The 68,487-nt window shown below is 45.1% G+C and overlaps 1 protein-coding gene across 1 annotated transcript; it reads right to left on the bottom strand.

Moving 5' to 3' along the window:
• Nucleotides 1–7,797: 7,797 nt before the first annotated feature.
• Nucleotides 7,798–38,687, bottom strand: LOC146170985 (uncharacterized). Its single transcript, XM_084586620.1, has 17 exons — nucleotides 38,679–38,687; nucleotides 36,428–36,448; nucleotides 35,916–35,963; nucleotides 35,322–35,349; nucleotides 35,111–35,243; nucleotides 34,924–35,014; nucleotides 34,687–34,832; nucleotides 34,366–34,436; nucleotides 33,023–33,096; nucleotides 32,822–32,922; nucleotides 28,916–29,033; nucleotides 23,632–23,782; nucleotides 22,516–22,552; nucleotides 12,805–12,844; nucleotides 12,616–12,708; nucleotides 12,289–12,401; nucleotides 7,798–8,025 (listed from the first exon to the last, which is right to left on the bottom strand). The coding sequence occupies exons 1-16, from the start codon at nucleotides 38,685–38,687 to the stop codon at nucleotides 12,363–12,365; spliced, it is 1,200 nt and encodes a 399-aa protein (XP_084442746.1). The 3' UTR covers nucleotides 7,798–8,025; nucleotides 12,289–12,362.
• Between the last annotated feature and the right edge of the window lie 29,800 nt (nucleotides 38,688–68,487).

Below are 68,487 nucleotides of genomic sequence, written 5' to 3'. Positions count from 1 at the left end.
TCATGATTAACTTGTGTCATTCTTTTTCCGTTGCAGCTGTACAAGAAATTTCAGCAATCCACCATAAACCAAAGACTTCATTTGGTCTGAACCTGGTCGGAGCGTCACTTCTGGTTTATGACGTCATGTCTGATTATGACGTTGCTTCCGTGCGTTAAATTAGCCAATTACCACTGCCTATGCCACGACCTACTGTTAATCTTGCCAGCAGTAACCTTGTTGTAGTAATTGTTAACTTGTCTTTGAACGTTATTTTTTTACAAAATAATAAAATTGTCTGTGGTGTTACGAGATGGTCAAATATCCTGCAAATATTTAGATTTTCTTACGTTGCCAGGTTTTTGTGAAAATACATTGTGGCCAACATTTAAAAAAAACTAAAAATATTTTGTGGTTAGGTTAGGTTTTCTATTATTTCAAGGCTTTTGTGTTCAAAAAAGTTACAATTAAATTTATTTTATTGACAAATTGAAGCAGGTTTTTGCATGCTAAAACCCAAAGTTTTTGTGTTGCCAGATGTTTAAATAGTATTTATAAACAATGTTGTCCGATTTTTATGATTTGCATAATATAGCCAATGCGTTGAATGGTTTTTCAAGGCGCTTCACTACAATATTAAATAATCACTAGAAAAAGGTTATAAAGCCTGTATGTGTTTTGGTGGAGTTTATGTTATGAAGATGCTTAGCAATGTGTGTTGTCTGCTTTGCTATACTCCGTTTCATACATCAAGTGCAACACTACCAATGCTACAGCTCTTGTTTGCGCTCTCCGCATCCGCGATAAAAAATAGTGCTTGCTCTTGACGAGAGAAAATAATAGTTGCTTTATCTGCAAGCTTAATGCATTTTACATTTGCCATCAACTTTATAAAAAGCACCTTTTCTAGGGAAAAAAAGCGGGATTCGGCTAATTTGTATGTTTTTTTATGTCGTTTTTGCTCGTGCCGCGTTTTGCTGCCCCGCAACCTTGCCAGCTGTGCCACCAGATGGCGCTGGCTGTACCCTCCGCGCTGCGCATCTTTTTGAGAAAATGGTTCTTTTGTGCGCATTTTTTCTATAACATCCGCTATGTGAAGATATCTAAGCATGCGAAGCATGTTATTGCAAACGTGTATGCTCGGAATAGAGCCCGTTTCAGCAGGAACCACTCACCTACAGAACGAGCGCGTAGTGATACGCCTCCTGTTTTTTTTCTTGCGGACTACTTGCGTAGCTTTCGCTGCGTTGCACCTGATGTATGAAACGGAGTATAGGCACGCCGTAGCCTAGTTAGGTAGGCGCTTTCTGATGTTAGCGAAAAATTGAGTGAAAAAGCATATCCGTGTGGAAGACCCAGGTGCCTGGACAATTTCTGTTCGTCTGCGTACTTTGCAGATTCACGGGCGATCTTGCGCTTCGGAGGAACCAGCTCGGGGTAACTGTACGCGTTTCTCTCTCTCTACCTCTCTCTCTCTATTTTTTACGGAGTACGCCTTTGTATATACTATAGCAAGTGTGACAGTTACTGCGCCTTTCCCTTCCTGTGAACCAATTTAATTTTTTAATATACTATAGCCTTTGGGCGAAGCTTGACATCCCAGTAGAGAAAAAAAATAATCAAAAGAAAAACGTTGTCGGGAACTTTTCATTGCGCTGCGATAGAGTAACAGCGGAAACAGCTTTAAGCCACGGCGGCATTTTGTAATCGAAAAGAAAGAAAACTAACGGATCGGTTCGCGTTTAGCACGCTTCTCCGCTCGCGCAGAACCCCCCCCCCCCCCCCCCCCCCCCCCTCTTTCTATATATATATATATTTTTTCCCAAACAACCTCATGACAATAGCCGCATCCATGCGCGCGCGCTAGAAAAACTAAAGTAATTGCCGCGGTTTTCTCACATGGGCATTTTGCGTTTAAAAAAAAAAATCGAAAGAATCCGCACGCTGTGTCCTTGCTTACCCAGTGGTCTTTTATGATCGCTCATAATATAATTCAAGAGTGTAAATTGCTAGGCTATCTAGTTGGTTTGCAATGCTTAGAAAGATGTAACCATGTGAAGACAGAACAAAATGTACGCTCATCATTTGCGCTCTCTCAATCGGGGCCAAGTTCCAGACTATTGCAGATCGAAGATGATCAACCTCTGCTCATGGTCTGCTGCCAGTTACCCAATGCTGCCCTGGGTAGATATAAACCCAGTCAGATATTATATATGTTGCTGTCATTTGTTCGACTTTGATGTACAAGACAAGAACCACTTGTCACCTCAGCTAAAGCATTCCTGCCTATGAATGGCTTGTTGCGTAGTCACCTAGCTCCACCGATGTAAGTGGCTGGACAAGCAAATTCAATTCCTCATTTCGAGGAGTTTGACCTGCCTTCACCACAATTGCAAAGTAGTAGTTGTGGCTAGAAACAAATCTGTACTCACGATCAGTGCCTTAGCTCTGATCAGCTAGGTACTGCGGTGGTGGAAGCATTTATCAAAACTCATTTTATTCGCAGGAAAATGGTGCCACCTGATTCAGCAACTGTTTTCTGAGGGGGGTCATCACTGCAACATGGATCCTGTTTGTTTTTTCATGAGCACAGTTTTGTTTGGAACGGGGGACGAGCAGCACACACAGTAAATCATGTGAGTTGGAATCATGGAGTTCATATCTTGACCTTGAAATAAAAGTTTCATTTGCCCTCTCATGCACACTATTTATTTTTTTCTAATCATAGTTGTTGTCGTCATGGTTGATGCTTCTCTTGTACTCTGTATCATGTACTCTGCCACTGCCAAACAGCAGCGTATTAATTGGAAGTTATAGAGTATACCTGCGGCCGTGCACAATAGGCTTTAACTTATTGCAGTACTTGGAATAGTGGTGCAGCGTGGTTGCTGCTGGTAGCGTGTTGATTTTTCTTGCTCACTCTTCTAGTTTTTGTGGTTTTGTGCACACAAAGTACACTTCAAGGTGGCGAGTCAGAAATCACAAACAAGTGATTTGTGTTATCTCAGCCATGGTAAAGGAAAAGGCTTTACGTTCGTCAAAATTTTGCAATTGGGGTCATGCGCAGTGTGATTATTAGACAGGGACCTCTCGCAAGAGGGGCCATGGGGCAATGTAAGACCACTTGGCAATTTAGTTTCTCTGGAACAGATGTCTCCAGTAAAACACTGTTAAACACACAGCATGTTTTGCAATTACATCAATATTGTAGAATGCTTCTCTCAGCTGCACTGGAGAACTGTACGTTTGAGCTCAAATTTTGTACAGAAGCGGCATTTGCTTGGCAGTATTGTTTCATACCACATTTGTTTGGGGCAATTGCTTGATTCAGTCTGAATTTGAATATTCGTTCACATTGTTTGCGGGGATGGCAAAGCGAAAAAAGTCTCTGCCGGCCTCCCTCCCTTTGTGAAATTTCTATAGCAGAAACAAACAAAATAAGATGGCCTCACCAGTGCCATCACTGGGACAGTGGATTGCTGCGCCGTGATCGAGTCAGGCAAGTAACCCAAACAAATGTTGTAGAGGACAGTATATTGCCAATCAAATGACATTTTTGTGCGAAATTTGAGCTCGAACAATGCATCAGTTTTACAAGGAGAAGTATTCTACGGGGCGCATACAATTGTGGAACACACTGTACTTCAAAACATTTATCCACACTTTATTGGATGTTTACTGTGTATTTAATGAAATCCTCCAGGTTGGATTGGGTCCTGGATGAACAAATAGTTAATTACCATTCACCTAGCTGACTTGGACACACACTAGTCTTGAACCCCTAGAATGTGAATGTTTCTCTTAAAAAGCAAGGAGGAAACTAAGGAGGGAAAATTAATGTCCACAAGTTTTAACAGAGTAATGTTACATACCAGCAACCACTGTCACCTTCTCAGGTGCCAATTGCTCTGGACACCATCGCTCTGGTACTCCTTGGTGGCTGGCTTCCCGGCGTGAGTGTGTTCAGCCAGTCCCTCAAAACCCCACAGTACTCAATTAAGGCATGTCCTTGGCAATCAGTGCTGGCTGTGTGTTTTTCCATTATCTTCGCTTCCTTTATAATACTGATAGTTCTTTCCCAGTACTGTGCAGTTTGAAGAGCACAAAGCATTAATGTAACTATAATCATGCTATAATCAGCATTTCATGCTTGCTCTGCCAGTATTTTTGAAGAGGGTGCTCCGAGCAGCTCGTGAGTCGGCCACTGAAGTGATATGTCTGATGAGCGTGCTTGGCCAACGAGTTGAAAACATTAATTCTACAGAATACTCAATGGCCCAGAATAACTAAACATTTCCCATTGTTTTTAGTTATAACCAGTTGTGTTTGTTTGCATGGTTTGCCTGGGTCTTTCATCATTGTTCCTTTTGTGCTGTTGCTGTGTCTCGGAGGGTCTCTCAGAGAAAAGAAGTTGAGGCTTTTAGCGGAGGGCTTTCAGATCCCAAATCCAAATCTGATGGCTTTGCAGGACTCTCAGAAGGGCTTCTGAACATGTTGCAATATGGCCTTTGCAGGCTTTGCGCAGCTGCATGACGAATGGGCCGGTACGATGTACAGCCTGAAACAAATGTACCATGTGTTTTGCAAAAGTGTACAACAGTTCACGGTGACAGCATTGAAGTAGTGCTGGAGAGACGAACAGTGTATACACGCTCAAATTCAACTGGCAACTGTGCATTGTACCCCCCTTTCTTCCTTGAATATGCATGAAAACAGGATATATCAAGCGTAAGCTAGAAGACATTTACAGAAAAAAATGATACAAGAATGGATGAATAAGTACACAATGTGTACTTGCAGGTAACTTTAGAATATTGTTAACCCAATTAATCCAGCTAGTAACAGGCACATGACTTTTGCAGATTAATTTTCCCACAGAGCAATGAAAGCATACTTTGCCAAATGCAGAAAGGGTGCTAAAACTGTGCTACCAAATCAAATTAATTATTCCAATGGCCTGTCACAGTGTGTTGAATACCATTTTAGCCAAATTATGAAGTAACAACGAAAAATAAGGCAAAATGACCGTCTCAGAAAGGGAATTTGTCACAAGCACAACTCATAAATAGTCTTTTTTTTTTTTACCTGGCAACAGCTCGGCTTAGTTCATTACATCGTTGAATAAACAATTATAACAATTCATTGCATGCAGAATCAAGGGACTGTGCAAATTCGTGCAATACTAGCCGTTTTTTTTCTCAAGTGACATTGCTTTCGCCACCACAGTTAAGACTCTGCTAGCTTATTATGCTTTTGGGCCAAATACCGAAAAGGCTTGGCTTACTTGGTTAATTTACACTGCAACTAGGGGAGGGCACTGAGAACTGACTGTGGTCACTAATGCTTTTCTTTTCTTTCTATTCGGAATATAGAGCACAAAGTTGCCAAATTGCGTAAAATGATGCCACACTAGTATGAACATGAAAACCGTTCACCAGGCCAGTTCCATGGCTACATCAGTAGCACGGAACTTGATCTGCAAATGATAAGCTTCTGCACAGTTGACTTTTTACACATTTACCTTTGGATCAAAAGCCCAGGTATGCTAAGGCACAGCCTATGCCTGCAGTGTTTAAGCTGACTCAAAGGAAAGGCCAAACCCATTATCAATAACTATAACTGTCTCGCACCAGTAACTTCCTGTACAGACATATTTAGCGGCGTTTGTTGACACATTCACAGTGCTGCGCAGTAAACTCCTTGAGCGTGAGCAGTGAAGGTCATCATGGAAGCACAGACAAATACCAAGTAACAGCAACTTGTCCCAACAAACTGCAACAGCCGTGAGGGATGAGCTACCCAAGACTGACCTATGGGCAGTGTAACCGTGGCATTCGCTAAGTCAGACGATCAAGGGCGACCTTCCTAGCTTCCACCAAAAACCAAGTTCCAATAGTCCACATTCGTCCATCTAGGCAACTCATTCCCGCTGCTGTCAGCACAAGCAGAACAGCCTCTAGGACATGTCGCCATAAAATAAAACATCAAATTTTTTTGACGCTGTGCTCACCACACCACTGAAACGACTTCTTTTTCCTCATTTCTACATTTTCTTGCAGACCAGTGAGAAGGTGCAGCTTTGCAGTATTTTTTGGCGTTGACGTCAATGAACCGCCAAAGAATATGCTACTTGCATTGCCCAAAAGTATGAATGCTCATAAGGTACAGAGTTTCTAGCAGATGACCTAGAAAACAGTATATTTTAATGTAACTAATTCCGATTTATTTCAATAATCTCCGGTACTATCCCATCTTGGTAGAACACCAAATTTGTGGAATTCTGCGCGACAGCAGTAGTTTTCTGCTGTCCACCACACCACACCACGAACAGCCCACCAATGCACAGTGGTCGGTGCAGCCAAACAGGATCAAGTGTGGGAGCCAACATGCTTGCCAGAGAGAGCAGTGTTTACTCCTTGAAAGCAGCTGGCTACTGAGGCACCCTACCTGTTGCTTCATTTAATGCAGCTTCGAGTCATATTCATGTACCAACCATCTCTTAACAGCACTCTTTCACTATAACTTACAGCTGCCTTCCACCATCACATTTAGTTTGTAGTTTCACTATTGTTCACCGTAGTCGCCAATTGAGCACCACACCTTAGTGACTAAATGCGTTTAGACTTGTAAATGATTTATAGTTTTCGTTGACTATGGCACGAAATGTTTTTCTGCTTAAGCAAGATAGGTATGTTTTTATGTTTCCTAAGTGCCTCAAACAGCTAGTACTGACACACGAAGTATCGTAAAATAATTTAGTGAGGTTTTTAGACAACACTACATTTTTCAAAGGGACTCAAAAACTGAGCCCTTCAGCCCAGGGGCAACAGAGGCAATCCTTGCTGCCCTTCCAGTCTGTGCACTGCGAGCAGGCTAGAGAGAAATTGTGAAATTGTAGTTTAATATCATCACTCTCAATGATGCAGTGCCTCTCTAGAGCAGGATAACAGCCTTCACTCTCAGTGTCAGTTGTTGAACACCTGGTAAAAAGGGTGGACAGACAAGCCAGTAAACTGAGAAAAGTGGTCAGAGAAAAAAGAGAGAGAGAAAGTAGCAGTTATCGTGCATCTTCAGGGGCTCTTTCACAGCCTCAAGAAAGTTGGCAGCAGCAGGGGTAGAGTGAAGATCCTTTTTCTGCACCTGATAAGCTTTCCAGAATCTGCAGGAGAGTAGACACTGAGACGGCAGCCATCGCATGCTCAAAGTGACAGTGCTTCATAGCATTGCACACAAGGGGTCTTTTATTCCATAACGCTGGCCTCAAGTAAATAGTATCTCACCAAGGCAGGGAGGTACCTTAATAGTGGGCAGCATATTTTTGAACGCATTTGGGAATGGTGCAACTCAAGCCTTGAAGTTAAAAACACAACAGTGTACTATACAAAAGGCCAACACGACTGGACGGGGGAATGAATGAACCTGTCAGAAATGAAAAAAATTAGGGGACACTTGAGTATCCTTAACGGTGTTGCTTTAAGAGGTTACAGTGATGTATACTTCCCTAGTGTTCCTTGTTGTAGAGTTTAGAGTTTTGTAGTAGGTATTACTGTTGCCGCTTGTCTTCACCAGCAACCACACCTTCTCCTGAGGGTCCCCATATTTTTCACCGATGTATGAATTGCATTATAAAATGTGCATATGTCCCGCCCCATTTTACTGCACAAAAGGGCACGGGGTATATGCATACTTTTATAAGCAACGCATACATCTTGCAAAAATATCTTTGCAGGCTAGCTGGTGCATGAGTGCCGCACCTTTAGTGCTGAAACGTGAGGCACAGTGTAAATAAAGTAGATGAAATGAGATATCAACTCAGATTTTATTTAAAGGTCACCGTTTATACCACACAGCAACTGTTCTACTTCTCCAGCACTACAGCTTCTGCCGAGGTTCCGTGTTTCTCATCAAACAGCAGTGAATGAAACTTGCGAAGCAGCTTTCTTGTCCTTGCACTTTTCTGCACTATGGTCTCCCCTATTAGTTTGTGTGAATTCTGAGTGCAGACTTGTTGGTTCTTCATCCTGAATGTGGCAGTGCAAACGGATGCTGTAGAAGGGATGGACAAGACATATGCACACTTCAGCACTGAATGATGGATCGAATCTGTGATTGACCTAGGTAACATGTGGCCACTTGGATAACTATTGGGGCACTGCCTTTTGAGCAGTGGCTGTCCCAAGACTATATTTTTCTTCGAGGGGGGGGGGAGGAGTTTCTACCAAAAAGAATAACAATTTCTTTGTTTACTTTTTATTTACACACCGCTTTTTGTGTGCTTTTGTTGTTGAGTAATAGCTAGCAAACAACACAGGTGTTTTATCATAAGTCATGCTTTGATTATTAACGGTTTGGTTACGTTAGCAGTATTGATATATAATCATTTTCTATTTATCTTAAAATATTTTACTTTAATGAGAGTGCCAGTCGTGAAGTGCAAAAGTAAGTACAAGTAAAACACCGATGACATAGGTATCGTTTCTTCTTGCTTTTAATAATGCAACACTGTTGCTCATTTTTCAAAGGAAAATAAGTCCTCCATTGTTTTCTTTTATCAAACACGAGATGTGTCGAAACTCGAAACGAACATCCTTGTAGGCGTTGAGTGAATAGATGATTATTAGCCAATATGTAGTGCAATAAACACTACTGACCCTTTCTTTCTTTTTTGCTAATTTTTTTTCTTTGTGTTTGTGTGTGTGCTGTGGACCAGTACTTTGCAATTAATTTTTTAACATTATTTCCTTTAAGACAATACTGTTTTGAGCTGCCGAGTGTACATATAAGTTAGCACTGTGCGTCTATCTTGGCCCTCCTGGGTCACCTACACACAGGGGACAACTGGGAAAAGGTCTTCCCTATGGTCCATTGTGCTCTGTGGCCATCCAGAAAATATGACATAACACTAGGCAGGTAATTGACAAAGTTGAATAGGCCACGTCAGACCACCGTATTACAGCCAACATCCAATGTTGACCTCAGGATGCCTAAAATAGGCTTTGGAGCAGCTCCTGGAGCAGTAAAATATGTGTTTTGGAGCAGTAATAGAGCAGGAAATGTATGCTCTGTAGCAGCTACGAAGCAAAAATATAAACAGTTAGTAGCAGTGATAACAGGCTGCATACTGTCGCCCTGCCTATTTAACTTATATGCTGAGTGCATCACGAGGAAGGCCGGTCTGAACGAGTCTTCAGCTGGAGTGAAGATTGCTGGGAAACATAACAACCTTAGATATGCGGATGATACCACTTTAATGGCAGAAAGTGAAGTGGAACTCAAGAGACTTCTGATGCGCGTACAAGAAGAGAGTGAGAGGTTTGGGCTTAAACTGAACATTAAAAAGACAAAGATTATGGCGTCTTGTCCTATCACGTCCTGGAGCATCAAGGGACAAGAAGTGGAAGCTGTGACAGATTTTCTCTTCTTGGGCTCCAAGATGTCCCCGGAAGAAGACTGCAGCCATGAAATTAGGAGACTCCAGCTTCTGGGAAAGAGAGCCATGGCTAGCCTTGACCGCCTAGTAAAGAGCAGAGACATTACACTGCCAACCAAGATCTTTATAACTTGTGCTATGGTCTTTCCAGTTGTGATGTATGGATGCGAGAGTTGGACTGTGAAGAAGGCTGACCGCCTAAGAATTGACACGTTTGATTGTGGTGCTGGCGGAGACACTTGAGAGTTCCTTGGACGGCCAGAGGAGCAAATCAGTCGATATTGTCGACCATAAACCCTGACTGTTCATTGGAGGGGTCAAATTCTAAAGTTAAAGCTCAGCTACTTTGGTCATCTGATGAGAAGAGAGGAGTCGCTGGAGAAAGATTTGATGTTGGGAAAGGTTGAGGGTCACCGGAGAAGGGGTAGGCAGCGATCGCGATGGTTAGATGGCATCCTCGAGGCCCTGCAGATGAAGTCATGTTATGTTGGGAAGATAGTGAGAGACCGGAAAGCGTGGCGTGATATGGTCCATAGGGTCATGAAGAGTCTGACACGACTGAAATGGACTGAACTGGTGCTACTTGTTGCGGGACAGTCTGTTTTTCTCGGATGCATAAATTAGCATTACTATGATGTTTTTTCATCATCAGCAGCATCATTTCGAGGTGAAAGGCCATAGCCATAGAGTTAATACCTCTTTGGCCATAGCACGGTGAGCCACCGTGAGCCATAGTAGCGAAGGCGCAAAAGCAGACGTCGCCATAAAAGGTTTCTGTTTCCCGAAATGCACCTAAAAACCTCCTTACGTAATTGCACAACCATAAATAACCGATATATAATATATATATATATAAGTTCAGTTCAGTTCAGTCGTGTCCGACTCTTCGTGACCCTATGGACCATGTCACGCCACGCTTTCCGGTCTCTCACTATCTGCCTAACATCACATAACTTCATCTGCAGTGCCTCGAGGATGCCATCTAACCATCGTGTTCGCTGCCTACCCCTTCTCCGGCGACCCTCAACCTTTCCCAACATCAAATCTTTCTCCAGCGACTCCTCTCTTCTCATCAGCTGACCAAAGTAGCTGAGCTTTAACTTTAGAATATATATATATATATATATATCAGAAGGTGTTTTCTTTTTAAAAAATGGAGTATGTTTCACTGTCATATGGAAGTTATAGCCTCCACAATAAATGCTTTATTTATTTGGGTTATGGCATCATGGTGGCGTCTCGCCAAATGGCGGCCGCTTGCCTCAGCTCCGATTCTTCATTACCGCTGCATGATATTGTGCATTCATGGCAAACAAAAGGCATACGAAGCTTGTGCAATGCCTCAAGATGCCCGCATTACCAAACTTTAACGATAAATGCACCATATTTTCTGCGCCTCGTTTGGTTGCCATGGAGACCAAACGTCAGAAAGCGCGGAAAGTTCAAATGAGGCTTCCCAGCTCAGCCTGGATTGCCTAAGGTGTTGTCTGAAGAAAATGGTTTACACCCTTTGTAGTTTCATACATATAGTCATATAGTTTCATACAATAATAACACAATTTGGTGAATAAAATAGCATTGTTAGCGTTTACATATTTAAGCGCTTTTTCATGGTTTACTACAGGGGTGCTGCAATCGATGCGGCGCCGCTGCGTTGGGGAAACCCCTCGGCGGTCACCTCGTACTGTGCGCCGGGGTGCGCTATTTTTCTAGGCCCCTCAAGCCTTGGAGGCTCATTGTTATCTTCAAACACGAGTCCTACTTATCAAGACCAGTTCTCTTCACTTAGTTTGCCAGTGACAAACTAGGCTCCCTGATCGATTTTGGTCTTCTTTTCAGTGCCAAAAGACAGTGAAAGCAGGCAAAAAGGAAATTAGAAATTTCAGCACATGTAAAATAACGAGGACGATAGCAAGGGTCACACATTCCTGCAAGTTCTTTCGCTTTAACCGATTCAGCACAGTCTTACAGTAAATTCAGAGAAAACCTGGGCAATGGCCACCTGCTTTCGAGATAAAACTACACGGCATATGACAGTCTTTCACAGTTCCGTCAAATGCTTGGCTGTGAGCACACTCGAGGATGTCAAAGAACTGTTCAAAGTGCTCTCGTTTTCAGTGACTTATTGCTCACAGTAATACAGTAGCAGTGGTGTAGCTGCGTGTGAAGGAGTCGCAGAGCACTAAAAGCGAACAGCCCTCAACACTTCAGCACACTGGACAAATCGTATGGATGAGAGCAAGGAAAATGCTTTGAGAAGACAAATGCCTCCTAAAAAGGCGGGCGACGCTCCAGGCAACATACAAACGACATGCAGCTGGGCTGGCTGGCTGGCTGGCCGATGCACGGCCGATGCAGGGCAGACTCAAAGCTCAGGAAAGCATAGTGAAATTAGCGGACAAATAATCCCTTGCAGACAGGGCCCTTCAGTCACCGTCATGCCTGCCACTGTGCGTGCATCAGAGATATCCGCAAGCAACACTGCACCATAAAATTCAGTATTGAGGAGGGATATTTGACCGAGTGCTAGCCATGAGGATCAGTACACAGGCTTTTAGTAGACAATGCATCACTGGCAACTTGCACAGCTGCCTTTCCATTAATGAGCGTCAGATTCCATAGACATGTACGGGCACTAGGCACGACAGTGTGAGCGGTACACGTTATCCCGATTTAGAAATTAATGATCCAGTTAGCGAGCTTTTCGGTGTTGCCTTATTTGCTCTCACACTTAACAGAGGCATATAGACTAGAACTATGAAGACATACACAACGCCACACTATACAAGGCACACATCTGCCCAAAGCCTTCAGTCTCCTTGCACACCTCAATAATTTCATCACAAAAAGGAATAAAGACGGCAGATTTAGCCGCTCACCTTTTCCGCCAGCACAGTCCTGTACAAGTACAGGACTTGTACAGGCCGCCAATCAAGTCCTCGCAGGATTTTTTTTAAAAGTCCAACATGTGCCCGTCACTATCAGCTTTTTTCTGCAAGTTGAGAAATTACACGTTTTCTTGCACTCTGTGAGGAAGCACAACAGTTTCTACAAAAAAGTAGGCAAAAAAAAAAAAAAAGACAGTGAGACGAATTATTTTCCACACAGGAGCGAAATTTGGTACCCCGCCACCTCCCCAAACACACACACACACACACACAGGCATACTGTTGGCCATAGCCCGAGATGGTGTGTGTAAAACAAACCAATGTGCTTGCTTGCTGTGAGGTGGCCTTGGGTTGAGTGGCAGATGGAATTGTCGCTACATCAGAGTCCGAATCCAACACCAGGTCTGGAACCTTGATTCAAACAAGAAAGGTGCAGCCATTTAGAAAACTCTACTTACGTAAACTTTACCCCCCCCCCAAATTATAAAAAAATATAAAATAACTTACAGCTGGCTTAGTCTTTGCCTTGTTAGCTGCCGAATGGTTACTGAAAGAAAGCATCATTTTAATTCAGTCTTGAGAGCAGAGGCAATGAAAATCATTATGACCGTGTCATTAAATATTCATAGCCACGGAAAAAAAAATTGCCACAAGGTTTACGGACAACATAACTGTGTCGCTTGAAGCAAGACGTGAATTCAGCTCGTTTTGATGAGGTGACAAAATCCAGCAAGAGAAACACGATGTAAAAGTAACGAAAGCGAGCCACAATTTTGGTTTAACAGCCTAACAAACATTTTCTTTCATAAACTTGAATACCTATACTTCGTTTCATACATCAGGTGCAACGCAGCGAAAGCTACACCAGTAGTCCGCAAGAAAAAAAAAAGGAGGCATATCACTACCGCTCGTTCTGTGGCCGAGTGGTTTCTGTGGGAATGGGCTCTATTCTGAGCATACACGTTAGCAATAACTTGCTTCGCGTGCTTGCACATCGCAGTACGAATCTTACAGAAAAAAATCCACTTCGAAGAGGCAGTCAAGGTCGCTGTTTTGAAGCCATTTAGATGTGCAGTGCGGAGGCCACAGCTGACAGGGTTGCGGAGCAGCGAAAACGCGACACGAATGAAAACGACAAACAAACACACAAATTACCGAATCCGATTTTTTTCTCCCTAAAAAAAAATGCTTTTTATGAAGTTGACGGCAAATGTAAGATGCATTAGACTTGCAGGCAAAACAACTATTATTTCCTGTCGGCAAGAGCGGGCACTGTTTTTCATCGCGAATGCGAGAAACGCAAACAAGAGCTCTAGCTCCGGCAGGGTTGCACTTGATGTATGAAACGGAATATACACTACCATTTCTGAGAGAGAGAAAAAAAAACTTTGAAGTCCCATTTGCTCCAAACCGGACATGAAGTACCACGAAAAAAAGTAATAATAATGAGCTGGCCTCCTACGGAGCCAGAAGTGACAATTGGCTTATGACATGACATGCCTGGCTTTTCCAAGTCCACTAGGGAAGTTTTACTACTCTTCAAGAACAATCAAACGCCTCATTCTCAGACATTCTGTCCCACACCAATCATTTCCACATATAATATATGCTGGCGTTCATGATCCCTGGAACGTTTTCTTAATGGAACATTGAATTTTAGGTGGCCAGTTTTTTTCGTTTTTTTTTGCGCAATGAAAACTTGCTGTCTAAAGTAATAGATTGCAGAACAGTTTTGCTAGAAATAGTGTACCAAATTGTAATTATGAAACCTCTTTTCTTCAAAACTACAGTGCTCAGTCTATATACTATAAGGCAAGACTTTTTATTAAAATTCCAAATATGAAAACTTGGGTGCTGGCTGAGTTTCGAACGTTTTGTCCTGCCATGCAAGTGGCGGTGCGACCGTGCGCGCACTCCCCTAGTCTGGCAATGGTGCCTCCAGCAGACTTACGCCTGTATTCACAAACACGCCTCGACTCGACGCTCCACCTCCACTCCGTGTAGAAGAGCGAACAGCCGCTCCTCCACTCCAGGGCCGATTCGGATTCACGAACGCCCCTCGGCGTTTCCTCCTCTGTCTCCTCGAGAATACCCCTTCCACTCGAAGCAGCGCAAATAGCATACAGGGACGAGATTAAGGAGAACTTTTGGCCCGAAAACTGCATGCTGGAGTGTGTAACAAACTCATTTTTTCATGTCGGGTCTTCTAAACAACCTTCACCAGCATTATCGACGTTAACAGCGTAGTAGAACTTGTTTTGTGAGCTGGATGAAAAAGGCGGCTGTGAAAAATGCCCAAAAATGCATTTGCATCTGGCAACAGTCCCTGCTGATGACGAGAGTTTACGCAGACCATGACGTAGGCTTTGAGAAATGGTGTGAATACTTCGGCTTATTTTATGCACCCTTCTTACCATGAAGGAAGGAGGAAAGCTAGGGCAATAGCTCTACACGAAAAATATGCAACAAGCGAAGGAGCCGTCTGTGTTAACGCGGCAGAATACGCAACAAGAGGAGCGTTCGCACTGGCGGTGGTGGACGTGCACGGACGGCTGCAGGCATCAGGGTCTGTAGCGACAAAATCTTCGAAAACCACGGAAGAGGCAGCTGTGGCACTAGCCATAGCTAGCACCGACGCTGATACAATCTTCTCCGATTCTAACTTTGCTGTCCGTAGCTTTGCAGGGGGCAGAATCTCAACTGCAGCGCAGAAAATACTGAAACTGACCAGGCAACCATACAGAGAAATTGAGGTGATATGGGTGCCAGCTCACTCGGGGAATCTGGGAAATGAGGCGGCCCACAACATGGCTCGAGGTTTCGTCAACCGAGTCGGTGGGTCCTTCGTATCCATGGGTTACTCCAAGGAGGGGCTGGCATCTTTTCACGATATCACAAGTCATTACAGATTGGAACGGCACAAATTTCCACCACCTGACAAAACGTTGGATAAGGCACAGGAGACCGCTTGGAGGAGACTCCAGACAAGATCCTTTCTTAGCCCTTACCTATTAGCAAAAATGTACTCGGATGACTTTAACCCCGCGTGCAGGTCCTGTGGCGAATCAGCCACGTATGATCACATACTATGGCAATGTAAAGAACAACCTCCACTGGAAGATCTAGTACAAATTCCTTCTCTTGAGCGATGGGAGGCCATTCTGGTCAGCTCAAACTCGGGCATTCAAGCCTTGGCCACCGAGTGGGCCACTGAGGTCGCCGCTAGCCATGGACTGGAGGTCATCTAGAGCGGACAGTCTGCATCTGCATTTTGACGAAATAAATGTTTTCCAATCCAAAAATCGGCTTATTTTTTGGTGTGAGATCTATGCTTGCCCTTTGCTGCTTTGCCTTTTTTTTATTGTCAGGCTTTGACAGACTTTTTTTTTTTATTGCCAGGCTTTGACAGACATCAAAATATATTGAAGAAAAAAAAAAAGTAAAAGCCACCAACTCCTACAAGCATGGCCCTTGCCTTCATAGGGCACAGGAGACGAGCGGTGAAAACATGCGTGCTGCTTTGCAATGCGTTTCATCTCATGCACACTGAATTCAACTCTCCGGAAGCAAATGCAGCACGCAGTTCTCAAACAAGTTGGGAGCCCTAACTGAAAATGTGCTTGAAAAGCCATGCCTTTCGTCAGCCGCGAATATCCCTCTGTAAGACGAGCACACCAACGCACTCCCTTGACAATGTCGAGTGTCCGAAGACGTACTACGTACCCTCGTCAGACAAGCCATTGATGTGCAGGGTGCAGCACAGATGTCCGCACAGTCCCATCGGGCCTCCGGTGCCCCCCAGCTCATTGCACGCAACACGCTGTTCCCTCACAAGTTCGTCCCCGTCTGCGGACCCCAAAGGGCAGGGCGAGCCACGGAAGGAGTGCTCGACTGAGTCTGGCTGCGGGCGAGCTCACCATTAACGGTCAAATCGCGCCTCAACCCTACACTCTGTAGGCTTTGAAAAGTTGTCCACTTTTCTGGCGACGACTTGAAATGTGCCCGCACCACAGAAGCGTAATGCAGTGATCAACTACAGCACTGGTGTTGGCGGCTGATCACGGTTATCCATGCTCGGCGTGAGTGGCAGGAACAGCAGGAAGCTAGCCACAGCCGCACCCGTAAAACGATAACGTGCCAGAAATCCGGGGTAGCTGTCACTCCCAGCCTATGCTTTTAGAGAAAGGTGCGGTACATCCCCGTAGCATCTGCTTTCGTGAGAAGTTTGATATACAAGTAGAACGAAGTACACACAGCGAGAGCCATGTTTACAAGTGGAGTGGCGGTCGAGTAGCAGCCAAGGAACAAAAACAAGCCTCGAGGGCCACTTGGAGTAGAAGTTCAAGTGAAGGCGTGTTCGTGAATATGGCGGTGAGATTCCTTCGCCATCCCCCACCACATCCCCTCTCCCCAATCCACTAATAGTCTCTTTGTACCAGCCAAGGCTGAGCTGGGTACTACTGCTGCAGTCACGTGCGCCCTCAGCACGACCGTGAAACACTTCACACCTTCTATAACTTCAAGTAATAAGGATTTACTGTAAGCACTTTAAAAGTAGTTTTTCCTAGATTTACTTTTTTGGTTTCCATTCTGCATTGTCCTTTTGAGTACACATAAAAAAAAAAAAAAAGTAATAAAGAAAGAGAGTTCGACCGTCACAGGTGTATGATTAATGGCGTTAGCTCGAGTATTACACAATTTATTCCTAGGTCTCAATTCCAGTACCAATGTGCACACCACGTAACTGAAGCTGATTGTTTGGAACCACCTGCACCCCTCTACCGCTACTGGTTCCCCCCCCAACGAAGGTCACACCCCATTATGGTTTCGAGGACCAAAGGTCGTCTGTGCGAATCTCTTACAGGTTAGGATCCAACTTGAAAAAACATTCAGTGCACCACACCGTGCCGATTCGTCTGACACTACTCAGAACATTGGATCTCAACCGAGTGGACTACAATTTTTGCCACCAATGGTGATTGCAAGTGACGACACACACCCTTTCCCAGATGGAGTATATGGCTTTGTCAATAGCCTAGCAGGGGGGGAGGGGTAGCTGCTCCTGGCCCTACAGGGCTGGGAATGGTAGGCTCCGCTGCTAGCCTGTCATAGGCCGTAACTGCACCAACCACCGTAGCCACCGCTGGCGGACGGACGGCTTTTGCAACATGTCTTTCTCTCTCCCTTTTCTTCCTTTCTCTTTTCTTTCCTCTGTCTGCATGAGGCAGCCGTCATTGCACTAGCCACCAAAGCCACCGCTTCAGTGGCGGACGACGGCTGATGCAACACAGACACGTATCTTTCTCTCCCCTTTTCATTCTTTCTCTATTTTTCCCTCTGTCATCACGAGGCAGCGGAGGTGGCTCAGTTACAGAGCCAGTCGCAGGACCGTGCCTTTTTTTTTTCCTTCTTCTAACTGTCGCAACAACACTCAGCACAATAGGTAATGCAGTGGTGGCAGAGGGCCTTCGGGTCACGTGGCTTTGGGGAATCATGACTACACACATGGTGGACCAGGTGGTGGATTCCATTGCATGGGTGGTCTCGTGGTAGCTAAGAAATTATTTGCAATACTGTAGCTATGATCACGTGACTTGGCCGCTATCTTGAATCTTTCTTAAAACTACATACGACAAAAAGTAGATAAAACGAAAAATCATGGACTTTTCACAACTTCGTTAAAGCTAAATTTAAATGTACCTTTGTTCTACTCATGCAAATAGTCCAAGTGAAGCACACACAGTGTAAAATGCACAATACTGAAATTGAATAAAGTAAGGATGTGCGTACATCGAAATTTTCGAATACGAATTGAACACGAATATGGAAAAAAAAAATGCCTTCAAATATTGAATCGAATATCTGATCAGTGAACAAAATGGAAAATTAACATCTTGTTAATTTTAGAATTCATGTCCCCGCTGACATATTCCCTGTTAATACTATTTCCCGTTTTATATGGTCCAAGTAGATATGTTCCCGGATAAGACTACCGTATTTAAGGTTCGTTCGATTCAGAACTGGTTCTCGGCACCAATTCTGAAAAAGTTCCGCCGGTGCCAGTCGGGTGCCGGTGAGGTGCAGTTCCAGTTTTGTGGTTCAGGTGCAGGTGCAGCTTGCAGCGCGTCAGCAGCGCCACTTCAGAAGAGCTAGTCGTCTGCTCGCGAGTTCCCGTGCGCCGCGAGCTGTAGGCCCCAATATAGTCTGACGTTTTCGACACGACTCGTTGAGTCGGCGACGTCGGCCACGGCACGTCGGCTACGGCGGGTGCGTCAAAAAACTGCCGCTTCTACAGTCTGGCGCGGCTGGCGTGCCCGGTGCCGCGTCGCGCATGCGCACAAGACGCCCTCTAGGGCTGGTACGTTTTCGGTGTGCATTTTCGAGCAGACGACAGGTCACCTACAGGGACGAACTGGCTGCCTATCGAGGCACTAATTATTGTTGTGATCAAGGCAATGATGCGGTGTGTTTACTGCGAATGTTCACATGGCACAAAGCATGTACAGTCAGCCGTGGAGACGCCCAGCCCAGCAACGGTCTGAGCCCGCGTCGACGACGGCTACAGACGGAACGATGATTGTGTACGTGCGTGTTTTACTGAAACCTAATCATAATTTAAGTATCTGTACGAATACAGAAGAGTTAAAGATTACACAGTAATGAGGATCACTTTTTCGGCCGGCCGCAGTTTCTGTAGAATTCCATAAATTTCGCAAATTCCCTGGTTGTTGAGCCGCTGACGTTCCATGTGGCCAAATCGAGTACGGCCTTCGATTCCGGCGTGTACAGGTCACAACTCTATGCGAAGCCGCTTCCACAGATTTTGCTATTTTTCCACTGAATGTACTGCATATAAGTGAAACAACACCATCGTTACACCTCCTAGAGCAATGCATTAAAACGTGTATGGCACACGCACCGCAGCGAAGAACTCACAGCTGTGCCCGGCCGCTCTACTGACAGTTTGCATCCCAGGCATTTTTCTTTCCTCTGAACGTCTCTGTAGTCAATCCGCTTGGTATCATAGACGCAGGGCTGCCCTCGAATGCCTTCTAGCAGCTTTTCCGCAACAGTGTCTGAAATGCGCGCGCGGTCGCTGTCTACATGCAAGCCGCCATCTTCACTGCGCGTGAGGAATGCTGGGATGCGTGGCCGACGCGTCTGACGTGGTCGACGAGAAATAGGCGAGATTCTATTTGCGCGTCGGCGACGTTGGGCCGTGTCGGCTCGCGCTCGCTACGTCCATCACGCCGTGACGTTGGACTATAGACCTCGGTTTTTCGCCGACGTAACGTCGCGGAGACGACGTGCGCGCGCGCGTGCGTTACGTCAGACTATATTGGGGCCTAAGTTTTCGCGGTCCGTCACGACGTCGTGGACGACAACATCTCGAAGTCAATTTTAAGGAATTTCTGGAGTCCTTCGACAGTGAGGATGAGAAGCCCTACGCCGTGCTTTCCTTCGAGGCAACATCGTTGTTCAGACCGAGACTGACTGGTTCAGACAGACCGCAATAACCGAGTTCCCGTACAACTGAAGCAATGTTGCCAGATATTTCAGCTTTGAACTCGAGAGGGTATTAAGGTTGTCACGAGAGACCTTAGAGGAACTTGCCATTTCACAGAGAATGACGCCGGATCCGTCGACGACGGGAGAAAATGTCCCTAAGTCGATAATCGATGTTTTTAAGCATCTCATTGGCAGCGCGCGTCGTCTGCTAGCGCCGTCAACACGTGCACCACTTTTCTGCACCTCCTCCTCGGAGGGTGCCGTGGTTCTTTGCACCACAGCGGCACCACGACTGCACCTAAAATCAATCGCGGACAGTGGTGCAGGGAATGCTGTGAATCGAGCGCTTTGGTGCAGCGCACCGTGAACCGGTTCCGGCGGTGCAGAGAACCACGGCTGAATCGAATGCAGCTTTACTTGCATAATGCTCGCACTTTTATTCGCGGAAAATTGATGCCAAGTTGGGGAGGTGTGATAATTATGCGGGGAAAATTTTCGAGCAAATATTTTGGAGCGCTGAAAGATTATTTAAATAGGTGCGAATCTGGATTCTTAGGTCAGCTATTGTAATTATAACCATATTATTTTCAAGCAGCAGTACAAGGTCACCAAAAGCACTTTATTTACCGCACGCAGCCTCATCATTACTCCCCGCATTCTGTGGTATAATGCTCACAGCAGACTATACAGTTCTACTCTCGATCAGAGACTTGATCCGAGTCCGTATCGGCACAGCAATCGCTGTCTCCAGTAGCGCACTACGCAGAACTGGTTGACGTCGAAATGCATGCTGGCAGCACGGTTCCTATGCTGTAGCCCGTACTCGAAAGCTTTCAGCTTAAAAGCAGCTGTATAACTTGCGCACCGCCCCACCGCGATGTGGCACCAAGAACACGGTAGACGGTGGAACAAAGCAAGCAACACGGACGGAACGAAGGAACAATGACAATGAGACGCGGAGAAACCACGCAAAACGGCGACGACTACGAGCATCATGGAGGGGAAAAAAAAAAGGCTAGCATAACCGGCGATGATGATCTACACCAGCACGCTATCGCCGTCTGGTAGCGCGTGCACACGAGGCCAGCTAGGTTCAGTAGCACTCCAAAGACGGCGCTTGTTACTACTAGCAGACGACTCTCGCGATGGTAATATTGGTGGTGCGATGATTATGCAGGGAAAACAATTCAGATTTTTGATGCCCAATGTTAGTGGTGCGAGCATTATGCGAGTAAATACGGTACTTCCTGGTTTATATGTTCAAAATTCCAACAAACTGTGGTCGTATAACACGCTTTGCAATCAACCGGACATATGCTAATGAGCCCTCGCTACACGAAAAACTGATCAGCGGTGTTCAGCCGCCCCAGTTGCTTTCCTACACTGCCAAGGTTCAAAGGGACAGCATCAAAGAAAACAAACGAGCCAACATACGAGGTGCCCGTTCCCATGAAAACAATTTCATGAAAAGCAACGCAGTGACTTGTTTGCGGTGCCTAGGGGCATAGGAGTGAACCACTTGATAACGACAACCATTCACCTGCTTATGAGCGGGCTGAATCTGGGGGACGCGACATGAGCAAAAACACAACTGTAAGCCATCGTGATGGCTTCTCCACATGTAACTGATGTAAGGGAGCGAAGGATCCAGAAACAACCAAGGAAATGATCCTGGCTCGCCATTACCTTCTACGAACCGGATTTGCGCTTAGGACAATGCAAATAGGGACTCAATTCTGCGAAGCTAAAAAAGGAGCTGTGCATACTGGATGTCTATAAATGCTAATCTACACTCTTATGCCGTGAAAGTAAATTCCAAATATTTGTACCTCCTTTGCAATATCAGGCTATTCGGATGACACATTCTCCCGGACAATGTGATTTTTTCCCCACATTTTTCTTTCAGCTAATCAACGAGGTTTTACTGTACTTGCAAATAAATTTACACTAGAATTGCCCGGAAGTGTGTACTCGATTGAGAAATCCAGTATAAATTTATACAGAATTCTGTAAGCTGGTTTTCTGTACAAGAACCTGCATGAAACCGGGTGGAGATGCTATATCCCTGCCGAAAAAAGTAAAATCTAGTTAAATCGGGCTGAAAATACTGCTGAAAAACATTTATGTGACAGTAACTTTAGCTGAACACCTGCACGGTAGTTGTGTGCATATGAGATGAATCAAAGTCAGAATGATGTTTTTTTTTTCCCCACAAGAAGGTCCTCATCACGAAAGGGGAACACCCCTCTTCACTAAACAACCACATCACGTCTCGTGAGGCGGGACCTTCCCTTTTGTAAATATAAGGCCTTGCCGGCACTACAAGTCCACACGGTCAAGCACCGCAGTGAAGCGTACAGTGGGGTGAAATTGCGGATAATTCGACAATTTTTTGGTGCATTCGAGTATTCAAAATTCTGAATGTTAGAATATTATAAATAATAATTAATATTAATTAATAGAATATAAATATATTATATAGAAAAATATAACATATACAAAATAATATATATAATAAATACATAAATAAATACAAAATAAAATTAATTATTAAAATGTTATTATTAGAAATATTAGAATAGAAGTTAGAAAAATTAGAAATAAATAGTATATTAAAATTAGAAATTAGAATTGGAAATTTTCTCAATGAATGATTGTTAGAATATTCGCACACCTCTAGAAGAAAGCTGAAATTTACAAGGAACTTACTTCTTCGCGTCTCTCTTTCCATTCTTGCTTTTTTCTCCTGGACATAAACAACAAACATTCACTTACACTCAGCTGAGTTGATACGTTTCTTACAAAGTTTATGACGGTTTGATGTGGCAGAGCTTTCCTGTTTATTGTTCGCCTGTTCATAACTGCAACGCAACGAGTGCAACTTTTTCCAACTACAACTATTGTTACTTCAGTACACGCATTCAGGCTGTCAACCCTCCATTAGGCCAAGATAGAAAATTGAACAGAGAAATTAATACTTACTAGGCATGCATACCAGTCAACAACATGAAGATTATACTTTGCAACATGCTATGCATGGCTTCCAACATAACCTAGCATGTGTGATACATCCCCATAGGTATTGCTTTTGTCGCTACCTTTTCCCCTAAATTATTAAAACACAAACTCGTTAGACCATCAGATGCATTTGCCTTTGTTTTGTTCCAAACACATTTGTGTTGTTGCCAAGCTAAATGAAGAAATAGATCGGATCACAGGACGGAGGAAAGAAAGCCTGCGTTGGTGACAAGACAAGCTGAAACAAAAGATCTTCCCGGAATATGATTCAACAGATGTCGAGGACACAATCAAGCTGACTCAATGCCACATTCTAATTGCAAGGAGGCTACTTTCACCGAAAGGAAACTTTACAAGCCATAAAAGCTATATATATATATACATATATATATATATATAAAAAACGTATTAGCTACAGGGACCACCTCTCTACGCTGCCTGCAAGAGCGAAATCTGAAGATGCACCCACAATCATCCTCCTCCAACCAGCAGTAACCAAAATTTGTAAGTTTTAACCCAGTGAAGATAAAAAAAAAAATATGCTGCTTAAAAATCCACATCTCTCGGCGAAAAACACCATTTTTTGCTCCCAAACAAACAACAGGGCCCCAAAAAGATTAGGATTTCATGAACAGAACTTTCACGAAATTCAGCTCTGTGACAATTTTAACTAAGCCGCCATACAAGAAGCCTGTAACTGTGCATGATTAACTAGACATCACATCCTCACTCCAACAAAAAAAAAGAATTGAGCAGAAAAAAAGCAAAAACAACTTTTCGTAATACTAATAAGCGACTGGCACTTGCCTGCCTCAGCAAGCCTCTTGTGGAGGTCCAACACCACACGACTGATGTTAATGGCCAAGAAAGTGCATCGCTTGATGTAGTACTCGACCACATTCATTGCACGACTGCTCTGCTTCTGGTTTTCGTAGACTTGAGCCATTTTGAAGTAGCCCTGTGTTAAAACACACATTTTCGGTGCATTTCAATAAGACCGCCGCAAGTACATGCTACTGCAGAGTGTAACACTGAGAAACCTTCAGTAGCCTTTCACGCTTCTAAGAATCAATCTCAGTTATTTTGTAGACAACCTAAGACGTAGCATGCTTAGTGCAGGACCAGCTGCAGTTGAACCTCGTTACAACAAAGTCTGATTGGGCTGCAAAATTTATTCGTTACATCCGGTATTCATCTTAAAAGCACACACAAAAATTCACGCGTACAAATGAACTATAATAAACCCAAGAAAAGCGTACTGTAATATGGACCACACAAAGCTGCGAAATGGTATAAAAATGAAATTTCGCCTTTCATTCATGTCGGCAAGCAAAAATGCAACACAAAAAAAGACATTGCCCCCTGCATCGAACAGTTTTACAGTCAAATCCGGTTATAACGGACTGCGTAATTTAACGCGATTTGTTCGCTATATAAAGTATTTCGCTATAACCGAACCCGTTTATAACGAACTTCAGTACCAAATTCGTTATACACAATGTCCAGAACAGCGCAGCGAAAACGCACTAACTAAAGAAAAACCGTGCCGCTCACCATGAATCTACAAAAGAAATTTATTGCAGATAAATGCTCACTTATTTACAAGTAGGCAGTGATCTTCGCCTGAACACTGCGTTTAACTCCATCAGCGAGAATCACACTTTCCACACGCGACATCATTTCCACAAACTCCAGTCCGCTTCCCTGTATTCCGGAGCAGTATCGGCGCAGCAGATCGGTAGCAACGAGGGCTTCGTGCAATGTCGGGCGAGGGCGATCGTCTTCCGGCAGCGGCTCCTCGGTCTCCTAGTTCGCACCAGATGCCAGCATGTCGGCAACAATTTCCGAGTCCAACGGGCTCGCTGTCACGGCTACATTGTCGTCAACAGTGAGAAAATCCTATAGGGCAACTTCTTCGGGCACAGCGTCCGGAACATCAGCGAGTTCTCCCCACAGCGTGGCAACATCGCTGTTATCTTGCAGTGCGCGCTTCACTACCAGCTTCTGCATCCTCTCGACATAGTCCAGCATGGTGGAAGCAGTTGCGGATTGTGGATTGCTTCACGTCTTGCCAGGCACGGTTAATCATTTCTATTGCGGCCAGCAAATTAATTTTGAGCTCGTCGTTAACCCACAATTTCGCCAACAGCCGCTCATAACGCGTTTCCTGTAGCCCAGCTAGAAAGCGCAGATGATCCCCTGATCGAGGGGCTGCAAAACCGCTGTTGCATTCGGTGGCAGGAAACAAAGCTCGATGTTCTTCAGCGTGACGCCGCAGTGGTGCGCAGAAGTTATCGAGGAGGAGGCAAATCTTGCGCCCGCTCATTGCAAGTTCCTCGTCCCAGCCACGCAGCCACGCTTCGAACAACGTTCTGGTCATCCAGGCCTTAGAATTTGAGTTGTATGTGATTGGGAGTGAAGTGCATCCTCGCAGGCACATAGGTGACTTGAACTTGCCTATGACAAGCGGCCGCAGCTTTTGTCGTAAGAAGAACGGTGACTCGGGCCTTATTCAATTTACCGCCATGGCACTTCTCATTTTTTACCGCCAAGGTTCTGCTCGGCAGCAGTTAATTGCCAAAACAAGGCAGTCTCGTCGGTGTTAAAAATATTACACGGTTCGTATCTCTCCGTGACAGCACGCCACACGTCTTGCACCCACTTCTCAGCACTCTCAGCATCCACTGCTTGGCTTTCACCTGCAACCACCTTTCCAGTGATGGAGTAGCGGTCTTTAAATCGTTGGAGCCAACAACTGCCCGCCGTAAACCCCTCGACGTCCAGGACGAAGGCAAAATTTTTTGCCTTCTGTTGCCGCATGGGGCCAGAGACAGGCAGATTTCGCGCGCGAACGTCCAAGAACCATTGGTACAGCGCTTTCTCTACTTGGTCGTAAGCCAGCTTGTGGTAGCGAAAGCCATCACCATTTGGTCATTCCTGTGCATTGCCTCTGATGGCCGACTGGTTTTTCAAAATGGTGCTCCGCGGAATTTTGAAATGCGCGGCAACGTTGGTCAGACTTTTTTCCGCCGCGGCCAACGCAGCGAATTATCTCGACGTATGCGCTGTGTGAGACCTTGGGGAACGGAGCCGTCGCCAATCCCCCCTCCCATCTGACATCGGCATGTGGTAGAAGTATTACGGCCCGGCGGCATGGGCTGCCCGGAGAGTACTCGGAGCCGGCACAAAGGCCCGCCCATTGGCGGGCGTTTGGCGATCGATCGCGCGCGCTGAGTTCGCTATATGCGATGCGTAGTTCGTTATGAAAAATACATTTTATATGCATAATGCTAGCGGAAATTCGAGTGTTCAATATAAAACATAATTCGCTCTATCCAAGTTCTTTATATTCGGGTTTGACTGTATTTTTAAAAACTGGAAGGGTTATCTGGAACGCATTATAGTGTGAAATCTACGGAAGCTGCAGTTACAGCTAAACGTAAGGTGCCCTCTGGGAGCTGCAGTGTCAAATGGCGAAAGTTTAACCGTGGCCTCCGAAATCAGCTCCGGTGCAACGGCGCTCTTGATCGTGGAGGCCACGAGTCTGCTGCATCATCTGGGACCCATCGCATCAAATGACTTATGTTTTATCCTACGTAGAACTGGTTATAACGAGCAAAAGCACCCGCCACAGTCGTTTAATGGTTCAGATGCTCCACCTCTGAAAAACCTGTACCTGAATTCAAACCAGACTAGTTCTAATCCGCTTTATAGCGTGAAAGCACAAGAGGTAAAGGTCAATCCACTCTCTCTTATCTGGCAAGCTTGACAGACCTGTAGTAAAGACTTACACATTAACAAAGCTATGCCAGACTTGGTTTGAACTGCCCGTGTGAGGTCATGTGGTTGTGACCTCACAAAAATAGCTTAGTCAATTAGAGTGACGGCACAAACAAGATCAGCGGACAAGATTCTTAGTTGGTAGTGATGAGTGTACAAGTGCTTTTGGCCAGAAACAGCACAGCCTTGGCCAATTGACGGCCTCTAAGCTGTTAACAGCTTGATCTCTTTCCGGTTTCTCGTGAAAAGCACAACTTGCATCGGTTTCGGAAATCAGCTAATCAACGATTTATGGTCGGCCACTTCGAGAACCATAGCGCCCCAACAAAACTCATCAACAGTGTTAATGAAATCTTCAGATGTAACATTCGGAGGAAGCATCAGTTAAGGCGGTGACAAGGCCAATGTACTTCTGATCATTCTTCACGGTGCTTTTAGAGTGGATGTCTTCCAATCTTTTTGACACAGTGCTGAGCGAAGCACTAAAAGTCTGCTTTCATGTCCTTTTCCTGTGCCCACTCTCAGCCGTACTGTCTCTATGGTCGCCTTGAGCAAAACTGCCTTGCGCACGGCTCAGTACAGGCTTGGCAAGGCAACTATCTGATCACGTGGTGGCCACATGCATATCAGCTGTTGATGCTAGTTTTCTGTCGCTGCGTCTAGATGGCACGGCATGCAATTTAAACACGGTTTGGCGGTGGGCAATTCAAATGACCGTAATATTGACTTTTTGAACATTTTTTCCGGCTCTTTTAGATATTTTTTGCCCTCTGATTGCAAAAGACTGCTTCTGTATAACTGATAAAGTGTAAAATTATATATTTTTTTTTCTGCTATACACATAGAACTCTTGCAGAAATAAAGCATGCAGCGACCAAACTTTGCCTTTTATCCGATAATTCACTATATATCCGTGTTCACTATAACAAGGTTAGCTTGCACATGCTTATCTTCATCTCCAGGTCTGTGTGCATTTCCACGATAGCACTCACAACATGCATTCTACAGATAACCAACATTATTGCCAAAACAAACATACTCCCTCTTGCTCTGTATCCCCGATCCCCAAGTAGTTATCAGTAGTTACCATTAAGTATATGTGGAGGATAGTACAGTAAGAAGTATGGTTGCTACCATTTAGGATGACACAAATTTGTGAAATTTCTTGGCCAGAAAAATGCTGCCGCGATTTTGACGATGTTGCAGGGTATACACCCCGAGTAGCAAGTGGTGGCAGGCATCGATGTGCTTCTGCATTACAATTCCATTCGTTTTGGATGATACATATTATCTTTTGCAATCCTGCCAGATCTGTGCCACTAAGGTTCCACTGTATGCATTATCCCTCTTTTGCAGTTTGCCCTTCAATTTCAATCCATGTAGCAAAATGCCTTTTTTTTTTTTAAGGCTTGTGCAATAATTCGAAAGTTTCAAATATTGAAGCGAACACAGTATTTGATTCTGGCTTCAAACTAAGTGGCAATTATTGGAAACCTCAAAGATTTTTAAAGTATTTCAATGTTCTAGAATTGAGCAAAATAAATATAAAAGCCGATCATCATACGTTTGCTCAGACACCGCCGTAAAATTGCACCACTCAAGATATCAGCACACATCACATATGCACACGGCATGGCAGCCATGTTTTAAAACTAAGCCTTCGACAACCGATGAGGCACAAAGCCAAGATGCGAAAGTGCACGCTATGGCAGAAACCGCACTACATTGGCCTCACAGAAGGCGCAAGAGACGAAGGTGATGAAGACAAGAATGCAGAGCTATATGACTATGATATAGTCATATGGTACAATAAGGTAGAACTGTGCCTCAAGGAATTATGCAAACATCTTTTGGCAAAACTGCCTCTGTCTTTTGCTACTTCGTTTCCAGTGATGAACTACTTATAAGCATTGATTTAAAAATATCTGCTTTGCTTCAATACTATCTGAACTAAACAGCTATTCACTTCGTGCTCGCTCCAAACTGATCATTCATTATTTACATGTTTACTTTTTTTCCAATAAGAAGAGAAGCACACCTTCATGCAGCACATATCCACACAGTCACACATCGCTCCCAGCTGAGTGAGATAACACAAAGTAAGCTTAGCATTAAAGCAGAAATCAGACCTTCTTAACACTTTCCATTTGAACCAGGCATTTCTTACACTTTTTTCATCAACAAAACGGGGTTCAGGCTATTTTCCTCAAGTTAAATATTACTTGGAGAGTGAGCGTCCCTCCCAGCCCCTTCACAAATATTACCTTCTCACTACAATGTGTGTGAGATAATAAAATAAAGAAATGTCCACCTTTTTAAAGTTAGGGTTAAGGATGATAACTCGGCGTGCATCCAGTTCCACCTCTCGATACTTCTGCAGTTGAAAAGCGCTCAGTGCCCGGTTGCTGTACAACAAATGGTTGTAACGCCTGCCGGCAGAAAGAAAGAATAAGCTGCAAGTCACCAAAACAGGCTACAACAGATAAAAGGCAAAAACATCACAGCACCTCAACAAGATGACACATGAAACTGCGATTAAACTGCCACCCAGCAAGGGTGTCATGACTATGCATGACTGAAGTTGCATGTGCATGTGCAATGTGAAGCATGTACACTTAAGGAATAAATATAGGGTTGCCCAGCCCATACTGCCAAAAGCACAATGGGCTTATGTGTGACTGTCACCACTATGTCGTGACAGTCTAATCTCAGGCCAGATGCGAAAAAAGCCAACAGTAACTGAAATAAAGGAACGTTAAGGGAGTCAACAGCCACTGATGCAAAGGAAAGCGTGTATGTACATTGCCAAATGTGTGAAGTAATGTGTAATTATGAAAATGATTAAAAAGAAAAAAAAAACACCTCTCCGGTCAGATCCAAAGCTATCACCTCTGAATTTCGCGTCTGGTGTCCTACCACTGAGCTACGGCGACGTCTGTTTAATCTTTCATTTTGTAAGGTATTCATGCAGCACGTAACTTATTCTTGAGAGTATTCGCCAGCGTCGCCTTCCTCCATGGTGTAAGAGGGTTGTTACAGCCTGCCGCCCTTCCCCTTAGATCACCTTCTATGTGGAACTCACAGGAACGTCACTATGCAGGGGGGTGGCAGTGGTAAACACTCTCAAGAATAGATTACAAGCAACATAAACACCAAAGAAAGTAAGATTCAAAAGCTGTCGCCGCAGCTCAGTAGTAGAGCACCAGATGTATTAGTGGTTGTTGGCTCCTTTCTTATGTACCTCGTAATGAAGCCCCTCATTGTCCCTGAATTTGTTTGCGAACAACAACAAAAAAAAAAGCATCTTCATAATAGCCATGAATCACACATCACACCGTAAAACTCGTTTGCAGTCTTTTCATGTGATACCCTATTTCAGCACAAGTACTCAGTTCTTGATCCAGCGATCCCTGTGAATTTGCTGCCCCATGTTGGTGCAACTTGCTGTAGGTTTAGTGACAAGCATCTGCTAAATTTTGGTAGGGCTGCCTCCATCTAGTGGTCACAACTCATGACACAGGCCTGGAGCTCAGCAAAGCAGGCAAAAGCCACACACGCACATGTAGTTCAGGAAGATGCAAAATCATGCCAGCCTCATCATAAAGCGACATAATGCACAGATTTTTTAATATGACAGACTGATATTTAAGTGCGAGCATTGGTAATACATATATTATGATGAGGCTACCCAAAAGTTATAGATATTGCCTCTGCCCGTGCCAGCATTGGTAATATAGTGTAAACCATTCATTTTCAGCTAAATTCCCTTTCACAATCATCTTATTTATAAGTGAATGAAAAACAGGCTACTAAGTCCGCTGCACGCTTAGATTAGCATACCGTGCAGATGCCCACCGCGAAAATTAGAGTGACCGCTGCCGCGGAACTGCGCATACACTTATGATGCTCGTTAAGGTAGTCGCGCTAACCTCCACAATTACGCTACACGCGGTATGCAGAATTTCACTTGACTCTTCTTCTTTCCCACAGAGAATGCGAGGTGTCTTGGAACGAGACCTTTTGGTTGGTAAACAAGTCTCGCGGTGAAGCTGACAGTATTTAGTGCACTGTTGAGGCAGCCCACAACATTGTGTAGCTCCGTTTTGCTAGGGCGGGAGCGCTTTGTCACCACGAAATATCTCCTCTCACAAATCGTTCAGCGCACGTCCCAAAAAGCCAGCAGAGTGTCTGTTCAAGCGGCACGCTGGCGTTTCAGTTAGCCGCCGTGAGAGAAATGCAGTGCTGCTGTCATGCGACCAAACTTGAACGAAGACACTATCACAATGAGCAAGAACCCCTCACTCTTTTACGAAAAGAGCGATATGTGAGTGAAAGAAAGCATTTAAGATGCCATGGCAAGAAAACGTGATGCAACCCAGATGCATGGAAAGGAGAAAAGCAAAAGAAGGAAAAAAGTGGCTGCTGCGTAATCTTGTGCAAGATGGGAGCAATGCGTGGAGACTGAAGAAACGAGCAGAAAGCACGCCTGGAGCGTACACTTGTGTTGCGCCCTAAACACATGGTGCGATGTACTCTGCTGTGCAGGGAAGTGCACTCGCTGTTCCGCGCTGTCGCCAAGCAGACTTGAAAACTGCGCATTACAGACATTTCGCTTCGCATGACCATATAAACCAGTATGACTTTACATCGAGTCCCATAGGGGGCAGACCACTGGCCAGCAAAAACTGCAAGATAACAGGCTCCTCACTATAATCTGTTACGTTGTAAGTGGTCTCCACTGTATCTTAGTAATACCAAGAAATCATAGTGGTGGTATCCTGCGAAAGCAGTGAATAAAAGTAATGCGTAAGCCGCCGTGCAGACAGCACAAAAGAGTGCTTGGCGTGGGCCTTTTAAACATTTCAAGACACCTTTAAATTTTTCGTACGCCTAATAAAGCATCCATTTCTGTGTTATTTTCCAAAACGAGCAAGCCCAATTCTTTTCACCTCTAAATTCTTTGCCCTTCTCATGAAGCTCCTTTTTTGTGCTGTTATTTTCCAAAAAAGAGCTAGCCCAAGTCTTTATACTTAGCTGAATTCACCAACTAACTGAGCTTTATACCAGAACAATGCAGGCACCAAGAAGACTGATCCCCTAGCACTCCACTACAATCTATGGCCCAAGTTAAAGGTACTGATACACAAAACACAGCATATCCATATGCAAGAAAATCTGCTCCAGTGAGCATGCAATGGCTGCAGTAGTAACACAGATGAGGTGCAGAAACCTGTGGACAAACAAGCCACCTATAACCGTACATTTAAGATGACTCAGTTGTCTAGTCTGCCAAGATTGATCAAAAAATAAAAGCAATGCTCATCAACCTTGAATTTTCAATAAGGTAAACGTGGCACCTTCTCGTGAGCCACGTGTCTTAAGCAGTCCCAGACCAGACTGCAAGAACAGCACTCAGAGATGCCACAGACAGTTTGAAATGAATAGAGATGTGTTCATAAGCCACTTATGATGCTTAATTTGCCACTGCCATGTGTAATTGAGCAAACCAAGCGTGCTAGCCAACCCCCGTTAAAAATATCACACATGCATGGCATAGAAGCAAAATTAACGACAAAATCAATTATCTGAAAACGCAGCTCCTGAACTTGGCCCATTTTCTTTAGATTTGCAAGCTGCTACTCAAACTAGTGAATGGGAGTTACAGTGTTATGTTTCTGTTAAACAGGACCATACTGCTAAGCTTTATTTTTAACCTATCACCGTGAAAAATGTAGGCATATCTGCAATCCTTGTACAGTGCATGCGAAAATTTACCAGCCTTATACAACGTTTTTTGTCCTTACTGCCTGCAATAGCATACACTTTTTTCAGGAACTGCCCTTGAATAGCAGTTCCAGAAATGTGCCATGAAGGCCTTCATCAGTGTGCTTTAAGGAAACCATCTTATGGCGTAGCAATGCTGTAAATCTACTACACCTGTACTGTTAACTGAAGAATGTAATTCCAAATTTTCTCCTCCAACTACACCTGAAGGCTAAATAATAGGTGCAATTAAGCCTAGATTTGCTATTTTAAGTCAAACTAACATTTACAACACAGAAAACTACTATAGAGAAAGGTTCTCGCACGCCATCTTGCACTCAGGAAGAGGAAACAAAAAAAAATAAAATAAAGCTCGACAAATTCATCTGCAGGCCTACACTTTCCATCAATAACAAAATACACCACGAAGAGCTTAATAAGTTTAAACACTTACATTTCTGCGATTGCCTTGGTGTAGTACTCACATGCCGCTTCGAACGATTTTTCCTTATACTTTTGATTTCCAAACTTTTTAAGCTCATCTCCTCGGCTTCCCTACAACAACAGTAAATGAGGTATTCATAGTGTGAATCCTTCACAAGTCGCCTTTAAGGCAACTAGAGAATTTGAATACATTGCAATAATTGTGTATTACCTCTCCATTTTTTTCGCAGTCTCGCCTTATGTATGCCAGTATCGTGTCGAGGGCACCGTGGCAATGGGCGATCGCTGTTGGAGAGAAGTAGGTAGTCTTAAATAAATTGCGAATTGTGGTTTCCAACGTCCAAAAGCAACACACATATTAGGCTGTGAGGGATGGAGTACTAGAGCGCCCTCGATTACCGTACTTACCCGATTCTAATGTGCACCTTTTCTCCGAAAAATAAACCATCAAGTAGCATGCGCATTAGAATTGGGTACGAAATCGAAAGTGCACGAATTTTGTCGTGCCCTTCATCATTGTGATTTTAACATGGCGACAAAGCTGTTCGCATGCGTCAGCATCAACGCTGTTTGTTTTGTGGTATGAAAATCATTGAGCTTATGAATAGGACAGAGGCAACCGCAAATGTCCGCCACTTCCACTACAAGGCCAGTTTCTAAAAGGAGTCCTGAACGTTTGGGTTTTGCCAATAAGTGGGAAGGCAAGGATTCCAAGGGAAGGTAAGCTTAGCAGGGGGCAGCAGAAAATTAGGTGGGTGGATGAGATTAAGACGTTCACAGGGGTCAAGTGGATGCAGCTGGCACAGGACCGAGTAAACTGGAAGAAAATGGGAGAGGCCCTGCAGTGGGCATACAGTCAGGCTGATGATGGCAAGAAAAAACATTTTTAAGCAAGCAAGTTCATTAATGAAGTAACAATTATGAAACATTCAGAGAACAGCTAATTCCAAATATGCCATTTACTGAAGTAAAACAAGTCTGTGTGCAGCTATGCATCACATTATGTTCGGTATGTCTTTCAGAACTTGCAGTATTTTCACACACACATTTCACACAAGCTACAAAGTAGGACTGGATTGGATTCTGTATGGGGCTGGTGAATGTTGCTAGGGCAAGGCGCATGATAAAGGTGGGGAGCAGGGAGGGCACTTTGCTGCAGCAGCACGGAAATGCGAAATTAGCAGTGAAGTTACAGGAAGGGCTCATGCATAGTTTGGGGCACTTGCCCGGACTTCTAAGGTGTCCATTATGGAATTCATTAGCCTACTCTATTTGCCCTAGCTCCTCGTTTTCCTTGTGTATGGTGCGAAAGAAAAATTATCAATTGTGGCAACCGCAAGGAGAATGACTAGGGCTACCAACGTATATGCCTGCATCAGTCAGAGGTCACTACAGGGCCATCACTTTCCCTCAGTGCTGAGACACTGCAAATGTGCAAAGAGGCCTTGAGCTAGATGTGTCTCCAGCGGCTACCAGTATTTTAAAAACCTTCTTTCCTAATAAACACCATGGATAACTTAACCAACCTTGAGATTCAACTCTGCAATTACTTACACACTTTCAGAGCAATCATGAAACAGCCAATTATTTGTTCTTCTCTCAGGAATGAAATGGTCAGCTTTTTCCTAAAATGCAGAAAAGAAAGGCGGGGAAACATAGTGTTGCTATTCACATAATAAAAACAAATGAAGATTTAAAAAAATAATAATAAAAAGGCATTGTAAACCCTGAACAAGACAGAAGTCTGCTTTCATTATCTGTCGTACACCACAAGAGGATCAAAATTCATCAGAGCAGAATGGGACACAAGAAATTATTTGGCATTCTTAAGCAGAAGCTTCATTCAACCCAAACAATGTGCAGGTTCAGACTCACCGGAATAGTCTAAAAAAGTCTGATGTCTCAACGAGTGACCTCACATTTTCGTAATACGTTTCTTTGTCAAATTCGTCGAGAAACACTTTGTACTTGTCAGCCATGCGAATAGAAGGATACGGTGAGCCATTCTCCTGTGCCTTGCACTGGTGAAATCATAGCAAAGCAGAGGCTTTAGAGGCAAGCACAAAATGAGAATTTGTGTCAAGCCGCATTCATAAAACGAAGGCTACTTACAACCACCAGTACAAATGAAACATGATACGCTAGTGTGTCAAGAACAAGAATCGCTTCCCGAAATTCGGCATTGACGGTATCGTCGGCAAGCCTGGAAAAAAAAAAAAAAAAGTGTGAATCCTGTGACAAAAAAAAAATAATAATAAAAGCAACAACAAGGTACTGCAAAAATAGTGGCAACACTAACTTGGATGGATGATAGTAAATGCCAGAACTTCTTGCCCATATTTCACAATCTTTGCTGAAGAACGATACACCAAAAAGGTAAGGACCGAGACAAGCAACTCTGACGAGATGATCGTTCCCGTCTTCTGGATTCCCTGTGTAAAGACAAGAGCCTCTCCAAAACATGGCCCTTTACAGAAAGAAGGAATCGACCTAGTGCAACTGTAACTTACCTAAAGTGTATAGCAATGATTTAGCCTCCTGTAAGCACACACAAGAAGAAAACATTGATTTCAGATGGTTAAGAAACAGTGCAATGAGGCACAGCACATAAAAGAAATCCACTCTCTCATAGCACCGAAATGTTGACTTTAGCAAAAGATGAGTCCATAGTTAATCTCACAAAGCTAGCAAGACATGTTGCCATGACAGGTGATTCTGTCTGACATTTAAGAGGCATATTCAACACAGCACCAGCCCAAAATGCTCAAAGTACATACAATTGCTTCCTCCCTGATAATAAACTGAACTTAGTGCACTTACAAAGCAAAGGCCTGGCATGTAAACAATATTTCACAGCAATTTGCAAACAAACTGGCATCAAAACCGGTAAAATGTGACTGGCCACAAAGTACCTTGCTTTTAATGTGAATCATCCTAAGTCACTACATAACAGTTAGCCAGGAAGTTTATTCAAGTGTAGCCGACCAGTGAAGTACAAGTTCCACAGTGTTTTGACTAAAAATAATTTTAAAAAATAAGAAGGTTACGCCTGTGCACCTCAAGGGCAGAAGAACTCTGGGTGTTGGAGCCAAGGAAGCGCATACTTTCCTGCGGAAGCTGGCTCCAGTCCCCGCACCACATGCCTGGGATGTCTTCAGTATTGGAGCAAGAAAAAAGAAATGCAAACAGATGTTAGGCACAAAGAATGCTTCATTGCACAAGGCCTCAACTACTCAAGCTGGCTTATGAGAATGCACTTTCCACAGCCAAATAAGCATTTTTCACAGACAAGAGCACACGGACACATGCACAAAGCTGCTGGTGAGTAGAAATAAGGCTAAGCAGTGCAACATATGCAGTAATTTATTATGCATATTCAAGAATCAAAATAGAAAATCTTTCCGTCACTGCAAAGGTTCCAGTTGCAGTGGGAATGGTTTTCGCCCAGTGCAATATTGATAAAGAATGTGCATAATCAGGCACTGAGCGAGTGCTTTCATTTATGTGTTTTATGGACATTACATAGGGAAGCTGAGGGAGCACATTTGGTTATGCACAAGAAATCAGCCACTTGTCAAAGCAAGGTGTCCACAGTGGAATGTATTAGCAAGCTTACCTGCGGTGGAAAGACTGCTCTCTTTGCACAGTGTTCAAACTCAAAAATGCAAGCTCAGAACGGAATAGGTTTACAGTGGGCATACGATGCATCACCATTCGACAAACCACGCGCCTTTTGTAACAGCCATTCGCAATTGATAAGCAGTACCCACGCTAAGCTCAAAAAAAAAAAAAAAAAAAAGAAAGTATAAATACTGGCTAGAAATGGTGCATCTTTGGAATGTTCTCAGTTTAAAAACTAACCGCCTGCTTTCAACGCAATAATTCATCTTGACCAAAGGGGCCATCACATCATACTGCGACGATCACCTATGTTAAATCATGCTCTTTAAAATGCATGCACACCAGAATTTATGGCTCAGAAGATGGCATACGATAATAGAGCCAACTATTCCACGACTATTATCTAATGCTTATGCTGCATGCCGTGGACGCGGGTACATATACGGCTTTGCGCAAGTGTGGCACCGTCAATCAAGGTAACAGTGCTATTGACAACGTATTTACGTAATTGAACCCTAATCATTATAATCACGTCATCGTAGCAAACCATGTGAAAAATACACTGAAAACAACTACCGCGAAGTCTTGATTTAATTTTTTCTGGTCCTGGAAGATTGGGATCACTCACGGGCAGAACAGGCCACAAATTTTTTGTATATTCTGTTCAGTTACAAGACGTTCTCACAACTGTCAACACAACACGCACAATGAGTGGGATTGGAAACGTCAGCTTTAAACGCGGGAAAACGCCTTTCCAGCTCACTACAGACGAGGCTCTCGCTAAAATGCTCAACTGCGTAACTCACAATAATACCTGCTGAAGTGACCCGTAAAAGTGTTAAAAACGTGCAAGAAAGAAATATACATAAATAAAATTACTTTTTTCTGCCTTCACACTAGCAAAAATAACAGAGAACGGTTTACAATGTACTGAAATTTGCTGTCAACGGCACAAAACGCGCCTATCAAAGCTAATAAACATGCTTCCGCACTCCACACGCTGTCGAACGCTACTGTAGCTAAAACGAAAGTGCACATGCAGCAGCTAATAAAAACAGACAAATGCCAATTACTCTTGTCGCTGACAATCCCGCTTCTGAGAACACCTTTCATACGTGTTATTCTGGACACGTTTTCGGTTTCGTTCTTTTGTCTCTAGCTGTTGGGGTGTACTTCTTTAAATTAAAACTATGTACACAATCGATCATTACAGAAATAATTCCACAGTGTAAAACAAAACGTATCGAGGCTCTTAAGTTACTGCATTCTTATACATCTCTGTCAAATTTCAAATTGGCAGTGTGTTTGAACCATTGAACTCCGTAGCGGAGAGCGAGCATCTGAGGTTTTCTGACTCGCAGTACTTTTCGTTTGCTTATAAATTTATCTCCCTTCTTTCTTTCTTAACAAAGTGCTTCTTCGCCTTAGCGCTTCACTAAAATAAATTTATCAGGCAGGGAAATTCGCTTTTTCAGGGTCACGATCCCAAGATTTGTCTAGTATGTACTCGGAAGACGGCACCACGGCAATCAGCACTGTGTGGTCGAGAACGCATAGCCAAAAAGATATCCAGCAACTAGAGGCCCTTCCGATCTGCATACAGGATTACAGCTTGAGTCAAGGGTAGACTGCTTGCACACACAGCGGGTACTCACGCTGGTAGGTAGCTTTCAGTATACGAGCCGCACCTCTGGCGAGACGTATCCGGGCGAGTGGTTCCAGAGAACAGAGGCCACATCGACAATAATCTTTCTCGTCTTTCAGCACGCGCCTCGAGCTAACCACTGCGCGACACGTGGTTCCACACACAATCCTTTCAGAACGCGTACGTGTTGTCGGGGTCAAATTGTTTTTTTATGAGGAAAGAGTCGACGACAGCGTGATATTTGTAGAAGCAGAAAAAAAAAAAAAAATTAGAGGGTCTCTTAGATGTCTCTTGCGGAAGCCTACCCTTCCTAACCTATAATTTGCCTCCCATCGTTAGCCTCTTGTCGGCATTCGTTGCAGTGCTACATATATATAATTATAATTGGTTTACAGGAAAGGAAAGGCACAGTATCTATCACACTTTCTCCGAGAAGTGTGTGTTTGGTCGGTACAATATCGCTCCTGTCGCGGCGTTCCTTACCGCGCGTTCAAGTGTGATTATAGGGACGCATCTCAGCCAATCAGAACGCCGCAGTAGCGGGACACACTTTGTCCACGGCAGCATGAGCCATTAAAGGCCTGCCTTGAAAAGCATTTACGAGGTTCATGTGGGACGCAGCCTAGCAAGGCCCTCTCACTGCCCTTGTGGTATGGGGCAGATCTTTGAAGACGAAGAAGAAAAAGAAAATGCATCCCTAGCAAAAAAGACCAATAGGGTGCGTTATTGGTTTTATAAGAATCGGTATTGGTTCTGTAGGTATTCTATGTGTTTTATCTGCATTTCTATGAGACTTACTCAGAAACTCATAAATCTTATAGACTGGTACATATTTGTCCTATAGGCAATAGTATTGGTTTTATAGGTTTATCGGTGGGTTGTATAAGAAAAGATCAGACCAGTGCAGAAGCCCATACATCTTATAGGCTGATACATGCTTGTCTTGTAGACTACTACATATTGGTTCATGTGTCTGATACATCAGTATGCCTTTGTTTATGGGTCTTGCATGCAGGATCAGTACGTTGGAGATTTTAGGTCTTTGTCATTGTTTCCTTTTCCATCTCGGACACATTCCCAAAGCTCACGCATTCATCCCGTTTATTGAGTGTTGCCGTAACGTACAATATTAGCCGCAATAACAATTGAGAACGCTGCGCGCGGTCTCAACAAACTACGTACGGTTGGAGCCGCAAGACGCGCGGCGCTGTTGCTACTGGATCACTGAATGGAGATGGGAAAGCACGCGGATATAGCACGGCTCTGTCGGGGCCCAGCTCAGTCACAATCACCTACATGTGCAGAGCAGGACGGTGAAATGGATTGAGGCGCGCGTCCAAGCAACTGCAACGCTGCAACCGCCGCCGAAGCGAGAGGAGTCGACATCGCGCACGCGACGAGTACGGCTCGAGCTGCCGACGCGGTAGCAATCTCTTTCTCTATGGCGGTAGCGCGATGCCGGCGGCGCTTCGCAGCGGATAGGTAGGTTTCCTTTCTCTCACTCCCACTCCCGCGCAAGCGTTCCCGTGCTGGCCTCTCTCATCCTCCTTTCCACCTCTCCTCTGGGCGCGCATGCGCAGCTCCGTAGAGGCATTGGCGCTGGCGCGATCGCTGATCGGGCGGCAGTTTGGTCGGTGCCCTGTGTTTATGTTTTCGCCGATTTTCGGGGTGCTTCTCGAGGATATCAACGTTCCAGCGCACGTTCAGCTTTTGATCAGGTGCGTGTGCATCACTTGCAACTTCGGGCTGACGTTTATACTTTGTCAGTGTATGATGTGGCTTTGCGTTGCAGAATGCCGTTGCCTGCACGCCAACAAAGGAATTTGAATCGCGCGGTGTGATATAACGCAGCGTCGGGTTTTAAAGTTGTCGGCACGATTTCTTAAAAGTATTGATGAAACTTTTTAGCGTTAATCTGTTTTCGAATATCGTGCGCACTGTGTTTAAGTGGCAGAGCCTGTGGTGAGGCGCAAGGCGGAATGTTGGTTCAGCAGCTACCTCGGCGTTCAGTAATGGCGGCGCCTCTCCTAACTGCCTCCGCATGAATACGCGCGCAATCGCGGTTGCCGGTATATGTGTGGACCGATTTTTTGAAGTCATGGTGGTGTCGCGTTCTTGAGATCGCTTATTTTTCAAGCTGTAACGCAATTTTTTATTTCTTTCAGGTGCCTTAGCATTCGAGAGACTATATCATCGGGCCGAAATCCGCAATCTTGGAATCGAGGGCTACCTGGATGCAGTCAATGTTTGGATTATGTGCCAGTATGCGTTGCCGCTGTCATTGTGGATTAAAATGTGTATACATGCACCTGCTGCGTAACTCATCCCTAGAAAATGGAACATAGCTGCCCTCTCCTTTCAGGTGTCCGGAGAGGTAAAACACCCGCAGCTACTCGATGAGACCAATATTCCATAGGGCCTACAAAACCAATAGGAAGCCTACTGGTTTTGTAGGTCTATCAGATTATTGACAGCTATGGGTGTACTAGCATTACAGACCTATCAGTTTATCAGATGCCATAGGACTGATAAAACCATAGCCTATACGACCAGTAAACAATTGACCTATAAAACCAATACTCCAGTAGACCTGTAAAACCAATCGGCTAGGATACCCATAAGACCAATACTCTGGCAGACCTATAAAACCAATATCAATAATCTGATAGGCTATTAGTTTTCTATCGGATTTTTTTGCTAGGGATGGGCCTGCTACTGGCTCTGTAGCTGAGTCAACTCCGCTGCCTCATGCGGACAGAAGAGAAAATAGAGATTGGAGCGGATGCAAAACATTTATTTCGTCGCTCAAGCAGGTCTAAGGAGAGACGTACTAGATGGCCGCTAGTCCATGGCTGCCGGCGACCTCATTAGCCCGCTCGACGGCCCGTAGTTGAATCTTCGGGTCCGAGCTGACCAGCACGGCATCCCACTGCTCAGGAGAAGGGGGCTGTATTAATCCACCGCAGGTGGATCATTTGAGCAGTTCGAGAATGTGATCGTATGTCGCTCTTTCACCGCATTTACTGCAGTTTGGGTTGTGCTGGCCTGGGGACATCAGGGTAGTGGTGGTGGTGGTTAAAACATTTATTGAATGTTTGATCAAATTTGACCAAAATTGGTGTCCAACCTAATTTGCGTATGGCGAATTCAGTGGTTACCTCCAAACTTAGGTGGGCCATTCCAAAATGTTAGCCCTCTCGACCCCCGAAGTTTAACCTCGTCCGAATTTGACCAAAATTGGTTTGATTTGTGGGGTTTAACTTCCAAAGCGACTCCGGCTATGAGAGATGCCGTAGTGGAGGACTCCGGAAATTTCAACCACCTCGGGTTCTTCAACCTGCACTCACATCGCAACGCACATGGGCGCCTTGCATTTCGCCTCCACCGAAATGCGGCCGCCGAGGCCGGGATTCGATCCCTCAACCTTGGGAACAGTAGTCGAGCGCCGTAACCACTGCTCCACTCCACCGGGATTGACCAAATTTGGTGTCCAGCCTAAATTGCGCATGACAAATTCAGTGGTGACCTCCAAACCTAGCTGGGTCATTCCTAAAATTTAGTCCTCTGGGCACCCTAAGTTTGACCTCGTCCGAATTTGACCAAAGTTGGTGCACGACCTTTTTGAGTATGAGAAATTCAGTTGTGACCTCCAAATTTAAGAGGGCCACCCCTGAAATTCGGCCCTCTGAATCCCAAAAATTTGACCTGGTCCGAATCTGACCGAAATTAGTGTCTATAACCTAATTTGAGTATGGCCAATTCTCTGGTGACTTCCATTTTAGGTGGGCCGCCTCCTTAAACATTTGGCGAGTTAACGGGCATCATGTCCATTTTCATTCCAGAGAGACAAAGGTTTGGGTACAGGCCACCTAAATTTGGAGGTCACCATTGAACTGGCCATACTCAAATTAGGCTACTAATTGGTCGAATTCGGACGAGGTCAAATTTACGTTTTTATTGTGCAGTTTGGATAAAAAAAGGCCTACGTGGTCCTTCCTTCGTGGCTTGTTGATAAAAAGTACTGCCATGCTACTCTATGCTGAGGAATGATTTTGGGAGAAACAGTGCCAGTAAAGACCAGTGTCTTAAGTGCAAAACACTGTATCTACAAAAATACTGTTCTGTCCCAAATGCACGTTCCCTATGAAGCTTTTTGGCGTGAGGCAGCTAACCATAATTATTTTCATACCTGGCAGTGATAGAGCTTAAATCCAGGTGAGGCTGCTGGCAGTGTGGTTCAGGTGTGAGGTGTTGCCTGCATAATAATATCGACTCAGATTGGCACGTGCCGTCATGTTCCCTATGGTTTGTTTCGAACATTTCTCACGTCTTCGTACTGACGTTTAACCATCTGGCCAAATTGCTTGCTATTTCCCTATGTAGACCATCACGCAATGCTTCCGCATGAACCTTGGCATTAATATGGAACCGAGCGCTCCTTAACTAGGTGTAATATCAACATACCATTGTTTTTTTAGGGAAGCAAGCACAAATCTAAACAGCGCGTTGGCACGCGACATTGAGAAAAATGTTCAAAGAAATAGATGCAATGTCCTAGAAAAGTTCTTCAACATGCGCATTAAAAGTCGTTTTTAGTAATCACTAAGTATTTATGATCACCACGAAGTTCCTTTCGTATAAATGTACGACCCGCTCGTGCACATCGCATGTGCAACTGAATGAATCTAGCATGAAGTAGCAAACGGAAAGATTTTATCTAATTACTCTTAATAGTCAATAACAAATCCAGATTCGCTTCATCAGAAAGTTTATGAGAGTTTCCAGCCATACAATTGCATGCCTCATCGACTTTCATGCGCTCGTCCTGGCAAGTTCAGAGTGCTCCCGGGGACTTCATGGCCTCTTATATACGTTTACTTTTTCTCTGCGTAGCGTGATTTTAATTCGTACAGCTTTCCGCAGCAGCGCACGCTCAGCTTTTTCCTTTTTCTCTTTTTTTTTTCATGCGCGCCAGTCTGAAACAGCGCCCTCATTACTCCTCTATGATTGAATTACGTCGACCTGTCCGAAATCTAGCTGTCCCATTTCCGGATAGCTTCGTTGCTTCCTCGTAGAAGCCCATTTGCTCACTTTCATAGTTGCTCGTTTTTCATTCTTTTTATTCTGCTAGATCTGTGGTAATCGCAATCACTGTTTACCGAGCCGCTCAGGCATGGCGCACGCGACCTTTCGATGACGAGACTGCAGCGATCTCCCCCCCTGCGACTGGCCCTCCTCGTCTCGCTGAACGTCTCACCAAACTTGATGCAGGCAAAATAAAGAGTACATCCGCTAAGTGAGGACGCTCCAGGTGTTCTGGACGCTTACAAACACGTCCACTTCTTGTGGAGTTCGTGTCCTGCAACGGTTGCAGGTGTCTTGCTTCTCCTCTGTCGGTTTGTACAACGTACCTTGGTTCTGATGTTGGCTGTGCTACCACGCCATGTGATGCAGCTCCAGCGAGGATGAGCTCCGCTGTGCCTGGTGGTAAGCGCTCTCGGCTCCGTACCTTGTGCCGGGTGTCATACGATCGTTTTGCACAAGCTCTGTAGGCTTCATTATTTTGTCTGAATTCGCTGTCGTCCCACTTCGGGGCTAGCAGCTTCGAGGTGGTTGGTACTGTGGTGTTTAGACGACGACCCATTAAAAGTTCTCCTGGTGAAAACCCTTCCACGCTGGGTGTGGCCCTGTAGGCAAGCAGCACTTCGTGTATGTTGGAAGACTTCCTCAAAAGCTGCTTTGCTGTCTGCACAGCCCTCTCAGCCATACCGTTTCTCTGCGGGTAGTAAGAGCTTGAGGTTGTGTGTGAGGCTCCCCAGTAATGCACTAGTTCTTTGAACTCTATGGAAGTGAACTGCGGCCCGTTGTCTGTGCGTATTGTCCGTGGAACACCGTACCGTGCAAACATTGGCTCCAAGACTAGGACTATGTTTTTTGTAGCTGTCCTCGGCAGCTGTTCTAGCTCGAAAAATCGGGAGTAGTAGTCTACTACTACAACATACTCTTTCCCCTCCAGCGTGAAGAGATCCATGCCGACTGTGTCCCAAGGGTGTGCTGGCAATGGTGTTAGAAGCAGGGGTTCTGTTTCTGGCTTTCTGTGCTCTCTGCAAGTTGGACACTTTTCCACGTAGTCTTCAATGTGCTTGCCTATGCCTGGCCTTCATATGCATTCTCTTGCCCTCGCTCGGCACCTCGTTGTGCCAAAGTGGCCTACATGGAGTTTTTCCAGAACCTCTACTCTGATGTCTGGCGGGATGATTATTCTGTCGCCTTTGAATAGCAGACCATCAACGAGCGAAATCTCACTATAGCCACCTCGACATACATTTTCAGGTCAGGTGACAACCCGTGCACAGTTGGCCAAGATGTAGTGCAGAAGGTAGCCACCCTGGAAAGTGTTTCGTCTGACTGGATGCTTGCCCTGATTCTGTCCAGCATTTGGTTTGAAGCAGGGAGCTGTTCAAGTGCTAATTCTTCAAACTCGTGCACTGCACTCTCGAGAGTTCTTTGTCTGCTGGTTTCCCAGATGGCTTCCGGGACAGAAGGTCAGCTGTGTACAGCTTTTTGCCGGGAGTGTGGGACATGCTGTAGTCGTACTCCAAAAGGCGCATCCTGAAACGTTGAAGGCGAGGACTCAGCTCGTCAAGTCGTTTAGTTGTCAGCAGCGGTATTAAAGGCTTGTGGTCCGTTTCCACGTGAAAGGTTGATCCCAGCAGGTATTTGCGGAAATATTCGCAAGCCCATGTGATTGCCAGTGCCTCCTTTTCGATTTGGGCATATCTTTCTGTATCCGCAAGGGAGCGTGATGCATATGCCGCAAGTAGGAGCTTTTCATGCGACTGCTGTAGATGTACAGCCCCAAGACCGTATGAGGAAGCATCCACAGACACTGTGTGAGGCGAATGAGCATCGTAGTGAGTGAGAATCGACGTCCTGCTTAAAGCTTGTTTGAGTTTGTCAAAACTCTGCTGCTGAACTGGGCCCCAGTGCCAGTCGGCGTCTTGGTGGAGCAAGTCTCTGAGAGGCTTCGGAAAGTCTGCTAGCTCTGGAAGAAATTTCGCTAGGTGGTTTGCAGAGCCCAAAAAAGACCTGACTTCTGACACATCACATGGTGGGTCGAGCTGGACTGTGGCCCTGACCTTTTCCGGCACCAGCAGTAGGTTGGTGTCGTGTTCCTCAGTTGTCTTCCCTGAGACAATGATGTCATCTTGTAGACAACTCACACCATCTAGTCCTTCTAGCACACGGAGCATTTCTCGTTGGTAGAACTCTGGCGCTGTGGAGATTCCGAAGGGAAGCCTCAGGAACTGGAACCTGCCAACTGGTGTAATGAAGATTGTGTATTCGTGAGAGTCCTTGGACAGTGCCGCCTGCCAGTACCCTGGTAGTGCATCTAGGCAGCTGAAAACTGTTGCACCTGCTAATTTTGCAAGACACTCGTCCACCGTAGGCATGAGCACACGTTCGCGTATTATTTGTTGGTTGAGTTGACCATAGTCCACACAGATGCGCAGCTCATTGTTCTTTTTTCGTGCGACAACCATTGGAAAACACCACTCGGTTGCTCGCTCGATCTTCTGGATGACTCCCAAGTCTTCCATCCTTCCTAGTTCTTTCTTCACAAGTGGAAGCAGTGGAAGAGGCACGCGCCTAGGATAACTGACTGCATATGGCTCAGCTTCCTTTTTGACTTTGATGCGGTACTCAGTCTTCATGACTCCAAGCCCAGGCGTTATCTTTCGGTATGACGCCAAGAAGTATGGGGACATCAGTTGATTCTGCGAGGGTTTCGTCTAGCTCAAGAGGGTGCTGTAGAATCCCAAGTGATTCTATAGCTGGTCGACTGAGCAGCGGTTCTTTTAATCCGTTGATGATGAAGACTGGTTCTTGGACTTCAGTGTTGCGCCAGGTGACTGTTGCATCGATGTAGCCAACAGTGGGTATCGCTGTCTGGCCTGGGCCTATCAACAGCTGTTGCGTTGACTTGATGGGTCTCATGACGGTTCTGTCGTACCGGTCGTGTGCGATTGCAGTCACATCCGTGCCGGTGTCGACCTTGAAGGTAAAAGGCAAGTTGTTCACGGTAGCAGTAATCCTCCATGGCGTGTTAACTCCCACTTTGATTTCGCCTAGATATAGCTCTCCGAGATCTTTTGGTCGTTGTCGGATACTCTAGGTCTCGTCCTTCGGCTTAGACATGCAGACGCAGGCGTAGTGGCCTTTTTCCCCGCACTGGTTGCACGTCTTGTCTACCACGGGACACTGTGTCTTTGTGTTGTCACGCACACCACCACACCACTTGCAGCGTTCGTCTCCCCTCTTGTGTGTATGTTGAGGGCGCGACTTGAAAGGCAACTTCGTTTCATAGGAAGTTTCGATCTTTTACTACCTCTGATAAAACCATTTGGAAAAGTGTATTTGATATAGCATGTCCAACTCCAAGCTACACCTAGCTGGCAAAACGAATAGCGCACTTCCCCACGGCACTAACAAGCCACTTCCTGGTTTCAGTGGCAGCATGGAGGAAGGAAACAACTTAGGAGAGGCCCTTGCCATTCTCAATGCATTGGAGAAAGTGTGGCGGAAGTGACGTCAAAATTTAGGGTTAGCCAAGTCGGGCCATTAGCAACGGCGACGCTGTTGCTATGAAAACTCAGGCCACTAGCAACAGGACACCATAGCAACAGCGAACAGGAGGAGAGACGTAGCAGCGTCCGGTCATGTCCGGTCGCGGCGCGGCCGCGCCGGCTTCAAAAAAAAAAAAAAAAAAAAATGACGTCAGGGCCTCTCCTAAGCTTTCCTAAGTGGCAGTAAACGGCAGCAACCATCCTAGCGCAGAAGCTCTTACACGTCAGATATTATGCTAGTTGGAATATATTTTATTACATTCACGAACATGCAGCTAAATGAAATTCGCTTCGTTCCGGCGATTTTTGACGTCTGTCTGGCCGCGAACTTCTCCCATGTCGAGAGCTGGCTGTTCGATGGTGAGAATTTCCTTGTGTTGAAGTTTCTCGCTCTCTGAATTGCGGGCAGCTGTGGTTGCTTTTTATAGTGAGTTCTGCGTCAAGCTGCAGCCTCTCAGGCGATTTCCACTGGTCGATCGGAGCTGGGCGCCCGAGCCGATCTAAAGCGCTACAGAGCGAATCAGCCTTGGTCGACCAGCGGAACGTGTAGAGCGCGCGGCGGAAGTAAAGCTGAGCCGGTTTCGAAAGTTGTAGGTTGTAGCCGCATCCCAGCGCCAAAATGTTTGCGGTTGATAAATAGGCAGGAGTGCGGCCCTCAACAACTTGCTTTCTCATTTTTTTTTTTTAACGCTGCAGACGTTTTTCGATAGACGCACTTCGACATATTCGCGCAAAAAACGATGACATCCAGCGTCCTCTGCCAATGTCGCTGAAACGGTCAAAAACAGCCAAAAAAATTCAGCAGCATCCGGAAGTGACTCCGCCAGCGACTAGGACTTCCGGCGAGATCCGACTTCGGTCGGCGGATCGAGCTGGAGCGTCCCGAGTTGCCCCAAACCACGGTGTAAGAATATTTAGGTGGGGACACAACACGGGCGATGCACTGGACGCAAGTTTCCAGATAAGGTACCAGCCACGCTCTTCCGAACCGGGCCGCTGATCGCAGCGTCGATGTGGCGGTGAATCTTCGCTGCAAGAAAAAAAAACATACATCGACAACGCCGTTGCGATAGCAACCCGCTGATATCGCGCGGCGCGTTTCTCCTGCGTGAGACGTTTGCGTGGCCCCAACTGTTTTCCCGTCGTCGCCAGAAGCATCACCGTAGCACTTTATTCTTAAGCCGTGCCCACTGCATCAGTGCAGAAGCGAGGTCCAGAATACTTTATTGGCTTCTCAATACTATTGACGTAATTTATTCCTAACAACGAAGTGAAGAAAAGGTTGAAGTTGCACTATATGTCGAAATATGGTGTAGTCATTACTCAACCACTGAGTCATCGTTATTCAATTGAAGGCGCCGGGGAAGCAGTTTTGTCACTTTGGATAGCGTAAATAGAGCAAGCAAAGCGAATCCTGCGTTCGGTTGGGCGAATGGGAGAAAAATATAAAAATTTACAGGGTATTCTTAACCACTTCATGAAGGAAATGCAACAGCGCCCCGTACCGCTTCTCTATCGCATACATCACTAAATCACTAACTTGCAAACTGAGTGGAAGAACGGAATAAGCAAGCGAGGAAAAGTACGGACGAGTTATGTGTACGAAAACCGGAACAAATGCCGCCGTGATTTAAGACTTTTTTGCCTCAAGCAAGCTCAACTGTCTTCAATATTTGCCCGAATCCCGACTGCACGAACGCCTGCACGATGTATCTGTCTGTTTATGTTCATCAACTGACTTATATGCGGCTTTGGCGCACCACATCACATTACTGTTCGCCAATCTCTAACGTAGATTCAAGAAAGCTGTTAACCGTAAGTTTACCTGTATTGTTTTGTATTGAATAAATTATACTTGGTGTTCTTTTTCCATTGTGAAATTCTCTTCCCCTCTGTACTGTACCCTACACCCTGAGGATAAAATAAGGGAAAGGAAAAAAGAAGCGGGTATAGAGGAACTGAGAGGGGGGGGGGGGGGATTCAGTAGGAGCTAGCAGAATCTAGTTAGAGGAGCTCTAATGAAGGGAAGGAATAAAGTAAGGAGCAAACTAAGGATGAGCGGGCACACTGATGGGCGAATAAAAGATGCAAAGTCAAAGAACTAAAGCAACGACCGATGGTTAATGCTTGTTGTCAAAGTGCCGCCGCTTATGCGTGCAGCAGGTTCAAATTCCGCGCGAAAATTCATTCGCCTTCTGCGCTTTTATTTAAGCATTCACGAAGCCACAGATTCATAAAACTGCGCTAAATAATGTGCCTAGACAAAAGCAACGCGGCAAAAATATTTCTCTCTCATAATCGGTCACAGTTTACGAGAAAATGGCTCTCAAAAAGCGTGTATTCACCATAGAAAAGCATTGCCTCCCACTACGTCACAGGCCGCTGAGCGAACTGCCATCTCGTATGACTTAGACTAACTAGGGGACTTTATCTGGAACCAGCGCGGTACGCTGTGTCCCCACCTATATATCTTGCACCGTGCCCCAAACGGCCAGCGGAATACGCGAAACCTATCTTGGTCGACCAGTGGAAATCGAAATCGTCGTCCCGGAGCAAGAAAACGTGCTCCGTAGCGACCTGTGGAAATCGCCAGTTTTACGTCTCGCAAGCCGACCACGAGCCTGTCCCGAATCAGTTCGTCTTTGAGAGTTCCGTAATAGCATCTCTCGGCCATTTTGAACAGTTCAGTTGCAAATGCGTCGACGTTTTCATGCTGCTCTTGTTTCCGAGAGTTAAGTCGCGCTATCTCATAGATGACATTCTTTCGAGGTAGGAAATGCTTTTCAAAAGCAGAGCACGTCCTCCCCTTTTTCGCCTATGGCGTAGAGCAATGTGTTGATTTGCGTCGTCTTGTCCTGTCCTGTCCTGTCAGACCGGAGATGAGTCGGTAGCGTTCCCACCTGCGGTGCCATCGTGTCCAATTTTCGGGCTTGCTAAAATCGAGCTTTGTCGGCAGTTCCACGGCGAGCGGGTTGAACGTCATTCTCGGAGTGCGAGCCGTTCGCGCCGCGAGTGTCTGGCATGACGCTGCGGCCGCTTACGTTGGGCTCGCTGTCCTTCTGGGTGTCATGCTGCGTTGGTTATCCCGCCGCTGGCACCATATGGTAGACGTAGCTGGTATAACAAGAAAAACTGTTTATTTATACATCAGTATGGCCATGTATGGCGCTCCAAGCAGAGGCAAAACACCTGAACTTGCAGAGAGCCAGATGCTCAGCCGCCCAAAGTACAGTGGTACAGCCAGTACAGCACTGTACCCAAAGTATGGCCCAAAGAAGGAAGGCTGGCGCGCTTTTCAGACAACGAGCATTTGCGCTTTGCGAGCCCTAGGCACCCTAGGCTGTCTTTCATGCGTCGGTCTGCTGCATATGCGGGCCATCATCCCGGTAAATGCAAACTCGGTGATATGCGGATTCAGTTCGTGGATTATAGCCTTAAATTCAAGGGCGCAGCCCTCGGTGCAGTCCTACTTGCAGCCTTCTGACTGCGGTGAGTCGTACATACATGCCCGCGAACTCGTAAAGCATTTGTCGTCTTTCTGCCATCGCCTTCCTTGCAGCTTCTTTAACAAGTTTTTGCATGGCAGCGCAAGCATGCGTTAGCCTCAATTATTGACGCGGCGTAATCGCGCGACAGTCTCCGGGCGAAGGCGTGAGAAGACGAGGAGACTGCGTAATGGCGTCCACGATCTCGTTTCATTGCGCTTGGAACAACTTCCATACCAGGTCATCCTCCAGTATCTCTCGATCGGCCCTTCGTCCAGTTTCCCTGACGCCAACAATCTGCAAGTTTTACGAAAACATTCTCGCCACTCACTTATCGTGGTGGTTGGAATCCTATGATTGTTATCCAGAATCCCAAATTGGCTTCCGCCCGCAAATAGGAACGGAGGACGGTCTTGCTACTTTGGCTGCTGACATGCTTCACCACTCTCCGCACAGTCATCTTGTTAGAACTGTGATCGCTACAGATATAACAAAGGCATATGATAACATCCTTCACTCAGCCATTCTTGCCTCCCTACAAACTCTTGGTCTTCCTCACAGGTTTCTCCTCGCCATTCACGCCTTTCTAACAAATAGAACATTCAGTGTGCGTGTCCATGGAAAGCTTTTTGGTCACTTCCCCTCAAACAGAGGAGTGCCCCAGGGCTCCGTTCTCGCCCCTACATTATTTAATGTGGCCTTCATTCCACTTGTTCGAGCCCTAGAGGCCATCCCTTCTATACGCGTGCTTGCGTATGCCGATGATATAACCTTATGGTGCTGTCACCCAGATACGTCTGTCCATCAGGCGGCCCTCCAGCATGCGCTGGATGTATTGACATTTCGCCTCCCTCCTTTCGGCCTAACTCTTTCGCATACAGAATTCTGTTTCATTCGAATTGGAAATAAAGCTGGCTTACGGAAAGCTCCCACTATAAATTTTATGATAGATAATACCCCAATTCCTCAGGTACAAACCGTTCGCATTCTTGGTCTTCTTCATTCCTCTGGGACTGGCACCCCGTGGCTGACAGCCATCCGTAAACCGCTCACGCTACTTTAGGTCTCATTCGTCGCATAGCTATGCGCTCTGGCGGCGCGCGTGCTCACACGGCCCGCCAGCTTGTTCGCTCTGTCCTCCAGCCACGTATAATATATCAGGCACAGTTTCAACGTCTCACCCGCAGACAGTGGGACTCCCTTGAGGCCATCAATCGTGAGGCTATGCGTGCAATTACATATCTTCCCTGCCTAACACCCATACCAGTACTTCAGGAGTATGCCCAGCTAAATACGCTCACTGAACTCGTTGATCAGCGGATGGCAAACAGAGCTCGCAAACAGTCTTTACAACTACATCATTTAAAGACACTACTTCCATGGTCGTACTGCCAGCTCACGGACAATCGCCCCACTGCTTCCCCGTCGGTATCATCCGCACATCTGCCTGAAGGGTGCATATTATATATACCGATGCATCACGTACTGCAGAGCGAGGAGTTACTTCTGTGTATAGTCCCTCTCATCCGCATCTCAACACTCACGTGACATATACCGCGGATACGTGCACCCCTCTGACACTGGAACTTCAAGCAATTTACAATGCCATACATTCCCTTCCAACAGTTCCTACATTCAATGCAGTTCATCTTTACACAGGCTCTCTCACTGCCCTTAAACAGCTTAAGGCCGTTCGATGCACATTCCAAATAACGCAGTCCATACATTTTCTATGTTCAAAGTACCCATGTCCTATTCGCATATACTGGATTCGCGGCCATGCTCGCGATCCACATAACATACAAGCAGATGCTATGACGCATATAAACACATCAGACGATCCACCACCTTCCCCTCTTCCCCCAGATCCGTTCCTGTCCCACGTTTTCGATTTGCAAGTTCTGCGCCAGCGAACACGCGCTCTCATTCCTCCGTGTTCGCACCTTCTCCCCCGTAGTCTTACTCGGCAGGAGGAGGTGACAGTGCGCCGGATCCGGGCAGGGGCGGCTCTGACCCCATCTGTTCGACATCGATGGCGGGAAAAAGATCTACAAGTGACTGACAGGTGCCCTCACTGTGAGACTCCACCTGACGTCTGCGATGTGCGTCACTTGTTGTGGACGTGTCCATCAACGACTAATATTAGGCACCGGATAATCATGAAGGTGGGCCTGCGGTGGAATCGCGATAGTGATTATGAGAAATGGACAATGGACAATCGCTATACTGCCAACCTTCTCGAATACATAAGCACAACTGGACTTCACTCCTTCTTTTAACTTTCTATCTCCTGCATCCCATTCCCCTTTCTCAACTTATGCCTTGTGGCAAACTCTTCGAAAAAAAAAAAAGAATACCTGCTGCTGTGCACCGATCGGTTACTCTTGTCTTTCGGATGCACTGGAGTATTGGGACATATGAGGAGATTAAAAGATAGCGTAAAACTATTTCTGAGTTGCTTATATTTGTTTGGGCAGCATAAGGCATTTTTGCTTGCTCCAGCGTGAACGCGCTGGTTTATAATCAGGAGGTTTTATTGCCTTCTTCGCAGCTTCAACCGATGGAGCAGCTCGGCCCATAGAAAGTGTCGGGCTTCTTTCGGAAAACTGTTGGAAGGTAAGTGGCACTCATCTGTACAGACCATACTTGGTAGTGCTGCAATACATGAGTAATATCTGCGGACTACTAAAAGGGGGGTTGCGGGCCAGCTGAGAGATGGTTTAAACGTAAGTTGGCCCTGTGCGGAATGAGCCTCGAAGTGCAACAAGCCTACTGCACAGGATGAAATGGCTACAAAAGTATGGTCATATACATGACCGAATTCATGTGCTTATTTGCTCAGACCGCCCACTGTCAAGTACTCATTTCGGTGTATGCAGCAGTGAGGGTGACTTCATTACTCCTCAGCTAGCATAGGTTCATGCCTGTGACAATATCTGTCCTTTTACTGCCGAAATAACTGCATTGGTGGAACTCACTGAGCTTGTTTATATAGATTTAACACTTTGGATGCATGTTGCTACCGCAGAGTTCCCTAATATATATATCTTTTGCCTCCTCCAACATAAATAGTTTGCAGTGCTTGGCTTCAAGCTGCTGCCAAGGCCGTTGACTGCTTATTTGAAAACAGAGCAATAATTAATCTGAGCTGGCATGTTTTGTGGGAGAGTGAGGCACCATTGCGAGTACCTCGTAATCCTGCCAAAGAGCTTGGAGGTTGCTGCTATAAGCAGTCTCCATTGCAGTTCCATGCAAGCCGCAGCATATTGGGCACTTACTGCTCAAGTGATTTAACTTGGATTCTCTTTGTTGCTATTTCAGTGTTTTGTAAGTGTGCTAAATATTTGTATTTGTGCTAGCATTGACAGCCAGTCTCGTTACTACCTTTTTCCTTCTGCAGCAGGCACTCTCACTTGCTTTACTCGAACCAAATTCTATTGTGAGTGAGTTTGCTGAATTTATGCAAGTAATTGCAGTATTACTCTCATTTATTTACATTTGCAGAGGCAACGAATTCTTGGTGCCGACGAAAGAGCTCCCTCCGCCAGTTCGATTACACCGCCACCTCAGTAGTGCAGTGAGCTGCGACTGGTGTGACCCTCACTGCTTCCACAGGTTTAGAGCGTGCTCTATGTTAAGCTTAAAACACCTTGCTTGCAATGTATTTAATCTTGTTGTGTAATATTGTCACCCTTGCATTTGCTGATATGGTATTATTTGAAAATCATTCTGGGTGGTTTGGAACACATGATTTGCAGTGGGGGGAGGTGGGAAGCACAAATGTGTGACTGCAATGTTTTGCCAGTCTAGCTTCTAGCCTTGCAAATTAAAGTATCGGATTAATACCTGAACAGACCTGACATTTATTGGAGAGTTTGTCATATAGAAGAAAACTTGATCCCTTGTGGAGGTAACACAGATGTGGTTCTCCGAGAAAAAGTTATCCGTGTGTGATGGTGTCTAAAACATGGCATTGTCTTAGGTAACTTGACATGGAATCGGCCACTTCTTGTACTCTCTTGACAGCATCTATTGTACTATGTGCTAGGTGACATGCCTTCAGGGATAAGGGTAGATGGAGAATACCTCAGTAATCTGCAATTTGCTGATGACATTGCCCTGAAGCAGTCACAGCAGCAGCTGAAGCAGTCAGGATGACGGGCAGTAATGTGAGCAGGTTGTACGTCATGCTGGTCATGGAGGAAGTAAAAAAGCCTTAGAAGCAATGCAAAGGGGGAAATCGGCTGGTATGGATAGGCAACTGCAGATCTTTGAAGAATGGTAGGGAGATTGTGCTAGAAAAACTGCTTGCTTTGTGTGCGTAGTGCCTCACGACCTTAAGCGTATTGAAATCTTGGAAGGATCCTAACAGTACCATAATCTATAAGGAAGGGGCTGTCAAGCACTTGCAAACTTAAACTGATCGGGTTACTGTCCATTGTCTACAAGATAATAGAATTGGGAAAATCTTGGACTTTCTATGAGCTGAAGGAGCAGCTGGCTTTCGTAAGGGCTGCCATGTTTTTTAATGTATCTGCCCTGCCGCTGTTGTGTGCTGGATTGTAGCCTACATCCACATCGGATAGGAGGCTGTGCAAACAAACTGCTCTTTACAGAAGGGACATAATTTGAACTGCCCATATCATACAATGCAGCAGCAGTGGTGAAAAGTGCTCCACAAGAAGTGACTTATTGTAGAATGGCTGCTTTATTGCGGTAGCGTAAGAGGCGTCACCCTTGAGAAAAATCACAACCATGCCTTTGGCAGGTGACATGGCCATGCACTGATTGGTTGTCTGGTTCTGCGATGTCATGAGGCCACATGATATGGCCGAACTGGCTGGAGCTCATATTGTGGAAAAGCGCAAAAGAGACACAGGATCGAGAAAAGAGAGGACGACGCTATCTGGAGCTGCTAACTCAGGCAGCTCCTTTGAGGTGAGAGGGTGAGGTGGAATAGAACCCTCCGAGACACTTGGATCTAGTATCAGACATGCAACTCCACATTCATACAGCTCGGTTAAAACAGAGCTTTATACCCATTTTGGGTGGTCTTGGGCACAATGTGGTAGATTATGGTTGTATGCTGATGATTATGTGTGAGATAATACCGGCACAAATTAAAGGATTAGGGCTTATACCTTTCAGGACCACTTTAAGCCAATCGTTCATATATGAATGATGGTTCTCACACACTAGCAGACGTAAATTTTCGTGTTTGGAACATGTAGCCCCATTTAGGCAGATAGTATGACAAAAGTATTTATAGTAACTAGTTCACAGGAATGGAAAGGCACAGAATCTGTCACTTGTTTCTGTGGGCACCTGAACTATGCCGTAAGGGAAGGAAGGAGGGAGTCAAAGTGGAAAGACAGAAATGGGTGCCGTAGTGGAGGTCTATGGAGTAATTTTGACCACCTAGGGATCTTTCATGCGCGCTGACATCACACAGCACACGGGTGCCACTTCGTTTGCATCGAAAGCAGCCGCCAGCGATCGGGTTCGGACATGGGTACTTCGGCACAGTAATCTAGCATCTTAACCACTGCACTACCGCAGTGAGGCAATTGTGACAACGATAGTTTCTGTTTGTGTGCAGCTAGTTTGTTTTTTTGTTTTTGTTCTTTCTGGCACAGTGTGACATTTAAAAAATTATTCGAAATAAAGAGGTCTTTGGCGCCATTCACACGATTCTGCTGCTTCTACTATAGTTTTCTTCTTATGAGAGCAGTAGCGAAGTCTCTTGAAGACAATTTTACTAGCTCTCAGTTCAGCTCAGATGATGAATCAGTCAAATGTCAGCCTCGAACTTCAGCTAGTGGCCAAGAAAAGCTTAGTTTCAATCTCTAATCACTCTTGGTCAGTTACACGTGCTCATTTTGTGTTCCCACTGTTCTGTTTCCATTCGCTGGGTTTCAACAGCAATGAAAGCTTGGTACTACTTGATATGGCTTCTCCAGAACTTGTGTGCGTCATGTACAGAAAGTGTGATCAGAAAGTGTGGAACTTCTTCAAGCAAATCGAGTGGAGTTTGAACACCGAGCTCCTATTGCAGATTTTCAAATTTGTTGGTGAACTCTCCCACCTTCTGGAAAACATGTCACCAAATAATCCAGTCATAAATCCTGAAAGGTTTGGAAATGCCAATGCTATAAACTGTAAAATGAGTAGAGGAAGGCCGAGCTTAAAAATGGGTGTTTTCAGCAACTTAGCTATATTTCTGAGAGAACAGCACACCTTCAAAATGAACTTCAGAACGTGAATTATTACTTCCTTGGCAGTTGGGCTTCGCTGCATTTTGTTAGTGTGATTTGGAGAATAGGTACATGAGACTCTCAACAACTGCTGCAGGAAGTCGAGAATGACCACTGCTTCCGAACAGCACTACAAAAAAAAGAAATCTGCCGATAGGTTTACCATATCTTTACCAGTAATAGAAGAGGCAGTGTAGCATATTTTTAGTATTCTGAATTATTTTGATATTCATGCCCCCTTTTCTTTCACTTTTTGGATTTTTTGTGCAAATTTCGGAGAAAAAGTTTTTTATGTTATGTATAAAGCCAAAACAAAAACATGGGCATTTATTTGAGCATCTAAATACCTGCATTTTAGTATTATCTAATAGCAAGATTGTGTAAATATTTCATTTAATAAACAAATTACATGGTGCTGAAGGAGTTGAGGCAAAAAAAAAGCTTCATTTCCAAGCTGTAGTTTAAGAAATGAGCATTTTTGTGCCTTTTGTATATCCTCAAGATTTTATTACAATTTCTTGTTTTTATATTCATGTTTGACAATACTTTGTGAATATTTTACCCAGTGCTGAGAATTTATCTTATGTATTATGCTTATATTATAATATTCACGTGTTTAGAGGGCATTTAAATAGCTGTATTCTAATTGGCTCATGTGCGTCATGTACAGAAAGTGTGATCAGAAATTGTCATCAAGAAACGTCCTTCATACTGGAACTTGCGTGAGAAGAGCTCTGGCAGGTGCGTGCTCTGTTGCCGCGTTGCAGAGAGGAGGAAAGGAGGCATCCTGGTTGTGCAAACCGCCGCGGAGAGGTGACAAAGAGGGTAATGGCAACCCCATGCATACTCGGGCCACTTATGCACTTATTCACAGGACCTCGGAGGATGGGCGTGTGGTATTCGATCTGTCATTTGATGTGCGCAACTATAAGGCTGCATTCCCTGCACGATACCTATTAGTCATGTATTCTAATTCTGGTGCCGGGTTGTGTTCGCCTTAGCGATCTTAAAACTCTTAAGCACTTCCTACATTTTTTTTTTTTTTTGTAGGTTGCAGCAAAGTTCTTTAAAGACGTCATTTATAAAATAGCAAGGTGCATGTATGCGATCAAGGATCCACAAGGGAAGCTGCAGACGGGAGCTGTTGACGCTGCCATGCTATACTCTTAAAGACAGATCTCAAGTGTCTCCTAAATTTTTATAACAAAACGAACATCCGCACAGTGTTTGCTGGAGATGCTTACAACCCTGCTGTCCTGTCCGAAGACAGGGGTACATGCATTACTGCCCGCCATATGCAAGGCCAGCCACAATTAAACATTCGTTACCAGAGTAACATGATTGCCTGGCTTTTTTGTGTGTTCACTTCCTTAGCATACTGTAGCATAGTCATAGTAGTGTGCACCTTTCCAATAAGTGGTCACGGGGTGTCACCATATTACCTGCTGGACTGCTTTGTGCATTTGGCGCTAGCACAGTGGAAGCAGAGCCGGTTTGCAGCAGTCCAGAGAGGAGGAGCGAACAATATGGTGGCACCGAGTAACACTTATTGGAAAGGTGTATATAGACTGCTTGTTCCTGCAAGATGCGAGTTAAACCGATCTCATACGAACAGTTTCGATCCTCATTGAACTGGATCTACATTCAACTCATTGTAGATCGAGGTTGTCACACGGCAACTGTCAAGTGCAGTCGAGCTCGAGCCTGCTTGACTCAAGGTTGCTTCCTCAATCACTCTCGAGATTTCAGGCACACTCAAAAGCGGTCATTGACACCCTCGTCATCAATGAGCTCTAAAACTTGAAAACGAATAAATGCAATAGAACTGCACATAATAACACATAAATGTATTAAAAGGCATGATAGAACATTGGTAGAACGGCTAATTTTATAATATTGACACCGTAGTCCACCACCAGTGGAAGCTAAGGTGGCGTTCTCTTCGACTGCGTCAGCGTGGAAACTGTGGAGCGGAAGAGAAACTGCACTGTAGCATTTGACCGCTGGGAAGATAGGTTAGGTGACCTGAGGCGCCAAAAGCGGAATGCTGCTGTGTACACTGAAATCGTGCAATCATTACCCCAATCTTAAATTTCCTTTTGAGACTCATTGCGACTGACAGCAGACGACGGACCACGTAGGAAATTTCTCAATGCTCGCTGAAAACGCCCGTGTAGCACCGGATGCTTCAATCCTTCTTGAAAGCCTGAATGCAGATTGAGTTCAATGAGGATCAGAAGTGTTTGTGTGACAGAGGGATTAGTGTAGCGCAGCTAAAGCTTTGTGTTAGCTGGTGTGCACAAGTTGGGTGGCCAAGCTGTGTTAACTGGTCTTACAATGCATATTTAGAAAACAAAACAGGGCACCCCAAACGGTTTATTCAACTTCTCAGATTATTTGGCATTACACACATTGTCTTGAAAGCAGTCCACAATATGGCCAGCACAACTTATGTCCTTGCTTATTTCAGATTGTTCATTTAAGAGAGCTAACATATTCAAGGGCTACTGACCAGGCTGACATTTTAACCAAGCCCGATAAGGCGTCGGACATGGTCTCTGCGAAATACTGCAGCGATGCACACACTGGAAAGCAACAAAATGCAAACCAAAACTCTCATGGGTAGCCAAACCTCCTCATCCTTTGCGCTGGCCATCGAACTTTGTCGATGAGGCACCAACAGATACTGCATCCATTGGTGTCTCTCTGACTGATGGGCGAGGGGTGTCACTTGGTGTGATGTCACGCACTTTTTCGTCTTGCATTTCGTTTTCACTCATGCATACATTCCCACAAGAAAGAATGCTTTTAGTTTCTTGCCCTTGTCTATGCATGCTTCAGAGTGTTCTGTGCACTGTGCTATTCATACACCAACGGCTGGACTCAAGTGGCAGCGGCACGCGCTTTCATACAGCCTGCGCATTCGCTGCAGATATAATGGCAGCTCTTCTAGGCAAGCAGTGCTCTCTTCCTCGTGAAGGGTGTGCAGGATTTACCCAAACCTGGTCACTCGCTTCTGTGGCAGCGCCCGGTGTGCACCTCCGTTCACGCCTTCAAGCGTTCAAGTATTCAGTTTACGGAGTGCGCAAAATACTTAGAAAATTATGTAGTCTCAATTCTGTGTGCACAAAAGCGATGCAGTGTAGGCTCAAGCAACAGTATTTAGCACATTTGATCGTAGTAATACTTACTTTGTCTTATTTCTTACAGTGCGCAACATGTGCTAATTACCATCTGAATACAACAGTGATTTGGGTTATCAGTCTGCAGTAAGGCAAGTAGCAGCATACTATTGTAAGATCAGTCCCATTATGCTGCACAAAAGCTGATTTTTTTCTTCCTGCTGTAACTTTGTTTCCTTCATGATATGAGGGGAACTGTCAAAAATGCATTGACATGGCTACAGAAGCACAGAATTTATCACATGAGCATTTTTGGCCTCTCGGGCCTGTTCTGCCAGGCCTGTTACAATTAGTGGCCGAGCAAGAAGGAGTACCTGTTTTGCCGACATGCATTATTTCAAATGATATGCCAGTGTGACGGCATCTTTTCGCTTTTGGGCACATTTCTGTCTGCTTCTGCACATGTACCGAAATTTCGGGCGCCTTCACGTGTCTGCAAGTCAGGCTGGTCGTTGACCTGTTTTAAGTTGTTAGTGCAAATTAAAAAAAAAAAAAAGGTAACCTGCTCTTATTGCACTTTTTGTGCACTTTGAACAGCGCATTCACTAACTGCTTTTCCTGTTCTGAGGCGTGCGCAACATCACCTCGAAATAACAGGAGACATTCATCACCATTCTCATATAAGGATAGTAGGAAAGCCTTCCGACCCTTGTCTTTGCCTGCCACCTATGTTGCTAAACTCTGCGGCTAGTTTGTAACGAAGCTAACTTCATCCATACGTATGTTTTCTGCCACACATTTGAACTTTATTTCCTCTGAACGACGTGCACACGCCTGCAAGTTTGAAAAACTTGCGGTGTTTCCTTTCATCAATTTCCGAGTGATGGAGAACTTGTTCTGGAGTTATCACCTCAAAAGTCCGGTTACATTCATGTTGCCAACAAGAATAGAAGAAAACAATTGGCAACGCAAAGAGTCACCCTAAAGATTGGAAATCAGGCATTGGAAGAGGTGGACGAGTTGAGAGTTCTTGGCCTAGAAATTCACAAATCCGGCAAAGGAACACAATGGCCTCATAAGGTGAAAAAAGTAGCTGCGACTTCCTTAAACTTGATAAAACGCATTTCGTCTAGGGGAGGAGGAGCTCGAGCGGACATGGCAAGACGTCTTGTACAATCAGTGTTACAGCCGAGGATACTATACCAGGCCCAATTCCAAAGACTCACGAGGCGGCAATGGGCAAATTGGAAACAATAAATAGAAACGCAATGCGCACTATCACGGCCTTACCAAAACTTAGCCCTATCCCTATTCTCCAAGAGTTTGCACAGATAAATACGTTGACAGAATTAATCGAACAACGAGAGGCAACAAGGGATATGAAGCGAAAGTATGTTACACCCATAGCATCCTTGTACAACGAAGTGGCAGTTCAAACACCACCAATGGCAGACCCCCCTCCGTGGGAATTCACGACTATTACGACAAACAAGACCACTCGGCTTCGTCGCAAAGAAAAGCTGGCATCTCGACCTCTGGTTGATGCACTTCCAGGTACCTGCATTGCATATACAGACGCATCAATTATAGAAAATGGCGGTAGAACAGCAGCTACTAGTCCAACACACAGCGAACTAAAGGTACATAAAGAATATGTTTCAGAATACCCGGACCTGCTTATGATGGAACTCTATGCAATCCGTGATGCTATGGAGGCCATAAATAAAATAGATTCCATAACAGAAGCCCACATCTATACAGACTCCTTAGCCGCCATAAAACAACTGAAGAAAGTCACGAAGACGCTATGTGTTACCCAGGAAATCCACGCACTCAATAAGAAAACAAAGATAAGCATCCAGATACATTGGACACAAGACAATGCTGAGAACGCTGAGCAGAGAAAAGTTGACCACCTCACACACGAAGTTCCAAACACTAATGCGCCCCCCACCAGGCTCCCTTTCGATGCCCGCTCCGCTGTTCCCATCTTAGCATCCACTTTAAGGAAAAGTACACGTGCCCTCATTCCCCCGTGTACATTCCCACTCCCTCGTAACTTAACGAGATTGCAGGAGGTTTCCCTTAGAAGGATAAGAGCTGGGGCGGCCCTTACCCCGTCGGTAAAATGCCGATGGGAATCGCAAGCAGACATCGGACCAACCACATGCCCGAAGTGTTCCACACCAGCTGCAGAGGTGGATGTTCGCCACCTGCTATGGACTTGTGCAGGTACAAGGGCATCAAGGACACAGATTCTGTGTGAAGTGGGACTAACCACAACAAGGGAAGAGGACTTTTCTAAATGGCTCACCGACAACGCTAAGAGCGGGAGCCTGCTCCGGTTCCTCACGGAAAACCATTTACATGAGTTTATATAATATGCCTTATGGCAAGCTTGCGTACAAAAAAAAAAAAAAAGAACTCTGTTCCAATAATTTAGCTATATTTTATGAGAGTTTTTCCCTGGTTTTGGCTCTTCGGCAAGATGCTGATACACAGCCAGAGCCTGTAAGGATGGCTCACGGCCGGCACACCTATCATTTATGACTCTCAGTACAGCGGCAAAAATCACTGCAGGTCGCTCTGAACGCTCAAGTTTATGACATCTCGTTGGCAAGAATCACAACCGGGTGAAAGTGCAGGCTTGCAGCCGCAGGCTTGGCCAGCCTCCACTTTCTTTTTTCCAGCTTGTTGCGCACCAAATGACGGCATCACTGAGTAGACGCGTCAATGCCACACAGTGCCACGATTTCGCAGCTGTAGAAGACAGGAAGCATCCTCCATGCGTAGGTCATAAAGAGCGCACCGTCGCCACTCGAATCCAGCCATGGTACACCATGCATAACCATGAATACAGAAAACACAGAACATCCATACATGCACAGGCCTGGTTTCCTAAGAAAGGCCAGAGGCCCCGCACCTATGCTTCAGCCACCCATTGAGGTCAGCCTCTCCCCCTCCTCCTCCTTATTGGCATTGTAGCTGGATGAGCCAAAGCTCACATCTCAACCTTCAAACAAAGGTCACTGGTGGTGCTTGGGTAGCAGAAAGCGAGAAAAAAAAAAAAATCTGCGGCGGTAGCGTTTTGATGGAAGGCAAAAAGCAAGGCACCCGTGTTTGTGCGATGTCAGTGCACCTTAAAGAAAGAACTCCAGGTGGTCGGAATTGTCGGGGCCCTTCACTATGGCGTCTCTCATACCTGAGTCGCTTTTGGACGTTAAACCCCACAAACCAACCAGCAAGAAAAAAAAGAATGCCTGTAAAAGTCGGGGCCATAATGACTGCATTTGATGCGTTCTTGTAGCTGTTTTTACCCGGCATAGGGCAGTGTTTTCATTTTGTTGACCGAACCAACATGGCGGGCATAGTTTCTCAAAGCACTAAGAGATGGCGCTCCGCATTTCCCGTATTTAGGGAGCCTACATGTACCAGCCCTACGCGTATTGTCTCTTGTGGAGGCTAGTCAACCAGGGAGGAGGGAGAGACTCTTTGGTGACGGAAGGGAAGGAGAGAAACATACCAGTTTTGATGGCTGTAGCTCTGTTATTAACGAGTCTGCTGCAAAAGTATTTTTGGCCATCGCGCATTCTGAAGGCGCTGCCTCATAGACAGCAGGTTTGAACACATTTTCGAATTTAGGGTGGTTCATAAACAAGTTCAGTTTATGGAATCTTACCTGAAAATGAAAGGAATCATTGAAGCAGGAGAAATGATAGCACCTTTAAATAGAAACAAAAGGTGGATGGGTTTTAAGATGCTTTGCAGCTGTTTTCCACTTGCCCAAAGGCAGTGCAGAGTTGTGGCCGGTGTGCAATGAGCAGTTGGGCGCATGGTTTTGCTGATGGCATGGCAGCTGCATGCTGGTTGGTGACATTTTATACACAAGGTCTTGCAGACTTTGTGTCTAGTTGGAAAAAAAGAGGATTGTAGCAAGTGAGAATTTATGCTGAAATAATTTTGTGAGTAGCTTCAAAGAGCAGCCTTTTTTGAAAAATGGCTGCTTTCCATGAAAACATGGCATTAGATTTTTACTTTTCTAGATGGGGTTTTAAATTTTGTTTTGGTGGTTTCTTGCAATCTTTTGCTTGTTCTTCACGACAGATGTATTTACTTCATAGCTTGCAATAAAATGCTTCCATTGCGAATAAGCATTCCTTGTGTGTTGTGCTCTTTGGTCTCATTATTTTGAACTGTAGTAGCCATGACAATCGAAAAACATTTGAGAGAACAGCATTGCATCATGTCTACATTATATTCCTGTAGAAAAAGAGAACGGGCATTGCAGTTGTAGTCGATGAGACTGAAATCGACATTTGTTTCAGCTAAACTGTTTCCTCGATTTCGAATCTGGTTTGGGCTATTGCATGTCTAAGGCCCCAGCCAAATATTGCCCACTGCCTCAATAACAGCACATGCTCAAGGACCTAAAGAAGCTACAAGATGAAAGTTTATTTTTCAACTCTTTGTGATGAGAGCAATACTTTACAACAGGTAGAGGTATTCATGGCACACCGGGATCGGGAATGCCAAAACCTAATGCGGTCTATGAAAGACCGCAAGCATGGGAAAGAGCTAATTAATTTTGACTGCTTCGTGTCCTTTAATATGCACTGACATTGTATAGCCCACAGGTGTCTTTACATCTTGCCTCTGCCAAAATGTAGCCATGTATTTAATCTTAAAACCTTAGGATTAGCAGTCGAAAGCATAGCCACAAAGTCACTGCTGCACATAGGTAGGAAGGTTTCGGACGTAGGAAGGGAGTAATGTTTTTGAGCCAGGTAGTCACTCTGAATCTGAACCATGAGAAACATTTCCCCAAGAGCAAGAAGAGGTGAAAGTAAATTTGGAAGGTGCTGTACATATAATGTAATAAAAGGCAGCTTGCTATCATGTAATCAATCATCTGAAAGGCTGAAAAGTGGATTTTAAAGCATAAGTTTAAAATACCTAAGCAAAGGACAGTGTAGCAGGTTATAGAAAGTAAAATAATTTGGAAAACCTTCACAAACACAGATGTGGATTAAAGTACAGTTTCAAGGTGATCATAACAAGGAAGTAGTAATAAGCTATTATTGAAATGAGCAGGCCCTATTTGCCCTAGGCAGGTGGCGTCCTTGGTCCAAAACTCTGAGGGCATAAGCAGGTCCTCATGTGATGGTTTGTTTGGGCGGTACTTCTATGCTGCCGCAACACCATACCATAGGACACAGAGTGCTGGGCATCTTGCAGTAGAGTACCTGCAGTTGAGATTGCAGCACATAGTGCACATCTTTGAGTATGAAGATGCAGAAAACTGAAAAGAAGCATTAGAGTGGGACATGTAATCCAGGAAATAGGGCTTTTCAGCTAATCGATTAGGTTTCGAGGGAGTGAAACAAGCAAGGGATACCAGACACTGGGATAAAGAGATAATGTCAGCAAATGAGCCAAGGTTGGCGGCTGCAGCTAACTCATGAAGCAGCGATGATTGCAGACCATTAATTCCCTTCAGCATACCTAGTGCAGGCAGTGATGATGATGAATCAAAACTCTGTTGCCAATTTATGAAATAACTATAGATATGTAACTGCACTGTGGGAAGCCCACTTAGCCACTTGATTTTCTTCCAAGTTTTTGTTATGAATGGACAGAGTGAAAATGCGCAAAGGAAATAAATGCCAGACTAGGAATAAGTGTAGTCAGAGTCCTTCATTGAATGGCTGTAGTGTCGCATTGCTGAACTGTGGTTTAAAAGCTACTTTTGGCAAGGTAAATGAGTCGTACAGCCTCTGAGAGACTTGCAGGGAGAGCTGAACTAAGAGAACTCGAGAGAACTGCAGAGACTTGTGCGAGCACCTTACAACCAGCCGGTTCAAATGGCGCGCCGTTGCAACGGTTGAGTGACAGCTAAAAGCCCCTCTATCTGGAAAGTAGCGAAACTCTCCTCCCTTCGGCTGCTTTCCTCCTCAATTCTCCTCTGATTTCACTCTCCCACCGGCGGGAGCGCTGCGCACGGCACGCTGAACCTGCCTGGGCTCGAGGGGCGCCGCGGAAGGGTCAATGATAGTGAATGGCGGGGGCTTTTTGTGCTGCCTTTTAAAGCGTTCTTTTAAATCTGCTTTGCACAGGTAACTACTAATCGATTTGAAAATGTTATGTTTGGTTTTAGCGGCACATATTGTTCGCAATAACAAAGAAGGAAGGAGAAGACACGCTCAAAACGGCAAGAAATGTTTGCACTCAGCATCGCACTCGGGTATTCTGAAGCATCAAGAACGAGAAATAAACTGAGCAGGCAATGATGGTGTCATCTGTGTTGGGTGACAGATAGATGACCCTGAATGAGAGCCAATGGCCCCTTCAGAAATCTTCTGCATCTTTGCGCGTGAACGGCAAACCGGCGAATTCTAACATCGATCGCTTCTGGCTAACCTATAAGCAAAAGCGTCGATTGTTGTATGCTTTCATTTTCAAATCACATCTGTAAGAAAACGAAGCAGTGTTCCTACAGCTGCTAATCAGAGGCAGTGTAGGTGAAAAAAGTGGCTTCTATTTCTTCGCAAAATCAATTGATCAGCAAAGTGACTCATGCAAAATAGGGTCTTATTTTATTGGCACAATACTGGTTTGCTTTAAAGGTCGTAAGATGTGGCGCATACAAAATACACAGTTCCAAACACAGAAGGAATGTAGCGATAAACACTGTTGCACATTGGAACCAAGTAGCATCTTTGATTTTACTGACACAGCACTGGTCGCTTTACAAGGGTCCTATGGCGCAGGCACATTAATTGAAAACACACATTTTCAAATAAAAATAAATGCACAGAAAAACACTGTTAGACAATTGGAAGATGCTGAGAAACCTTAACGCAATGAAAATATATGAAAACGAAGTGCAAGCAAATAATTTTCGTAGAAACATTTTTCACACACGTTACAATCCAATTTTAATTTCGATGATTACAAGTTTCAGATATGCACGAGAATATCTTTAAAAAATGCAAGCAGTTACCAGAAATTTTGAACAATTTACAGATTCATTCAGGCGACAGGCAAAATATTAACTGTATGCAGATTTTCAAACCACAACTTCCACAAATTTTTCAAATTTTTCAAATTAATAAAACATGAAATTACGAATGCATACTGTCACCGAATCTGAGCTGCAGCGACCCGCATGCCTACGCTTTTGCTACCGCATTTACCACTAGTCACAGGAGATATTTTAGAGGCTTCATCTCGGACAAAAATCTGGATCCGTACTTTCACGAAAATACTCACAATCTCTTTTACAACATCGTGGCAGGCTGGGAAGCAAGATACCAATGAAATGCTATCTTTTATCCGGGCCTGCAGTTGTGCAGTGCTGATTGAATTTTTGAGGAGACCGTCTCTGTTACTGCGGAAAAAGTTCTCAGCAATGTTTACAGTTTCGATTACAGCTGGCGATGGGTTCGTCAGTGACATGTGAGACTGTGAAAAGTTCTTCAACTCAATTAACCTTCCCGGTGCCGTGTTGGTAACCAGCGAAGCACGGCAGTCGTTCTGTTCTACTATTCTATGTTCTGTTTCTGTTCTACTTGAACACTGAAACGCGCAGCAGCACGGCATCGCGTGCACGAACCTGCACGCGCGCAAGCCATAGGAACGGTATAGTGCCTAGAATATACTGGCTAGTGTGCCGTGCGGAGGGCTCTCTCAATGGGAGGAGGTGTCCGCGCCGGCGATGCCTTCCAACTTTGGCCGCCAGGGGCGCTGCTCATCGTAAAGGTGCCGTCGACGCCGTCGGCCGCCGGCGCGCCCTTGATTTGCCGCAGCTGCGCTGGCCGAGCCATCAGTGGGTTCGAGCGCTTTGGACGCGTCTACGCTGTTCTTTTGTTTTAGTCGTTCTGTTTCTTGCATTCATATGAGATAATTAAATTTGCAACGACTAATGATGCTAAAAATAAAGCATCAGGGCAGGGAAAAGACATGTTTCGTGTCGCTTTGTCGGAGTGGCTACCGCTCGAATCAGGACTAGGTTTCTATGTTCGGTGTGCCATCGGACCCTGCGCAGCTTGCGTAGTGGAAGCGGCTGATTAAAAGACAGGACCGCAAGTTGACTTCAACGTGTGTTGTCTGCGAAAAATATTTTGAGGAGAGCTACATCAAGAGAACGTTCAAAGTGACAGTAAACGGCATCGTCAACGAGCTCGCTATAGAGATAGACCACGAATTAATCCTGAAACCGTGCCAATGCTATTCGACCATTATCCGAACTATCTTCTGCCTAAGAAGACATCTAAAAGAAAGTTGAGGAACCTCTGTGACCAACCGGCCGCTAAACGACAAAAAACGCAGTGCCGTAATGCCAGTGGTGCAGACGACAGCCATGCACCGTCAAGGATGTTTGACAATGCTTCCAAGGAGCTGGCAGCAGCTAGAAGAGCCGAGCGAGAACTCATGCCCGCAGCAGCAGACGTGCAGCTTTGAGCATCGGGATCCGTTTGACTCAGTTTACATACCTGCAACTTGGACCAAATTAACCGAAGCACCTGCTGGATCTGTAGCCTACGCGCGTTATCGAGCCTTAAAAAAAAAAAAAAAAAAAAAAAGAACTTTGTCACTTTGTACATAGAAAAAGTGATAACTTTTGGAAGCCTGAACGCAGTTCTGTGGACACTACAGTGTATACTCTCGGAAAAGAAAAAAACAAGCGCGTACAATACAACAATATCTAAAGCTGAAGATAGAGCTATATAGGCAGAGTGCACTGGAGGGTCTTTGTTCCGAATGTGGCCTGCAACCAGCTGATTCAGGAAGCACATATCATTCATGGGAATATATTTTGCAGAAAAAGTGTCGCTTGACCGTCAACTCTGAAGGGGTTAGCTGCGCTTAATGCAAATACCAGCGGAGGCTTACACAAGATGCGCAGAAAGAAGGAAAAAGCAT

Source organism: Amblyomma maculatum, unplaced genomic scaffold (genome assembly GCF_055883805.1).
Source record: "Amblyomma maculatum isolate TAMU_Amacu unplaced genomic scaffold, ASM5588380v1 scaffold_24, whole genome shotgun sequence".
NCBI classification, from domain to species: domain Eukaryota; kingdom Metazoa; phylum Arthropoda; class Arachnida; order Ixodida; family Ixodidae; genus Amblyomma; species Amblyomma maculatum.
This window is presented reverse-complemented; position numbering and strand designations above follow the sequence as displayed.

Bases quoted from the DNA above. Each gene is read 5' to 3' on its own strand.
- LOC146170985 (XM_084586620.1), bottom strand. The intron at 32,923-33,022 runs GTAATACACAAT...CTGTTGTTGTAG, and splicing joins ACTGCGAAAAAAATGGAGAG to GGAAGCCGAGGAGATGAGCT. The intron at 12,709-12,804 runs GTAAGTTATTTT...GTTTGAATCAAG, and splicing joins AGGCAAAGACTAAGCCAGCT to GTTCCAGACCTGGTGTTGGA.